At 43.1% G+C, this 72,089-nt stretch overlaps 1 pseudogene; it reads right to left on the bottom strand.

Moving 5' to 3' along the window:
* Positions 1-20,655: 20,655 nt before the first annotated feature.
* Positions 20,656-62,469, bottom strand: LOC112227366 (annotated as a pseudogene).
* Between the last annotated feature and the right edge of the window lie 9,620 nt (positions 62,470-72,089).

Genomic DNA, 72,089 nt, shown 5'->3' with positions numbered 1-72,089 from the left:
AGCCCAATCAGTCCTCTATGATAACAAAGTCATAAACAACAGAGTAGGGCTGGCTAATAAATTCTTAGTTTTGGGGTTATGCTCAGGTAAAACAATATGGCTAATCTATACTTCCATATTTCCAAGTCCTATTCTTGAAGATCAAGGGCTATTACATTTATTGGAATGGCTGGAATTCTGATAGACTTTGGTTTTTAATGTAAAGATATAATTTAATTGTTATTATATGTAGTAGAAATCAATGGGTTAGAAGAAGCCTACGTAACCAACCCATAAAGTACAATGTAACATCCATATATGGCCAGCTGTGTAAACTTTAACATGGATTTATCCTGCAATAGATGTTGTTGAATTGGTAACATACATTTGTGTCTTCTCTTAAGGGGAAAGTATTCTGAAAGTGGTGGAAGGTAATCAGATTATGTTACTGAGTTTGGGTAATCTGAAAGTTACGTTACTGAATACAGTTTTGGACATGTAACTAGTAACTGCAACGGATTACATTTATAAAGTAACCTACCCAACCCTGCACAAACATTGGGTTATATGTTTAGATTATTTATACATTCACAGGCTACATGATACGACTAATGATGATTGATGAAAAAATTATGAATGATGATGAAAAAAGTTGCACGAAAGGGATGAGCTCTGCTTTGGTTCTAGTGAAGGCCGCACACACTTTATCAGTCTCTCATTTAAAATTTGACAAGCACTTGATAATGCCTCGAATTTCCAGGTGGCGCCCCCCTTGTATGGCCTTAATGCCCCCTAAAAGAATCCATTCCTTTTGCGGTCAGTGGCTATTGTGCCCTTCGGCTGAATATAATAATTATAATTCCCTTCTTCCGGCTGGGTGCTCCAAAGCACCTCTCACTCACATGGATTTCTCAGATATCTCAATTCTTATTAGCCATTGCCCGTCATGTGATCGGGTCCTTCTCACAGCCATCTCAGCTCTGAAGTAGACTACAAGTGAAGACAGACACATCGGGGACACATTTGCACGTGTCCTTACCGAGTTCCAAGGCCCATATTGAATATGTTAGAAGAATTAGGCTATAAGCGCGGGTAAACACCATTCTCAAAAGTGACCGTTAATGCGATTATGCATGTAATGCTTTATTATCAAGCTGAATTTTATGGCAATAATGATCTTTCCCAAACATGAACGTCACGCGCCGCCTATTTATACCAGTTAGGCGCTACACCGGTGTAACGGTTCTCTTGATGTGAAGGAGAGTCGGACCAAAATGCAGCGTGGCTATTGAGATTCATGTTTAATAAAAACAAAGTAAACACGAATCAATACAAAAACAATAAACGTAATGTGAAAACCGAAACAGCCTAAACTGGTGCAGACTAACACTAGACAGTTACAAGGACAATCACCCACAAAAACCAACACCAAACAGGCTACCTAAATATGGTTCCCAATCAGAGACAATGACGAACACCTGCCTCTGATTGAAAACCATATCAGGCCAAACATAGAACTAGACAAACTAGACATGTAACATAGAATGCCCACCCAGCTCACACCCTGACCAACCAAAACATAGAAACCTACAAAGCAAACTATGGTCAGGGTGTGACAGTACCCCCCCCCCCTCAAGGTGCGGACTCCGGCCGCAAAACCTGAACCTTTAGGGGAGGGCATCTGTCCGCGGTGGCAGCTCTGGTGCTGGACGTGGCCCCCACTTCACCGTAGTCCTATTCCCCCACCTTGTCCGCTCGGGAAGCTCGGGACAGAGGGGCGGAAGCTCGGGACAGAGGGGCGGAAGCTCTGGACAGAGGGGCAGCTGCTCGGGACAGAGGGGCGGCAGCTCTGGACAGAGGGGAGGAAGATCTGGACAGAGGGGCAGCTGCTCGGGACAGAGGGGCGGCTGCTCAGGACAGAGGGGCGGCAGCTCGGGACAGAGGGGCGGAAGCTCGGGACAGAGGGGCGGAAGCTCGGGACAGAGGGGTGGAAGCTCGGGACAGAGGGGCGGAAGCTCGGGACAGAGGGGCGGAAGCTCTGGACAGAGGGGCAGCTGCTCGGGACAGAGGGGCGGCTGCTCCTGGCTGACTGGCGGCCCCTGGCTGACTGGCAGATCTGGAAGAGTCTGGTTGACTGGCAGATCTGGAAGAGTCTGGTTGACTATCAGATCTGGAAGAGTCTGGTTGACTGGCAGATCTGGAAGAGTCTGGTTGACTGGCAGATCTGGAAGAGTCTGGTTGACTGGCAGATCTGGAAGAGTCTGGTTGACTGGCAGATCTGGAAGAGTCTGGTTGACTGGCAGATCTGGAAGAGTCTGGCTGACTGGCAGATCCTGGCAGACTGAAAGATCTGGCTGCTCCATGCTGACTGGCGGCTCTGGCTGCTCCACGCTGACTGGCAGCTCTGGCTGCTCCATGTAGGCTGACAGCTCTGGCGGCTTCTTACAGACTGGCAGCTCTGGTGGCTCCGTGCAGACTGGCAGCTCCTTGCAGACTGGCAGCTCCTTGCAGACTGACAGCTCCTTGCAGACTGACAGCTCCTTGCAGACTGACAGCTCCTTGCAGACTGGCAGCTCCGTGCAGACTGGCAGCTCCTTGCAGACTGGCAGCTCTGGCTGCTTCATGCAGACTGACAGCTCTGGCTGCTCCATGCAGACTGACATCTCTGGCTGCTCCATGCAGACTGACATCTCTGGCTGCTCCATGTAGACTGGCAGCTCTGGCTGCTTCATGCAGACTGACAGCTCTGGCTGCTCCATGCAGGCTGGCAGCTCTGGCTGCACTGAACAGGCGGGAGACTCCAGCAGCGCTGTAGAGGAGGAAGGCTCTAGCTGCGCTGAACAGGCGGGAGACTCCAGCAGCGCTGGAGAGGAGGAAGGCTCCGGCAGCGCTGGAGAGGAGGGAGCCCCCGTAAGGATGGACCGGAGAGACAGCCTGGTACAGGGGGCTGCCACCGGAGGGCTGGTGCGTGGAGGTGGTGACGGATAGACCGGGCCGTGCAGGCGCACTGGAGCTCTTGAGCACCGAGCCTGCCCAACCTTACCCAGTTGAATGGTCCCGGTCGCCCTGCCAGTGCGGCGAGGTGGAATAGCCCGCACTGGGCTATGCAGGCGAACCGGGGACACCGTGCGCAAGGCTGGTGCCATGTAAGCCGGCCCAAGGAGACGCACTGGAGACCAGATGCATAGAGCCGGCTTCATGGCACTTGGCTCGATGCCCACTCTAGCCCGGCCGATACGCGGAGCTGGAATGTACCGCACCGGGCTGTGCCCCGCACTGGGGACACCGTGCGCTCCACAGCATAACACGGTGCCTGCCCGGTCTCTCTAGCCCCCCGGTAACCACAGGAAGTTGACGCAGGTCGCCTACCTGGCTTTGCCCTACTTCCTGTGAGCCCCCCCCCAATACATTTTTGGGGCTGACTCTCAGGCTTCCATCCACGACGCCGCGCTGCCTCCTCATACCAGCGCCTCTCCGCTTTCGCCGCCTCCAGTTCTTCTTTGGGGCGGCGATATTCTCCTGGCTGAGCCCAGGGTCCTCTTCCTTCCAATTCCTCCAAATAGTGCAGCCTCTCCCACTGCTGCTGCTGCTGCTGCTGCCTCTGTTGCCTCTCCTGTGGCTCCTGCCTGTTTACACGCTGCTTGGTCCGTTTGTGGTGAGTGATTCTGTAACGGTTCTCTTGATGTGAAGGAGAATCGGACCAAAATGCAGCGTGGCTATTGAGATTCATGTTTAATAAAAACAAAGTAAACACGAATCAATACAAAAACAATAAACGTAATGTGAAAACCGAAACAGCCTAAACTGGTGCAAACTAACACTAGACAGTTACAAGGACAATCACCCACAAAAACCAACACCAAACAGGCTACCTAAATATGGTTCCCAATCAGAGACAATGACGAACACCTGCCTCTGATTGAGAACCATATCAGGCCAAACATAGAACTAGACAAACTAGACATGTAACATAGAATGCCCACCCAGCTCACACCCTGACCAACCAAAACATAGAAACATACAAAGCAAACTATGGTCAGGGTGTGACAACCGGATGTAAAGTGGATTAAACACTTCTTCGGGATCAGTCTCCCTTCCATGGGACGGTTGAGCTAATGTAGGCTAATACGATTAGCATGAGGTTGTAAGTAACAAGAACATTTCCCAGGACATAGATCTGATATTGGCAAAAAGCTTAAATTCTTGTTAATCTAACTGCACTGTCCAATTTACAGTAGCTATTACAGTGAAATAATACTATGCTATTGTTTGAGAAGAGTGCATTATTTTGAACATGAAAAAATATTATTAAACATATTAGGCACATTTGGGCAGTCTTGATACAACATTTTGAACAGAAATTCAATGGTTCATTGGATCAGTCTAAAACTTTGCGCATACACTGCTAGTGGACAAAATCTAAATTGCACCTGGGCTGGAATAATACATGATGGCCTTTCCCTTGCATTTCAATGATGATGGTACAAAAAAAAATACAAAAGAACGGTTGCTTTTTTATTTGTATTATCTTTTACCAGATCTATTCTGTTATATTCTCCTACATTCCTTTGACATTTCCACAAAGCTCAAAGGGTTTCCTTTCAAATGGTACCAAGAATATGCATATCCTTACTTCAGGGCCTGAGCTACAAGCAGTTCGATTTGGGTATGTCATTGAAAATTGAAAAAAGGGGCATATCCTTAAGAGTATCCTGGAAAAAGTTATTTGGCCACTTTAGATGTGATACAAACCTTATTAAAACATATAGGCCTATGGGCTAGGCTACATGAGGTTTGCGACTGTGATTAGAAAAAGTCAACAACAAAAAAGGCATGCATTGTTTCTTGCCTTAACTGCCCACATGCTAGGCATCATTCACAAGTGATAATATATCATTCACAAGTGACCGGAACATTATCATTCACCTCAGAGCAAGGAGAAAAAAAATGCAATCTATGCACTTAAATAGCAAATGGAGGACGCTTTTCCCGATGGTTCATTTTCATGCCAGCCAGGTAGGCTATACTCCTGCTGTAAAGCAAAGCAATGTGCTTAATATTAGGAAAGTTGAGAAATAAATAATGTGTAGGCCTATAGAAAGCTGATGGGATCCTCCTTTTTTAATAGAGGCCATCAAAACTCAGTTTTCTCAAGCAATTGCATAGCCTATAGAAATGGGCTCATGGGCTCTCATGAAGTGTTTGATTTGATTTTCGATTTGCATTGATGTCAGAGTGAGGGACAATAGAGTGCTGAGTACCAGGCAGTTAGAAAGTTTGGTAGGCTACTAATGACCATCAGCAGCATCAGGAGCTTGGAGAAGCCTGGTTACCGTGACTGCTGTCATGACTCATGACCGCCTGTGTGGCGGTAATTACGGTTATCATAACAGCCCTAGTTCCTATGCTCTCTGAAAATACTTAGTCATGTAGAGTCACCTGGATTATATTTGCAGGTGTTCCACAATATACCCTGTTCTGGTTGCGGTCTCACTTTTCACAAAGTCAAATATTAGTATTCACCACAACCATTCCGGGAATCAGTCTGGCTATACAGGTGACAATGATCAGACATTATTGCAACGTCATTACAATCATTATTACTCCCCCCCACACACACACACATCCTCCTACTCCCTGACAGACACACATCGACCTAATCGAACCTAGTCCTCCCCTCCCTCCGCTGTGGCATCCCTGGGGAAGGCTCTGTAATGCTGCACTGCTGAGAACGCGCCATGAAAATATAAATACAACCTCGCCTTTCGCATTTATACCGAGTAAATAAACAGGGCCACCCGTAATTCTAATTAGAGCCAGTGGACGGCAGGAAATGGGGTAGGGAACAACGAACAACCCACACCCCCTTTCCTTTTCGATCCCGCCCCCCAAACAGTGTCCTGGGTTAGGGTCAGGGACATGGGACAGTAACAGGAAAGACGCTGAGCAGGAACGAGTAATCCCCGTCCCTAAACTCCCCACTCCCCCGTCTCCCCCTTGCAATCCTCCCCCCTCCCTATTACCTGACCCCGTACCTGACCTTGGTGCTCCCCGTAGCTAGCTGCTTCTGGGTGATGATAGCTGGGCTCTCCAGACTTAGTAGGGCGCTCCAGTAAGTCAACACTAGCTTCCTGTGACATGGTCCACATTGTCACTCCACCACAGTCACCTCCCTGAGATATGCAGTGTTTAGGCCTTTCACATCCCTCTCTTGCATCCCTTTCTCCCCCAGTTCATTTCAAAGAACAAGCCCGACCCTTCCCTTATCAATCCCATCAGATTTATCAGGTTATCCCTCTCGGTTTTAAATGAGCCATATTCACTGCATTTCCACTTGTTCTGGGAACCACCATTACAGAGGCTAAGCCTAGGACCACCCAAGCACTGAGACTCAGGTCCAGCTGAGCGATGCAGAGATAGAGTCAGTCGACAGAGTGCTTATTGCTTTGATAAGAAAGACAACCACTCTCCTGGGAGTATAGAGAGAGTGCTCTAATGCTGTTGACTGCGTTTGTCTGATAGGCTGACGGATCAAAGTCAGAATCAGATAGACTTGCATGGCATGGCATTCTCCCTGTGTTAATGTAATGTGTCCCTGACCCCAGGTCCCGACCATGGCTGGGTTCGAATAGTATTTGAAATCTCTCAAATACTTTTAGCGTTTGCTTTAGCATACCTGGATTGCCAGATGGGCGGGGTTTTCACTTTTGCGGACTATTCTTTTGGCTCCATTACACCAGGCAAACTCAATCAAGCACAGCTATAGTATTCGAAAGTAAACAAATATTATTTGAACCCAGGTCTGCTGTGGTTAGTGGAAAGGCATCATAGGGCTAGTTAGCGAACATAAACACACAACTTAGCATAATGACCCTAGAGAGTCATGGAGTTCTGTCATTAAAGGCACATTCACACCAAACACAGCCACAAAATACCAACAGGGATATTACCACCATATTGCTTAATGACCCAGACTCACCCAGGAGGCAGTTCGGAATAATTTGTTAGTTTTGGTTCCCTTTCACCGATGCTAGGGAGGGATAACTGGGAAATTTGACATTCACATACATCTAGATTCTATAAGGAAACGCAATATTCTAGAGTGATTCTAGGAGCTCTCTAGAGTTCTGATACAGAAATCACTCTGGTGATCACAAAAAGCTACAGTAAGGCCTTCAGTCCCGTTGCTGGATCCAACCAGAATTAGCTGAGGCATCATGGAGGCATGGCGTCCATCCAGCCGTCCTTGCATGGCACTGTCACAGATACACCCCAGTGGATGGGTCGGATCAGGGGTGGGGAGTGGGGAGTGTAGCCTAATCTCTTCATTCCTGAGACCATTGTTCAGTGTTTATGTTTGATTGGTTTGTGTCTGCTGTGTCTTCCCCCCATAGGCTCCTGTTCCTGACTAGGCAGCTACACAGGAAACAGGCAGTATAAACAGTGGACCAGTAGGGAGCCCTCCTTACCCTTTACTCAGAGCTACAGGAACAGAATGTAAACAGAGAGCGCAAGACTTTGCTGCGGTTCATTTTGAGCTTGCCCTATAGAAGTACGGTTTGCCAGTCAAAGTAAGAGGTGCCATTTTCATTGCTTGGATAGATTATTATGGGTATAATCAATTTTTAAGTGCTGTTACTTTTCAGTACTATAAATAGGACTTTCAGTACTACTACAGTGCCTTCAGAAAGTATTTATACCGCTTGACTTATTCCACATTTTTCTGTGTTACAGCCTGAATTCAAAATGGATTAAATACTTTTAAAAATTAAAATTACAACTTTTTCTCACCCATCTACACACAATACCCCATAAAGTCAAAGAGAAAACATGTTATTTGACATTGTTGCAAATGTATTGAAAATGAAATTCAGAAATATCTAATTTACAAAAATATTCACACCCCTGAGTCAACACTTTGTAGAAGCACCTTTGGCAGCGATTACAACTGTTAGTCTTTCTGGGTAAGTCTCAGCGCTTTCTACACCTGGATTGTGCAACATTTGCTCATTATTCCTTTCAAAATTCTTCAAGCTCTGTCAAATTGGTTGGTGATCACTGGTAGACAGCCAGTTTCAGGTTTTGCCATACATTTTCAAGTAGATATAAGCCAAAACTGTAACTCTGCCACTCAGGAACATTCACTGTCTGCCTGGTAAGCAACCAGTGTATATGTGGCCTTGTGTGTTAGGTTATTGTCCTGCTTAAAGGTGAATTCATCTCCCAGTGTCTGGTGGAAAGCAGACTGAAGCAGGTTTTCCTCTAGGATTTTGCCTGTGCTTAGCTCCATTCCATTTTTTTTTTATCCTGACAAAGTCCTGAACGATTACTAGCATACCCATAACATTAGGCAGCCACCACTACGCATGAAAATATGGTGGCAGTCAGTATTGTGCTGTATTGGATTTGCCCCAAACATTAGACTTTGTATTGGGGCCAAAAAGTGAATTGCTTTCCCACATTATTTGCATTATTACTTTAGTACCTTGTTGCAAACAAGATGCATGTTTTGAAATCTTTTTAGTCTGTACAGGCTTCCTTCTTTTCACTCTGTCAATTTGTTTGGTATTGTGAAGTAATTACAATTTGTTGATCCATCCTCAGATTTCTCCTATCACAGCCATTAAACTGTAACTCAATAACGGTGCATGGGTAAAATCACTGGAGGAAAAAATCCGTATTTGCAACGTGTTGTGATAATTGCGTTGTTTGCTTTATAACCTGTTAGTTCATATGCCTTGACACTGTGATATATAGGCATAAGGCCGAGTAAATAAGAAAACAGTGGCAGAATAAATTCAACCATACTTTTGTTTCATCACAAAACCGGAGAGCAACATCTGTCCTGTGAAGTTGACAAAGCAGATTGCATGTAACAAACAGTTACGTGACCTACAGCATGACCAAGCAAGTTGAGGTTTCCGCCATTTTCGGACTACTAAACAACTATTGATTTAGAACCACAGAGTTACCACGGGTCGCAAAGCAAACGGGAGGTTTCTCCACTCTTCCAGCACCATTTCAACTTCAACATCAACAAATGACAAATGACCTATATGGATAATTAAGTAAAACCATAAGTCCAAGTCCCTATCTCCGTCCATAGCTAATTTAGGAAAGGGACCATTTTAGCTAGCTAGCTAGCCACCGGAAGACAACGACACAACGAAATGCAACAATTAAACTTTTTTTCAATCAATGACGTTTGGCTTTTTATGTGATTGGTGTGAAGCCAAATCCTAACTGTCTTCCCTTGACACTTTTTTTGATGCACCAGGACCATTCATAGTTGAGCTAGCTCAGTTTAGCTCAACGCTGATTAGTTATTATTTTATTTAGAAAAAATATCAAGGGAGGACAAATACTCACTGGCTTCCCTTGCATTCAATGCTACGGGCGGCAACAATGTCATACTGTTTTTGACCAGACAGCATCAGATAGATGGGCTACACATACCAAGACAGAAGGGTGCTGTTTTGCTAACTTGTTGAGTTACATTCAGCCTCATGTGAATCGAAGGAAAATTATGAAACACAGATAGACTAAAGATCAATCATTTTTCCCTTGGCATTCAGGAATATACACCACTTCTGTAACAGTATTAAAGTCACCATTGGACTCATGGGGAAATCTTTGAGTGGTTTCTTTCCTCTCTGGCAACTGAGTTAGGAAAGACGCCTGTATCTTTGTAGTGACTGGGTGTATTGATTCACGTCCAACGTGTAATTAATAACTTCACCATGCTCAAAGGAATATTCAAAGTCTACATTATTATTTTTTACTCATCTACCAATAGGTGTCCTTCTTTGAGAGGCATTGGAAAATCTCCCTGGACTTTGTGGTTCTGTCCTCAAACTTTTCCCCTCTAAGGACTGGAACTGGAGAACATGTTCATAACGTCCTAGCACTAAGTGACCTGCCCTATCCAGTACAGTATCCTACACTCCCCCTTTACTGACAGCAGGAACTGCAATTTCATCATCTGCTATGTTGCAATCAAAGTCTTATCTTTCTGTGTTTTTTGGACAGATTACAATGAACAATTATGTTAAAGGAAGATGATTTCAGAGCTCCGCATCAAAATGTGGATTTCAGTCTGTATGATGCCTGGATCAAATCTGTACCCGATGACTAGCCACATAGATAGATGAGAGGAACCATGCCAACAAGAATACAATGGAAAACCTATGTGGACAGCTCTGACTGAGAGAGCCCTTCACCACTGAGCCTGTTACATCACCAAGAGATACTATAACAGACAGACCAATCAGAATCAGGTCTTACACCTCATACCAACTCAGACAGCTGTGTGTGTGTGTGTGTGTGTGTGTGTGTGTGTGTGTGTCTCTGACAGCTCCGCACACAGCCTCCAATACGAACTTAGAACACAGCAAAAACATAATAAGGCAGTGTTAATTCTTAACAGCACCGGGGGGAGATTCGCTCTCTTCGACGAGCAATAATGAAAAGGACACATTGCTGGCTCTTTCCACTAATATTGACCTTCCATTAAGTGAGACTTACAGCCTCTGTCCGGCTCAGCATTAAGACCACCTCTAGCCCTCTGGGAAACGTATTTTTCACAGAAACATGGAGGTTTAACAATCCTGGTTAGAACAATATGTAAGCTGGGGCCTGGGCCCCTGGTGTGGTACTGGAAAGGCCTGGTCCTGTCCCGGAGGTTTATATATCCCTGCTGAAACATCGTTGGGAACTAACCTTACACTCCCCACTGACATATGGTAATGGTTAGGTGAACATTGAGTGTGTTTGCTTACTTACAGTAGATTCATTTGCAGTGTGACAACCAGCTAGATTAGAGTAGAGCCCGGCTCTTATTTGATATGAATGGAGCAATTGTGTTGGAAGGAATTTGTATTATTTATATCAATTTGTTCTCAATCATCATTTTTGCTGGGAATATTTTGGCTATATTCTATAAGTGGAAACTTGGTGAATAGCAATAATGTGATATGCATCAAATCAAATTGTATTAGTCACTTAACCAACAATGCAGTTAAAAAAAATATGAATAGAAATAGAAATAAAAGTAACAAGTAATTAAAGAGCAGCAGTAAAATAACAATAGCGAGACTATATACAGGGGGTACCGGTACAGAGTCAATGTGTGGGTTAGTTGAGGTAACATGTACATGTAGGTAGAGTTATTAAAGTGACTATGCATAGATGATAACAGCAGAACGTAGCAGCAGTGTAACAGAGGGGGGTGAGGGGGGCAATGCAAATAGTCTGGGTAGCCATTTGATCAGGTGTTCAGGAGTCTTATGGCGTGGGGGTAGAAACTGTTTAGAAGCCTCTTGGACTTAGACTTGGCGCTCCGGTACCGCTTGCCGTGCGGTAGCATAGAGAACAGTCTATGACTAGGGTGGCTGGAGTCTTTGACAATTTTTAGTGCCTTCCTTTGACACCGCCTGGTATAGAGGTCCTGGCTGGCAGGAAGCTTGGCCCTAGTGATGTACTGGGCTGTTAACACTACCCCCTGTAGTGCCTTGCGGTCAGAGGCCGAGCAGTTGCCATACCAGGCACTGATGCAACCAGTCAGGATGTTCTCTAAGTTGCAGCTGTAGAACCTTTTAAGGAACTGAGGACCCATGCCAAATCTTTTCAGTCTCCTGAGGGGTAAAAGGCATGCTCGGTCCTCTTATTCCTGTAGTCCACAATCATCTCCTTTGTCTTGATCACGTTGAGGGAGAGGTTGTTGTCCTGGCACCACACGGCCAGGTCTCTGACCTCCTCCCTATAGGCTGTCTCGTCGTTTGTCTGTGATCAGGGGGGTAGACACTGTTGTGTCATCGGCAAACTTAATGATGGTGTTGGAGTCGTGCCTGGGCGAACAGTCATGAGTGAACAGGGAGTACAGGAGGGGACTGAGCACGCACCCCTGAGGGGCCCCTGTGTTGAGGATCAGCGTTACCGACCCTTACCACCTGGGGGGTGGCCCGTCAGGAAGTCCAGGATCCAGGATCTAGTTGCAGAGGGAGGTGTTTAGTCCCAGGGTCCTTAGCTTATTCATGAGCTTTGAGGGCACTATGTTGTTGAACGCTGAGCTGTCGTCAATGAATAGCATTCTGTTATATTACAATGATAAATTAAACAAATGTTGAATAAATAAAAGTTCACAATTCCGTATGAAACTTGACACTGTTGTATATCAAAAATATTTGTAAAATCGTTTCTGCCACACCTAAAATAGTGTCTAATGACACTTGGCCAGAGAAGCACTTATGCACAGTATTCGTATACTAATCATGCTTGTAATGCCCAGTAGAGGGCATGTATGAACACTGTTATAAGACCACAGTGAGAGAACAAATCACTGCATACACAGATCACAGTATTGAGGCACACACAGACATTTCACGGTACAATAGTGTATATTGTGAAAAGTTGTATGACATTGCCACTCACTGACATTTGACATGACTAGATCAATGGCCTTAGACTGGGAGAGATTGCTCATCCCCACCCACACTAGTATACACACTACAATCATGCATGTCACCAGAGGACAATCTCTGTGGTTGATTTAGATCAGCTCTCTCTCCCACACACCCTGCAGCTCACCCACTTATGCCATATAACTCCTGACTGTGTGTGTGTGTGTGTGTGTGTGTGTGTGCGCGTGCGTGTGTTTTATCATTATCAGTTAAACGGCCCCACAGTGACACTTTGATCCACCCACGGCCTGTCTTGCCCTGCCTCCAGCATCCTCCCTCTCTTCTTTAGCGGCACTACTGTACCTCTCTCCCTGGGAACAGCAAAGCCATATTCATTCATTTACATGGATTAGTCCAGACAATCAGAACATGACCTGGCAGCCTGTCTCCATCATAGCAGAGTGAAATCACACTAGGCTGGGTTGATCCATTGAAGTAGTGAAGCGGTGGATAAACTATAATGGATCTGTCATTATTATTAGAGATGGATCATTATATTGTATCAGAACACCTGTGGGTGGATGCAAAATGGTAGGCTACTTTTATTATACTAAACACAATCAACAGAAATGTGACCTTGAGAGATTCTATTGTAACACATCTTTTAACATATCATCAATCTTTCAGCATTTATTGGCAAAGTTTTGGCCAGACGGTACTCATACCGTCTTTGCCAGTATCTCATAGTTCCTGCTCCTCCTTTAAACCCCTTCCAGGCAGAGTGGAATGTTCCATTTCTTGCTGGATCATGACCTCTGTGTGCATTAACGAGTGTTATTTACTGGTGTGAAACCATATATGAAAAACACGATACATATTTTGAAAGCTGTGACAATTTCGTTTCAAAGTAATATGACATACAATAGCACCCCATCGAAAAAATGGTAATCCGTCAAGAAATAACACCTGTGACAATATATTTCTTATCCAAAAACCTATACTTTTTTTTCAAAACAACTGCCGTTTATACAACTTTCTAATGAAGATAGAGAAATACAGCATATCGAGTCTTCCTTGTTTTGTAAAGTTTGAACATCGGAAATCAGAATAGAACAACATTTTACTGTGACAAAGTTAGAGATGTTTTAGTGACTGGTGGTATTTTTATTTAAATGTTATAGAATGTTCCTTGATCCGACACTTTCTTATCTGAATAGTATACTAAACACAAATCTGCTTCATAACAAACTACACATAGCCTTTAGTCTTACATTTGATAAGGAAATACATGAACACGTAACATAATATTGATAAAACAAGACTTTATTGAAAAACACAAGGTTAGGGGAATATATTGTCTCATTCAAACCTGTAAAAAAGTGCAAGTTATAACTATCATAGCCATAATATTTTATACAACATTCATCTCAGGGATATTGTTGTAACGAACCTCGTCCTCCTCTTCTGAGGAGGAGAAGCGAGAAGGATCGGAGGACCAATTTGCAGCGTGGTAAGTGTCCATAATGTTTATTATAATACATAAACTGAACACTACGAAAATACAAAACAATAAACGTGAAATGAACGAAACAGTCCCGTGTGGTACGAACACTAACACGGAAGACAAACACCCACAAACCAAACATGAAACCCAGGCTATCTAAGTATGATTCTCAATCAGGGACAACAATTGACAGCTGCCTCTGATTGAGAACCATACTAGGCCGAACTCAAAAAACCAACTGCCCACCCCAACTCACGCCCTGACCATACTAAAACAAAGACCAAAACAAAGGAACTAAGATCAGAACGTGACAGTACCCCCCCCACCTCCAAAGGTGCGGACTCCGGCCGCAAAACCTAAACCTATAGGGGAGGGTCTGGGTGGGCGGCTACACTCGCCGCCGACCTTGGACTGGGGACCCATGCCACGGGTCCCGAGTGGACAGGAGATTCCGGCAACGCCGGACAGGCGGGACACTCAGGCAGCTCCGGAGTGAAGGGCGATTCTGGCATCACCTGGCTGACTGACGGCTCTGGCAGCTCCTGGCTAGCTGACGGCTCTGGCAGCTCCTGGCTGACTGACGGCTCTGGCAGCCCCTGGCTGACTGACTGGCGGCTCCTGGCTGGCTGGCGGCTCCTGGCTGGCTGGCGGCTCTGGCGGCTCCTGGCTGACTGATGGCTCTGGCGGCTCCTGGCTGACTGGCGGCTCCTGGCTGACTGGCGGCTCAGGACAGACGGGAGGCTCTGGCGGCTCAGGACGGACAGGAGACTCTGGCGGCTCAGGACAGACGGGAGACTCTGGCGACTCAGGACAGACGGGAGACTCTGGCGGCTCAGGACAGACGGGAGACTCTGGCGGCTCAGGACAGACGGGAGACTTCGGCGTCTCAGGACAGACGGGAGACTCTGGCGGCTCAGGACAGTGGGGAGACTCTGGCGGCTCAGGACAGACGGGAGACTCTGGCGGCTCAGGACAGACGGTAGACTCTGGCAGCTCAGGACAGGCTGGAGCACCTGTAGGGAGGAGACTGAGAGACAGCCTGGTGCGAGGTGCTACCACCGGAGGGCTGGTGCGTGGAGGTGGCACCGGATAGACCGGACCATGAAGGCGCACTGGAGCTCTTGAGCACCGAGCCTGCCCAACCTTACCTGGTTGAGTGCTCCCCGTAGCCAGGCCAGTGCGGCGAGGTGGAATAGCCCGCACTGGGCTGTGCTGGCGAACCGGGGAAACCATGCGTAAGGCTGGTGCCATGTACCCCGGCCCGAGGAGACACACTGGAGACCAGATGCGTAGAGCCGGCTTCATGGCACCCGTCTCGATGCCCACTCTAGCCCGGCCGATACGGGGAGCTGGAATGTACCGCACCGGGCTATGCACACACACCGGGGACACCGTGCACCCCACCGCATAACACGGTGCCTGCCCGGTCCCTCTCTCTCTCCGGTAATCACGGGAAGTTGGCGCAGGTCTCCTACCTGCCTTCGCCACACTCCCCGTGTGACCCCCGCAATAATTTTTTGGGGCTGCCTCTTGGGCTTCCAGCCGCGCCGCCGTGCTGCCTCCTCATACCACCCAACCCATCGGCTTTCGCTGCCTCCAGCTCAGCCTTGGGGCAGCGATATTCTCCAGCCTGTGCCCATGGTCCCTTGCCGTCCAGAATCTCCTCCCAAGTCCATGAGTCCTGTGATCGCTGCTGCTGCCCGTTACCACGCTGCTTGGTCCTTTTGTGGTGGGTGTTTCTGTAACGAACCTCGTCCTCCTCTCCTGAGGAGGAGAAGCGAAAAGGATCAGAGGACCAAAACGCAGCATGGTAAGTGTCCATAATGTTTATTATAATACATAAACTGAACACTACAAAAATACAAAACAATAAACGGCAAATTAATGAAACGGTCCTGTGTGGTACGAACACTAACACGGAGGACAAACACCCACAAACCAAAAATGAAACCCAGGCTTCCTAAGTATGATTCTCAATCAAAGACAACTAACAACACCTGCCTCTGATTGAGAACCATACTAGGCCGAACTCAATAACCAACATAGAAAAACAAACATAGACTGCCCACCCCAACTCACGCCCTGACCATACTAAAACAAAGACAAAAACAAAGGAACTAAGGTCAGAACGTGACAATTGTCATTAACATTTATCTGGAATTACATACAGTAATATAATAAGAATAAGGCATAAAATAACAATAATTGGCTTTTACAACTTCACTTTCTTCCATATATCCATTACACTAGGGCTATAGCTTATCATGCAAAGAGTAAGAACGGGAACAAATTTAAAAGCCCCACATTTTTTTTTTACAGTCTTTAGTCCTTTACATCTCCAAGACCATGAGAGTCATGAATCAAATATGCAAGCAGGCTGGTATGCAGGATGTATGGGATAAGGAAAGGAAAACCTACAAGGGTGAAGAATATGCAGGAGAGGGTTATATTTGACTAATGTTTCGGTCTTGTCCTTAACAGTGGTGTTTTCTGTTTTTCTCTATCATAATTTGTACTGACTCATCTAACCTTTGTTAACGGCCAACGGTCAGGCTCACCTGATGTTTCAAGAACTTACAGCCCCCCCCCCTCTAGTTAAGCCATGCCTCTCTGCCTCCAGAGCACAGCTCAGTAAAGGCTCAGCTCTGCTCTTGTCCATTGATATGGATCCTCAAGCCATTGTTTATTTGCCCAGCGCTCAGAGCAGTAGTTAGACACTGTGTGGTCCCATGCTATTAGTTTGTTTACAAAAGTTAACACTGAACCCTATGCAGGGCCTGGGGCCCACATTCCATCTGCCCCTCTCTCCTCTACATCTGGAGAAGAAGAGAGACAGAAAAAGAGAAAGCGAGAATGAGAGCGAGAGAGAAAACAGTGGAGGAGGGAGAGAGAGAGAGAGAGAGAGAGAGAGAGAGAGAGAGAGAGAGAGAGAGAGAATATAGATATCATGGGGGAATAAAGCACTTTCCAGATAGACATTGATGGGCGGAGCGGAGGTTTGCTGAGTACCCGCTAGTCTCTCTAGTTAAAGCGGCTAGCGCCTTCACACAGAAGGGCGATAGCCGCCAGTGACCATAGCAACGAAGTAAACAAACATTATTGACGTGTGAAAAGTCATCGCTATAACACCATGAGCATGCATAAATAAGTATTTACATGCAACAGAAATTATTAACCCCAAAATAGATAAGAGAGCAATGGCTGTATTGTTAGAAATGAATCTGTAAACCAATAAAGCTAGCCAAGTTAGTTGGTCTTGTAATTTGATCTGTAGTTGCACGTGCTGACTCATCACCACGCAGCCTACATTTTCTTCTACGATAGGTCAACAATGATGGTGGTGCTCCAGAAATGAATGGGTCACGCCGCCTGCCACTGTCTGTCTGGAAAGCCCTTAGGTCAGTCTCACACACAAGATTTGCAGTCACCTATCTCATAATCGCTGATACCTGTTTTATGCAATGTCATAACCATTGTCACCTTTTAGAGATTATTCTAGAATGACTGCAGTTTTTGCTCCAGATTACAATCCTCATTTTCACCTTTCCCCATCTCAACCACAGATCATCTGACAGAGTGGTCTGTGATTGCCACTGTGGGTATTGTTGTTATGAAACAGCCAGGGCACAGCCAGGGAACTCTCACAGTGAAATGTGGGTGAAGGACTGTCAGGTGTCAAGTATGTCAGGTACATCAGAGGTGAGCGAGTAGCTGGTGGAACTGGAGAGGAAGTGGCAAGGATGTGGACATCCTGTGTGTGGGGGTGTGTCCATATAGGTGCATAAGTGTGAAGAGCTGCCCTCCAGGTTTAGTTTTAGGAAACAAGCACACATAAAACTTGAAAAAGCCATACATGCACATGAGTACAATCATGGAGGATAAACACACAATAACGTCTGGGACCTATTTCCATTGTGGTCCTCTTGAGACAAGATGGCAATGCAAGATTGAACACGGTTGAACAAAGTATGGCGGCGAGTATAACAAAACATCAAGACGAAGAAGAAGAACATCTATTGTCTGAAGGTGGCCACCAATGAAGAAGTCCAAACGTTTCCTTCCTATACTTTTGAATGCACTCACACATACACACACCTCAAACTGCTTTCTCTAATCCCAACCCTCTCCTACAGTATCACCTCCATTTGATCTGCGTTTGTTCCATGGCTGTCGGGCTCAGTAGCTTCCTGTACTGCTCTCTTGGCACGGTTATACAGATCTCAGTCAACACCTCCTCACCACCTCGAGTCGTCCAAATAGTGTTCCAGGAAGACCCTGCAGCTCTTATGTCCACGTGGTTAAGTTCAATGGCACACCTTGCATCTTATCTAGCCCAGCCTCCTTTTGATAAGCAGGAGCAACCCTGTCCCACCAAACGTATGTGGCTGGTTGAAGACCGCCCGTGAAGGATTTCCGTGACAAAGCATACATTCTAAGAATGGTGTTGTTTTAGCTGGTAATAAGCTGCAAGCCGCAGCTATGTTTGCAGTGAAACAAAGTTGAATGGGGTACAAGGAAAATGCATGTGATGACCAGAAGAAAGTTCTGATTTAACTCCTTGCTCTATGGCAAAGACAATAATGGAGAATTCCTCATGATTCCACATACGGAGCTGATATAATCAGTTACAGACTAGTTATTTTCCAGGTACTACCTTGAAATGTGCCTTGACAAGTTGATAATTGATATACATGAGATAACACCTCTTCCTCTTTTCACTGACGTACATTGACAGTTGAACTTTACTATTAGCAGTAATCACTCAGTCATTTCAACCAATTAGTCATTCCACTGAAAGCCATCACTTTGTGAAGGGCTATTGTTCCACCCATGTAATATCAGACTGCTATTTAAATCTGGAATGTATCTATAAAACAGCACTTAGTCTCTATCAAGTGTACTGTGTGTCACTATCAACAGTATACTGTGCTTAGAGTGTGTGAACACCCAAACGAATTGCCCTGATAGGCCTGTCACTCTTAGAAATCAGTCAGATCTATGCCCAAAAGGACACACAGGGGCATTTCTTTCTTTTTCATTTTTGTGAGTACACTGTGACCTCCTCTAAATTAGGCTTTGGGAACAGGTACCAAATAGATAAAAAACTAAAAACATAAAGATAAGGAGCAGAATACACAGGAAGACAAAAGAGGCGGAGGATGAGGACAAACAGGTGGAGGAGACGATGATGATGACGATGAATACAGAGGGTCCAGAAAGTAGAAATGGAAGGGGAGGAATATAGATGTAGGTGGTGGAGAACAGTGCAGCAGGGGTAGCAGAGAACAGTGTTAGGGCCGTCCTCCATAGCGTGACAGAGCAGAACACAGCTGTCAGGAGGTGTGGAAAGGCCTCCCTGGTGTTCTCAGCTGTGAAAACAGTTAACAAGCCCCTCACACACACACTCATGACATACTAGCTAACTCACAAACAGCAACACACACAAACATACAGTCATCACATAGTAGCTCTCCCTCTCTCAAAACACACACACACACACCATAATAGATGCATTGTTGGTTTTATTGCACTTCAAAGAGTACCAGATGATAGATGAGTAAATTACTTCAGAAATTCTCGTTGGCACAAATTGTAAACAATGTAGCATTACGTAAATGCAGTTGAGAAATTAAGTGTCTCCCTGATATAGTTTTTTATCAATGTACAATGACCCTGTTTTATCTCAAGTTAAGGTTCCGATTATCTCTCGATTTAAGTGACCTTGATATACATACAGTTGAAGTCGGAAGTTTACATACACCTTAGCTAAATACATTTAAACTCAGTTTTTCACCATTCCTGACATTTAATCCTAGTAAAAATTCCCTGTTTTAGGTCAGTTAGGATCAACATTTTATTTTAAGAATGTGAAATGTCAGAATAATAGTAGAGAATGATTTATTTCAGCTTTGATTTATTTCATCACATTCCCAGTGGGTCAGAAGTTTACATACACTCAATTAGTATTTGGTAGCATTGCCTTTAAATTGTTTAACGTGGATCAAACATCTCAGGTAGCCTTCCACAAGCTTCCCACAATAAGTTGGGTGAATTTTGGCCCATTTCTCATGACAAAGCTGGTGTAACTGAGTCAGGTTTGTAGGCCTCCTTGCTCGCACATGCTTTTTCAATTCTGCACACAAATTTTCTATAGGATTGAGGTCAGGGCTTTGTGATGGCCACTCTAATACCTTGACTTTGTTGTCCTTAAGCCATTTTGCCACAACTTTGGAAGTATGCTTGGGGTCATTAACCATTTGGAAGACCCATTTGCGACCAAGCTTTAACTGATCTCTTGAGATGTTACTTCAATATATCCACATCATTTCCTCATGATGCCATCTATTTTGTGAAGTGCACCAGTCCCTCGTGCAGCAAAGCCCCCCCACAACATGATGCTGCCACCCCTGTGCTTCACCGTTGGGATGGTGTTCTTCATCTTGCAAGCATCCCCCTTTTTCCACCAAACATAACAATGGTCATTATTACCAAACAGTTATATTTTTGTTTCATCAGACCAGAGGACATTTCTCCAAAAAGTATAATATTTGTCCCCATATGCAGTTACAAACCGTAGTCTGGCTTATTTCCTGCGGTTTTGGAGCAGTGGCTTCTTCCTTGCTGAGCGGTCTTTCAGGTTATGTCGATATAGGATTCGTTTTACTGTGGATATAAATACTTTTGTACCTGTTTCCTCCAGCATCTTCACAAGGTTCTTTGCTGTTGTTCTGGGATTGATTTGCACGATAAGATTACATTTCAAACTTTTGTAATTTAGCAGATGCTCTTATCGAGACTTACAAATAGTGCATTCATCTTAAGATAGCTAGGTGAGACAACTACAGTCCTAGTAAGTACATTTTCCTTCAATAAAGTAGTTATCAGTGAAGTATGGGGAAACTTGTTCCACCATTTGGGTTCCAGGACAGAGAAGAGTTTTGACTTGGCTGAGTGGGAGCTAACCCCCTGTAGAGGTGGGAGGGACAAGAGACCAGAGATGGTAGAACAGAGTCCTCAGGTTGGGGTGTAGGTTTTGAGCATAGCCTGAAGTTAGGGAAGGGGCAGTTTCCATTGCAGCTCCATAGGTAAGCACCAGGGTCTTGAAGCAGTACTGAGCTTCGACTGGAAGTCAGTGGAGTACTGTATGCGGGGGATTGGAGTGACATGGGAGAACTTGGGGAGGTTGAACACCAGGCAGGCTGTGGCATTGTAGATAAGTTGCAGGGGTTTGATGGATGGCACATGCGAGTAGAACGGCTAACAGAGAGTTGCAGTAGTCCAGATGGGAGATGACAAGGGCCTGGATTAGGACCTGTGCCGCTTCCTCTGTGAGGAAAGGTCGTACTCTACAGACTTTGTAGAGCATGAGCCTGCAGGAACGAGTCACTGCTTTGATGTAAGTACAGAACGACAGGGTATCATCCATGGTCACACCAAGGTTCTTTCCACTCTTGGAAGGGGACAGCGTGGAGTTGTCAACCATGATGGAGAATCTTTAGAGCAGGCAGGCCTTACCCGGGAGGAAGAGCAGCTCAGTTTTGTCGAGGTTGAGCTTAAGGTGGTAGGTAGACTGACATCCAAGCTGAGATGTCTTCCAGGCATGCAGAGATGCGTGACGCAGAAGGGGGGAAGGAGAAAAGTACTTGAGTCCGCATAGCAGTGATAGGAGATATCATCAGGATATGATGGTGCCGAGTGACTTGTGTGTATAGAGAGAAGAGAAGAGGGCCTGGACCTGATCCCTGGGGGACACCAGTAGTGAGAGTATGTGGTGCAGACACAGATCCCCCGCCACACCACTTGGTAGGAGCGACCTGCCAGGTAGGATGCAATCCAGGATTGTGCAGATCCTGAGATGCACAGCCCTGAGAGGGTGGGGAGGAGGATCTGATAATTTGCAGTATCGAAGGCAGCAGATAATCTAGGAGGATGACAACAGAGGAGAGAGAGTCCGCTTTGGCAGTGCAGAACTGTCTCAGTTGTTTACTGCATAAGATCAGGTGAAGACATTTTTTACAACACATACTGTAGTAAAGTCATTATCTTTACGAGCATGCAGTAAACACTGAAAATGTAAACGTCATTACTGCCACTGTAGCTAATCTCCTTTCCTTTAACATGCAATTGTTTGCACTTCTTTCCGGGAATGATGAAGTTGTTTTTATGACTGGTAGATGACTGGTAGTGAGTCCTTGGAGATAAAAAGTACAGTATTTCAAAATACATTTGTTTCTCAATATGATAGAAGGTGCACTACATGACCAAAAGTATGTGGACACCTGCTCGTCAAACATCTCATTCCAAAATCATGGACATTAAAAGGGAGTTGGTCTCCCCTTTGCTGCTGTAATAGCCTCCACTCTTCTGGGAAGGCTTTCCACTAGATGTTGGAACATTGTTGCAGGGACTTGCTTTCAGCCACAAGAACATTAGTGAGGTCAGGCACTGATGTTGGGCAATTAGGCCTCGCTTGCAGTCGGCGTTCCAATTCATACCAAAAATGTGTTCCATGGCATTGAGATCAGGGCTCTGTGCATTCCAGTCAAGTTCCAATGTTGACAAACTATTTCTGTATGGACCTTGCTTTGTGCATGGGGCATTGTCATGCTGAAACAGCAAAGGGCCTTCCCAAAACTGTTGCCACAAATTTGGAAGCAAAAAGTCGTCTAGAATGTTATTGTATGCTGCAGCGTTAAGATTTCCCTTCCCTATAACTAATGGGCCTAGTCCGAGCCATTAAACAGCCCCAGACCACAATTCATCCTCCACCAAACTTTACAGTTGGCACTATGCTTCGGGTCAGGTAGCGTTCTTCTGGCATCTGCCAAATCCAGATTCGTCCATCGGACTGCCAGATGGTGAAGAGTGATTCATCACTCCAGAGAACATATTTCCACTGCTCCAGAGTCCAATGGCGGCGAGCTTTACACCACTCCAGCCGATGCTTGGCAGTGTGCATGGTGATCTCATTCATGGAAGGGGGGTTCTATGTGTTGATAATCTTGGTGAGTTGGTGACATTATTGGATAGAGATTGAAAAGTGAGAGTTGAGCATTTAAAAAATATTATTCATTTCAAATTAGTTAGAGAAGAAGGTAGATTACACATTGTTTTCTTGGTTTTATAACTTTATTTTTGTGTCCAGTTAGTGCAATTTATTTAAATTTGCCTTGCTAACTTCAGGAACAAGTACTGTTAGCAATAGCTAACTAATTAGCTAACCAGCTCGAGTGTGCACCTTAATCAAATGTTGTTGACTTTTTGCTGAACCCCTTTCGTTCTCTGGGGTACACGGAAATGGTGCGAATTAAAACCGAAGATCTACCTGAGATCAGTTTCATGAAGAAAGATGAAAAGGTGAGGGCATTCAATACCTATTGGTATCAAAAGTATAGCTGGTTAACAGGGAGCCTTTCATCAATCCGCCTGTATTTTTGGAAAGTCTGAGCCTTGGGCAAAAGAGGGGTACAGTGACCTGAAGAACATCGATCATTCAGCTAAACGGCAAAACAAAAGCAGGGAGCATATTAGATTCATGCTTCTGGGGAAAAGCCGCATCGATCACGACGAAGGTCTGCATATTCAAAATGCGCAACACAACGAGAAATTAAGAAGAAACAGGGATGTTCTCAAGCAGCTTATCAATATCACTGAGTTTTGGGGCATGCGATAATTGGCTTTTAGAGGGCACAATGAGAGGGAATGTTCCGCTAACTAACAAGTGCAACCACAAGGAGCTTATAGTGGTAATTGCACGTTACGATGCTTTACTTGCTGAACATATGGAACTTTCTACTGTCTTTGCTGGGATCATTTAGAATGATTTGATAGCTTACATCGCATTATCCTTTTAAATATTTGATAGCTTCCATTGCTCCATCTTAAAAGATGTGATAGCTTTCATCGCATCATCCAGTAGGCTTTCCCCTTTCCTCCGGTATTTATTTAGCAAAGATGATAACACATAATCACTCTGAACAGACACAATCAAAATTGTGACACAATAAATGAATAAATGTTGCAGCAGCCTAGGCTACACCTAAACATCGAGATTTGACCTGCTGTATGGGATGAAAACTAGACCATTTTTCAGTCTGATCAACGTCTGTAGGCTACAAATAATAGCAGCTGCATACAGCCTATGTGCGCTGTCCATTTGGTCAGGGTAACTAATTGGTAATGTTATGTAGTTGTAGTCCATTTGTGTGTCTGGAGAGAATGTGAATGTGGTCAAATGAGTTTTTTATTCAGAATTGGGCTGGCTAGGCTGCCTATACGTTTTCAATCCAACATATTTAACTGGAATGAATCAGTTAACATAATATTGATGACAGATGTAAGTACATTTTTTACAAGGCCTGCAGTTGCATAGGCCTGCATGATGCAAACATGCATAAAGCAAGCTCAGCCCTGTGAGTTCTATTGTCTATCAGTTGTCTCTGTGTCTGGGTAGTGTCATCCCCGACCTAATCTAGTCTAAATATAATTCATATGAACAAGTATAAGGTTGCTGCAGTTTGATAGTTTTTTTCTCCGTTTTTGAAAACCATGTGACCTGATTAGGGACCTTATAGGGTCCAGAGTTTTCCTAGTTAGGTAAACAGATAAGAAACAACTCTGTGCCCCAGGGGGTAAAATTTGCCCCCCCAACTCTGGTTGCCACCAGTCTGCTTGCCGTTGTCAGTTATCGTCAGGTATGTGGATGATCAGGGCTTTATTCAGGAACGTTTCTTGGGCTACTTTGATGAGTCAAGTGGGCGAGATGCACAGTCTTTGTCTGACTTCATGGACAAACTCGTTGTTCAAACCTACGATGGCGTAGCTGTAATGGAATGTATCTGCTATTTGTATTTCCAGCTAAGTCCCCTCCTGTTCCCTGATTTAAGAAGTGATCTCCACTCCACTACCATTGTCAACTCTCTTCTGACATGAACTGAAGCCACGTCTCATGTGCCCGCTCATCCACGGTTACATTTAATGTTTCCTCTCCAAGCACTGTGAGCACCCCTATCAATTTTCTCTCATTACTGCATGTAGAGTCAATCAAATGCGCAAACACAATCACATTATTACACATCAAGGATTTTACTCCTTGCTTGGACTAAACTCATTCTTAGCTATTTTGTCTAACTGTGTAATGTGTTATGTTATTGTTTTTTGTCTTCCCAGTCAAATCCTGCCCTGCACTGAAGTCAAGCCTCTGAACACCTCGACTCATGCCTCATACCCTCTTTCAGTCACTGCTGTGATCCCTTCCCAAAACAGTGTAAATAGCCCTCTCATTCCCCATAATATTGTACTTTATTAAATGCTTTAGGTTAAAATAATTAATCTTTGATGATTTTTGAAACACTGTAACATGCCCGTGCGTTCCACACCTATACCGTGGGTCTCCCATCCTCCTCGTTTTACAAGTCACCAGCCTCCACTGGTTGAAAGTCACTGAGCTCTTCAGTAAGGCAATTCTACTGCCTATGTTTGTCTATGGAAATTGCATGCCTGTGTGCTTAATTTTATTCACCTGTCAGCAACGGGTGTGGCTGAAATAGCCGAATCTACTCATTTGAAGGGGTGCATGTATTCACCATGCAAATGTACTAATAAACAGGCACGCTGTATGAATTGGGGTCTATGCCATTAGTTTATTTTTTTTTGTACTGGCACTGACACAGACCTCTACGAATGGAAAGCTATCCACTGAAACATAAGGAATACTTCCTGATTTTTAGGGAAAGACGTACAGTACCAGTCAAACATTTTCTACAATGAAGAAAATAGTAAAAAGAAAGAATAACCCTTTAATGAGTAGGTGTGTTCAAACTTTTGACTGATACTGTACATTCTGTCAGTGCTGGATCACACCTTTTACATAACATTCAGACATCAAACTAGGCCATTTCACCCACTCAGGATGACATCATAAAAGGGCAGGGAATTGGATATATTCCATTGTTACATTCAATGGTTGTAAAACATGTAAACACAATACACACCTCACCTATTCAAGTTATGTTGACTTCAAACCCAAACCGTTTTTACATCAGTTAGACTTTCCTTAAATATAACAGTTAAAAGGATCTTAACAAAAACACGAATGAAAGAACAAAAGTCTCCTGTCCTTGTCCCACTTTTGCAAGCCTGGACGAAGTTACAGAGCATTCGGGAAGTATTCAGACCCCTTGACTTTTTCCAAAGTTTGTTGCGTTACGGCCTTATTCTAAAATGTATTACATTGTTATTTTTCCATTCATCATATCTACAAAAAATACCCCATAATGACATGGGGAAAAAAATAAGATTTTCTTTTTGCAAATGTATTAAAAAAAATTCTACGGAAATATCACGTTTACATAACTATTCAGAGCATTTACTCAGTTTTGTGAAAAACCTTTGGCAGCGATTGCAGCCTTGAGTCTTATTGGGTATGATGATACAAGCTTGGCACACCTGTATTTGGGGAGTTTCTCCCATTCTTCTCTGCAGATGTTTTATTTAATTTTTTATTTCATCTTTATTTAACCAGGTAAACCAGTTGGGAACAAGTTCTCATTGACAACTGCGACCTGGCCAAGACAAAGCAAAGCAGTGTGACATGAACAACAACACGGAGTTACACATGGAATAAACAAACGTAGAGTCAATTACACAATAGAGTGTGTGCAAATGAGGAAAGATTTGGGAGGTAAGGCAATAAATAGGCCATAGTTGCTAATAATTACAATATAGCAATTAAACACTGGAGTGATAGATGTGCAGAAGATGAATGTGCAAGTAGAGATACTGGGGTGCAAAGGAGATAAAAAAACAATAAGGGGATGAGGTAGTTGGATGGGCTATTTACAGATGGGCTATGTACAGGTGCAATGATCTGTAAGCTGCTCTGACAGCTGATGCTTAAATTTAGTGAGGGAGATATGAGCCTCCAGCTTCAGTTATTTTTGCAATTCTTTCCAGTCATTGGCAGCAGAGAATTGGAAGGAAAGCCGGCCAAAGAGGAATTGGCTTTGGGGGTGACCAGTGAAATATACCTGCTGGAGAGCGTGCTACGGGTGGGTGCTGCTATGGTGACCAGTGAGCTGAGATAAGGCGGGGCTTTACCTAGCAAAGACTTATAGATGACCTGGAGCCAGTGGGTTTGGCGATGAATATAAAGCGAGGGCCAGCCAACAAGAGCATACAGGTCGCAGTGGTGGGTAGTATATGGGGCTTTGGTGACAAAACGGATGGCACTGTGATAGACTGCATCCAATTTGCTGAGTAGAGTGTTGAAGGCTATTTTGTAAATGACATCGCCGAAGTCAAGGATCGGTAGGATAATCAGTTTTACAAGGATATGTTTGGCAGCATGAGTAAAGGATGCTTTGTTGCGAAATCGAAAGCCGATTCTAGATTTAATTTTGGATTGGAGTTGCTTAATATAAGTCTGGAAAGAGAGTTTACAGTCTAACCAGACACCTAGGTATTTGTAGTTGTCCTCATGTTCTAAGTCAGAACCGTCCAGAGTAGTGATGCTGGATGGGCGGGCAGGTGCAGGCAGCGATCAGTTGAATAGCATGCATTTAGTTTTACTTGCATTTAAGAGCAGTTGGAGGCCACGGAAGGAGAGTTGTATGGCATTGAAGCTTGCCTGGAGGTTAGTTAACACAGTGTCCAAAGAAGGGCCGGAGGTATACAGAATGGTGTCGTCTGCGTAGAGGTAGATCAGAGAATCACCAGCAGCAAGAGCGACAACAGTGATGTATACAGAGAAAAGAGTCAGCCCGAGAATTGAACCCTGTGGCACCCCCTTCAAGACTGTCAGACTTCTGGACAACAGGCCCTCCGATTTGACAAACTGAACTCTGTCTGCGAAGTAGTTGGTGAATCAGGCGTGGAAGTCATTTGAGATACCAAGGCTGTTGAGTTTGCCAATAAGAATGTGGTGATTGACAGAGTCAAAAGCCTTGGCCAGGGCGATGAGTACGGCTGCACAGTATTGTCTTTTATCAATGGCGGTTATGATATTGTTTAGGACCTTGAGCGTGGCTGAGGTGCACCCATGACCAGCTTGGAAACCAGATAGCATAGCGGAGAAGGTACTGTGGGATTCTAAATGGTCAGTGATCTGTTTGTTAACTTGGCAGGGTAGGATAGATTTAGGTCTGTAACACTTTGGGTCTAGAGTGTCTCCCCCTTTGAAGAGGGGGATGCCTGCGGCAGCTTTCCAATCTTTGGGGATCTCAGACGATACGAAAGAGAGGTTGAACAGGCTAGTAATAGGGGTTGCAACAATTGCTGCGGATAATTTTAAAAGAGTGAGGGCCCAGATTGTCTAGCCCAGCTGATTTGTAGGGGTCCAGATTTAGCAGCTCTTTCAGAACATCAGCTATCTGGATTTGGGTGAAGAAGAAATGAGGGAGGCTTGGGCAAGTTGCTGTGGTGGGTACAGAGCTGTTGACCTGGGTAGGGGTAGCCAGGTGGAAAGCATGGCCAGCCGTAGAAAAATGCTTATTGAAATTCTCAATTACTGTGGATTTGTCGGTGGTGACAGTGTTTCCTAGCCTCAGTGCAGTGGGCAGGTGGGAGGTGGTGCTCTTATTCTCCATGGACTCCATGGACTCCATGGACAGTGTCCCAGAATTTTTGTAGTGTGTGCTACAGGATGCAAATTTCTATTTGTAAAAGCTAGCCTTTGCATTCCTAACTGCCTGTGTATATTGGTTCCTAACTTCCCTGAACATTTGCATATCGCGGGGGCTATTTGATGCTAATGCAGTACGCCACAGGATGTTTTTGTGCTGGTCAAGGGCAGATCCTCTCAAGCTCTTACAGGTTGGATGGGGAGGTCTTTTTTTATTTTCAGGTCTTTTCAGAGATGTTTGATTGGGTTCAAGTTTGGGCCCTGGCTGGGCCACTCTAGGACAATCGCAGACTTGTCCTGAAGCTTAATTCTGCGTTGTCTATGCTGTGTGCTTAGGGTCATTGTCCTATTGGAAGGTGAACCTTCGCCCAGTCTGTGGTCCTGAGCTCTCTGGAGCAGGTTTTCATCAATGATCTCTCTGTACTTTGCACCATTCATCTTTCCCTCGATCCTGACTAGTCTCCCAGTCCTTGCCCCTGAAAAACAACCTCGCAGCAGGATGCTGCCACCACCATGCATCACCATAGGGATGGCGCCATGCTTCCTCCAGATGCAACGCTTGGCATTCAGGCCAAAGATAATTTTGTTTCTGATGGTCTGAGAGTCTTTAGGTGAATTTTGGCAAACTCCAAGCGGGTTGTCAAGGGACTTTTACTGAGGAGTGGCTTTTGTCTGGCCTGATTGATGGAGTGCTGCAGAGATGGTTGTCCTTCTGGAAGGTTCTCCCATCTCCACAGAGGAACTCTAGAGCTCTGTCAGAGTGACCATCAGGGTTTTTGTCACCTCCCTGACCAAGGCCCTTCTCCTCCGATTGCTCAGTTTGGCCGGGCAGCCAGCTCTAGGAATGGTGTTGGTGTTTCCAAACTTCTTCCATTTAAGAATGACGGAGGCTACTGTGTTCTTGGGGACCTTTAATGCTAAAGAAGTTGTTTTTTACGCTTCCCCAGATCTGTGCCTAGACACAGTCTCAGAGCTCTACGGACAATTCCTTCGACCTCATGGCTTGGTTTTTGTTCTGACATGCACTGTCAACTGTGGGACTGTATATAAACAAGTGTGTGTCTTTCCAAATCATGTCCAACAAATAAAATTTACCCCAGGTGGACTCCAGTCAAGTTGTAGAAACATCTCATGATCAATGGAAACAGGATACGCCGAGCTAAATTTCGAGTCTCATAGCAAAGGGTCTGAATTTTTATGTAAATAAGGTATTTCTGTTCTTTATTTGTAATACAAAATAAAAAGTCTAGTAAAATGTGGAAAACTTCAAGTGGTCTGAATACTTCCCGAATGCACTGTACATCATAATTGTGCCCTAAAAGCTAGAACACAGGTCCTGCTTGTAATATGTAAATGCCACCTGTCCTGAATCAGCATACAGGGAAAATGGACAAACAAGACACCTGCTCCGCCGACCCTCCCACTATTACATAAAACAGTAACAGAAAGACAGTATCCTCCATTGTTGCTCTGTCACTCTGCTAATGATCACCGACAGAGAGAAACATGCTAGTTGTCTCTGGTGTCTCGTAAGAACACGCATCCCCGTGAAGACTGGTGACCAAGTTGTATTGCCATGGGGCCAGACACCAGTTCCGTTAGAATCCCATTCTACCCGGTCTCCGTAGGCACTAATCATGGGTCTCGACCTTATTGAGACACAATGGGCATTATCCCAGTCTCCATTATGTAATGGTTTCAATTCTTAGGTAACAAATTACTTTGACAGCTAAGCCAACGGGGGGAAACAATCAACGAAGGATGAGCATCTTGATCATACTACAATAACTCAAGGCATCTATTTTTGACCCTATTGCATACATTTGCTTAAAAGGTGATATGGGACTATGGGCTTCCTTTCCTGTCCTGAATTGTATATAAACCAGGACAGTAAAAAGAACAAGTGAGGATTATTATACTTTGGTCATTTTTCTCTGTATTGTCCGACAGACCTGGTGTTACTATATATCTCTGGGGAGCTGAGGGTGGTATATCTCTGTTTGCATCTACCCAGAGTAACTGTAATAACGTCAGTGAAGTGGGTGTGGCTCGGGACTCAGTCAGACAGCTCAGGTCTTTTTTTTCCCTTTTAGCCCACATCGCGTGCCAGACAGGAGTCACTCAGATCAACAGCAACTCCTCAGCATGGCAACAATACCGTATTCACATGCTTGCACATTTCTCCAGTTGCTCATCAGTTGCCCCATTAGGTAGGCAGTACATTTCCCTAAGAACAATAGGGAGGAATGTTTGGACCTGTGCCTGGTAGAATTGGCATGGGATATTGAGACACAGGCTCTTGTGCATGTCCATGTGTTGAACTTACCCCTATGCACCCACATACACACACTGGCACGCAAAACCAAACTAGGAAAAGGTAAATGTATAGACGAAATATAACTTTTATATCTGTCTGTGTACTACATGAGGGCATGTTTGTTTTCAACATCTGCCAGGAAGTTCATAATGAGAGGGTCTTCATAATTAGAGTCAAAATCATTTTGCCCAACATTACGAGCTGTTTGAATTTGCCTTGTTTGTTTAGTGAAATTTGAACTGACTCTGTCATAAAGTACAAAACGCCTTCCTCTCCCACAGCTATACACAATGAAGATACTGACATAGATTCGAGTGCAGAACAACGTTAGTAGCGAGGTCTCTATCAATTTGTTGAAAGACTTTCAAGCAAATATTATAATATTCGCACGAAAAAAAAGATGTACATTTTACCAGTCGAGGTGAGATTCCATCAAAGTGGCTTCTTCTGAACGTCACGCAGTGTGTAATGATGTAGTGCACATGAAAAGTACTTTGTTTGGAAAACTTTTCATTTACAGAATAAAAAATGCAAGTTCCATCTCATTTTTATCTCTGTCGGTGGTTTTGGCAATAGATTCTGCGATAAACAGCAAATGTGCCCACTCAGGTCTTGTCAAGCGTGCTCTATCCAACAGCTCGCAGACACAGTGTAGAGGGTTTGATGAGATGATGGATAACTACATTTTTATTTGACAATTGGCAGCTAAGCTCCGGTCATCATGTCACCAGCATACAAATTAAGGCCCTTGATATTGATTGAAAAGGAGCATCAAGCTGTGAAGAGGGTTACGACGATCCTCAGATCCTCAAAAAGTTATACAGCTGCACCATTGAGAGCATCTTGACTGGCTGTATCACCGCTTGGCAAGGCAACTGAAAGGCACCCTACCGCAAGGCACTACAAAGGATGGTGAGTACGGCCCATATGCCCACACACACACGTGCAAACATGCATACTGACAACACACACACACACACACACACATACGCTGCTGCTACTGTCTATTATCTATCCTGTTGACTAGTCACCCCACACATACAATTATCTGTAAGGTCCGTCAGTCGAGCAGTGAATTGCAAACACAGATTCAACCACAAAGACCAGGGAGGTTTTCCAATGCCTCGCAAAGAAGGGCAACTATTCTTAAATGGGTAAAAATAAAAGCAGATGTGATTTAAGTTTGGTGAAGTTATTAATGACACTTTAAATGGTGTATCAATACATCTAGTCGCTACAAAGGCACAGGTGTCCTTCCTAACTCAGATGCTGGAGAGGAAGGAAACAGCTCAGGGATTTCACCATGAGGCCAATGGTGACTTTAAAACAGTTACAGAGTTTAATGCCTGTGATAGGAGACAACTGAGGATGGCTCAACAACATTGTAGTTACTCCACAATACTAACCTAAATGGCAGAGTGAAAAGAAAGTAGCCTGTAAAGAATACAATTATTCCAAAACATGCATGCTGTTTGCAGTAAGGCACTAAAGTAAAACTGCAAAAAATGTGGTAAAGAAATTTACTTTATGTCCTGAAAATCAAGTGTTATGGTTGGGACAAATCCAACAGAATACATAACTGAGTACCACTCTTAATATTTTCAAGTATGGCGTTGGCTGCATCATGTTATGGGTATGCTTGTCATCAACAATGACTAGGGAGTATTTTAGGATAAAAATAAACGGAATAGAGCTAAGCACAGGCAAAATTCGAAAGAAAAACCTGGTTCAGTCTGCTTTCCAACAGACACTGGAAGAAAAATGCACCTTTCAGAAGAACATTAACCTAAAACACAAGGCCAAATATACCCTGGAGTTACTTACCAAGACCACATTGAATGTTCCTGTGTGAACTAGATAGAGATTTGAATCAGCTTGGCTTTTTCAATATTTAAATCTTGAAGAATTTTACAAAGAATAATGTGCAAATATTGTACAATCCAGGTGTGCAAAGTTCTTAGAGACTTACCCAGAAAGACTCACAGCTGTAATTGCTGCCAAAGGTGTTTCTAACATGTATTGAATACTTATTTAATCAAGGTATATTAGTGTTTTATAAAAATTGTTATTGTATTGACTCAGCGGTGTTAATACTTATGTAAATGATATATTTCATTTTAATACACGTTTTGAAAAACTTGTTGTTTTCACTTTTTCATTATGGGGTATAATGTGTAGATGGGTGAGATTTGTATTTATTTATTCCAATTTGAATTCAGGCTGTAACACAGCAAAATGTGGAGTAATTCAAAGGGTATGAATACTTTATGAAGGCACTGTACATAGCTACCTCAATTACCTTGTACCCCTACACATCGACTCTGTACTGGTACTCTCTGTATAAAGCCATGATATTTTTTACTCGTCATTGTTATTCAGTATTCACAGTGTATTTATTCCTTGTGTCACGATTTCATGACATTTTTTTATCTTTAACTCAGCATTGTTGGAAAAGGATCCTTAAATAAGCATTTCACGGTTAGTCTCGCCTGTTGTTTATGAAGCATGTGACAACTTCAATTTGATTTGTGTCTGGCTAGCTGACAATCAACATGACGCTGTTAGCTGATGGGTAGCCTCGTCCTGAACCAGGCTACCCTAAAACAGGAAGCCTGGGGATGTTCAATGGCAGAATCAGCTAAAGAGGGGTCGGAACCCAGTGTAAATCAGTGATGCCTTGCAACACTTCAAACCAATCGAATGCCTTGCTTGGGCGAAGCTCCAAAGGTGCTCAACAGATTCATTCCAAAGGAGCAACAGTGAGAACAAAAAAATGTTTTAAAAAAACAACCACTGGTGACAAAACATTTCCCGAAATTTCTCTGTGAGCTAAAGCTGCAGCAAGAGGGGATATTTGACTGTAAAGGCTAGCACGAGGGACAAGAAGTAGCTAGCCCCAATGAGGTTTGTTTTTAGAAAAGTCAGCTAACCTTGTAAGCTACCTAGGTATAACTAACTAGCTAGCTACTAGCTAGTTACATTTATCTCACTATTATAAAGCCAACAAAATGTTAATAAAAACAGCATATTGTTTACCTAAAAGGTTAGCTGTGTTAGACCAGTCGCTAGCTTATCCAGGGTCAGCGATACATACAGCAACAATGTACTATCTATCTATGGCAGGGGTGTCAAACGCATTCCACGGAGGGCTGAGTGTCTGCGGGTTTTAGTTTTTCCTTTCAATTAAGCCCTAGACAACCAGGTGAGGGGAGTTCCTTACTAATTTCTGAATTAGTCACCTTAATTCATTAATTATCAAGTGTCAAGGAGGAGCAAAAACCTCGGTAGATTGAGTTTTACACATGTGATCTATGGGAACAACTGCAATAATTTTGCAAGCAACATTAATCAAATGAAGTCAAATAAAATTAACCTCATAAAATGTAACCTCTAATGCTCATGTCCTGTAGCCTAATTTCCTTACTATCATACTGTACCTAAATTATAAGGGTTGTATTTGCACTAAACAATTGTACATGTCAGCACTTAAAAGGTATGTACAAAATCTATTATATGGTTTGCCTCATATACATTGTCTACTGGTATCATTTTAAATTGAAAACATATAGCTCAACATGTAAACAATGAGTTTAGCTATTGTCTGCTTCAGATGACATAATGGCCATAAGGCCAGTACTGCAATCATACTGTAAGCCAGGGTTCCCCAAAGTGGTTTCATTTGGCCCCCCATGTTTACGTAAAAGACTGTAAAAAATAAATAGCTGATATACTGAGAGAGATTGACAATCCAATAAAAGAGCTGGTAGAAACGTGTTTGCTTATTTTTCTCTGGCCACTTCCGTAAAGCCAAGCTCTGTGGAGTGTACGTCTTCAAGTGGTCCTATGGACAGTTACTCCAATCTTTGCAGTGGAGCTTTTCAGCTCCTTCAGGTTTATCTTTGGTCTCTTTGTTGCCTCTCTGATTAATGCCCTCCTTGCCTGGTCCGTGAGTGTTGGTGGGCAGCCCTCTCTTGTCAGGTTTGTTATGATGCCATATTCTTTCAATTTTTTAATAAAGGATTTAATGTTGCTCTGTGGGATGCTCAAAGTTTCGGATATTTTTGTATAACCCAACCCTGATCTGTACTTCTCCCCAACTTTGTCCCTGACCTGTTTGGAGAGCTGGAGAGCTCCTCGGTCTTTATAGTGTCACTTGTTTGGTGGTGCCCCTTGCTTAGTGGTGTTGCAGACTCTGGGGCCTTTCAGAGCAGGTGTATATATACTGAGATCATGTGACAGATCATGTAACACTTAGATTGCACGCAGGTGGACATTATTTAACTAATTATGTGACTTCTGAAGGTAATTGGTTGCACCAGATCTCATTTAGGGGCTTCATAGCAAAGGGGGTGAATAGATATGCACCCACCACTTTTCTGTTTTTTTATTTTATTTCACTTCTCCAATTTGTACTATTTTGTGTATGTCCATTAAATGAAATCCAAATAAAAATCCACTTAAATTCCAGGTTGTAATGCAACAAAGTTGGAAAACCGTCAAGGAGTGTAACGATCTTCGTCTTCATCGGATGAGGAGTAGGAAGGATCGGACCAAAACGCAGCGCAGTAAGTGTCCATAATTATTTACTATCATAGAACACAAAAATACAAAATAACAAAGTGAATGTAAGAAATGAAAATCGAAACAGTCCTGAAAGGTGAAAACACAAAACAGGAAACAACTACCCACAAACACCAGGTGGGAAAAGGCTACCTAAGTATGGTTCTCAATCAGAGACAACGGTAGACAGCTGCCTCTGATTGGGAACCATACCAGGCCAAACGCATAGAAAAGAAAACATAGAATGCCCACCCCAACTTACGCCCCGACCAAACCAAAATAGAGACATAAAAATGGAACTAAGGTCAGGACGTGACAAGGAGCGTGAATACTTTTGCAAGACACTGTATTCCTACCTTTTGACTTATTCCACATTTTGTCGTGTTACAGCCTGAATTCCAAAACAATGAAATATATATTTTTCTACACACAATACCCCACAATGATAAAGCGAAAACAAGTTTTTAGAATGGTTTGCACATTTATTCAAAATGAAATACAGAAATATCTCATTTGCATAAGTATTCACACTCATGGGTCAATACTTTGTAGAAGCACCTTTGGCAACGATTACAGCGGTAAGTCTCTCTAAGAGCTTTCTACACCTGGATTGTGAAACATTTGCCCATTTATTATTTTCAAAATTCTTCACGCTCTGTCAAGTTGGTTGTTGATCATGGCTAGACAGCCATTTTCAGGTCTTGCCATAGATCTTCAAGCAGATTTCAGTCAAAATGGTATCTCTGCCACTCAGGAACATTCACTGTCTTCTTGGTAAGCAACTCCAGTGTAGAAATGGCCATGTGTTTAAGGTTATTGTCCTGCTTAAGGGTGAATCCATCTACCATTGTCTGGTGTCAAGCAGACTGAACCAGGTTTTCCTCTAGGATTTTGCCTGTTCTTAGCTCCATTTTGTTTATTTTTTTACCATGAAAAACTCCCCAGTGATGACAAGCATACCCATAACATGATGCAGTCAACACTATGCTTGAAGATATGGAGAGTGGTACTCAGTAATGTGTTGTATTGGATTTTCCCCATAACTTCACCATCCTCAAAGGCATATTCAATGTCTGCTTTTTTAATTTTTACCCATCTACCAATAGGTGCACCTCGTTGAGAGGCATTGGAAAACCTCCCTGTTCATTTGGTTAAATCTGTTTTTAAATTTCACTGCTCGACTGAGGGACCTTACAGATAATTGTATGTGTGTGCTACAGAGATGAGGTAGTCATTCAGAGTTAAACACTATTATTACACACAAAGTGACTCCATGCAACTTATTATGTGGCTTGTTAAGTACTCCTTTTTACTCCTGAAGTTATTTAGGCTTGGCATAACAAAGAGATTGAATACTTAGGGACTCAAGACATTTCAGCTTTTCATTTGTTATTAATTTGTGAAAATTCAGAAAAACACAATTCCACTATGACATTTTGGGGTATTGTGTGTAGGCCAGTGACAAATAAATCTAAATTTAATCCATTTTAAATTCTGGCTGTAACGAAACAAAATGTGGAAAAAGTTAAGGGGTATGAATACTTTCTGAAGGCACTGTATAACCCATGGAATATAAGATATACCCTTAGTCTCTTGGGACATTCTTTGGGACCTCTCTCTTCATCTGAAAACAGGCTTTCCCAACTTTCCATATCTGAGGACAGAAAACAAACTTTTCCCCTCTAGGGAGTGGAACTGGATAACATTTGTATAATGTCATAGTGTTTTAGGGGGTACTAGCCCCCTGGGGTAACTGCCTCCCCTTTAATTCACATTAAAACCACAAATTATTTTTCCAACACTTTCCCTAGCTTCCACTGCTCTTTATCAACCAAAAATGAGCAAGAGCATATAAGTAGAAACAAATATATACAAGTAGGAAAACCTTGAGATAAATAATCCATGTCTTTAGATTAAAAAAATATAGATACTTTTTGAGTAAAGTATTAATATGTTGGATGATTGTGTTGGGGGCAACTCGCCACCGTGGTACTTCCGGCGCCGACAGAGATGGCCGCCTCGCTTCGCGTTCCTAGGAAACTATGCAGTTTTTTGTTTTTTTACGTGTTATTTCTTACACTAGTACCCCAGGTCATCTTAGGTTTCTTTACATACACCCGAGAAGAACTACTGAATATAAGATCAGCGTCAACTCACCATCAGTACGACCAAGAATATGTTTTTCGCGATGCGGATCCTGAGTTCTGCCTTACAACCAGTGTAACCGAGTGGATCACATGCAGCGACCAAAAAAAAAACGACTCAGAAAAAGAGGGAAACGAAGCGGTCTTCTGGTCAGACTCCGGAGACGGGCACATCGTGCACCACTCCCCAGCATTCTTCTTGCCAATGTCCAGTCTCTTGACAACAAGGTTGATGAAATCCGAGCAAGGGTAGCATTCCAGAGGGACATCAGAGACTGTAACGTTCTCTGCTTCACGGAAACATGGCTAACTGGAGAGACGCAATCCGAAGCGGTGCAGCCAGCGGGTTTCTCCACGCATCGCGCCGACAGAAACAAACATCTCTCTGGTAAGAAGACGGGCGGGGGCCTTATGGCCAACGTGACATGGTGTGATGAAGGAAACATACAGGAACTCAAATCCTTCTGTTCACCTGATTTAGAATTCCTCACAATCAAATGTAGACCGCATTACCTACCAAGAGAATTCTCTTCGATTATAATCACAGCCGTATATATCCCCCCCCAAGCAGACACATCGATGGCTCTGAACGAACTTTATTTAACTCTCTGCAAACTGGAAACGATTTATCCGGAGGCTGCATTCATTGTAGCTGGGGATTTTAACAAGGCTAATCTGAAAACAAGACTCCCTAAATTTTATCAGCATATTGATTGCGCAACCAGGGGTGGAAAGACCCTGGATCATTGTTACTCTAACTTCCGCGACGCATATAAGGCCCTGCCCCGCCCCCTTTCGGAAAAGCTGACCACGACTCCATTTTGTTGATCCCTGCCTACAGACAGAAACTAAAACAAGAAGTCCCACGCTGAGGTCTGTCCAACGCTGGTCCGACCAAGCTGACTCCACACTCCAAGACTGCTTCCATCACGTGGACTGGGAGATGTTTCGTATTGCGTCAGACAACAACATTGACGAATACGCTGATACGGTGTGCGAGTTCATTAGAACGTGCGTTGAAGATGTCGTTCCCATAGCAACGATTAAAACATTCCCTAACCAGAAACCGTGGATTGATGGCAGCATTCGTGTGAAACTGAAGGCACGAACCACTGCTTTTAATCAGGGCAAGGTGTCTGGTAACATGACTGAATACAAACAGTGCAGCTATTCCCTCCGCAAGGCTATCAAACAAGCTAAGCGCCAGTACAGAGACAAAGTAGAATCTCAATTCAACGGCTCAGACACAAGAGGTATGTGGCAGGGTCTACAGTCAATCACGGACTACAGGAAGAAACCCAGCCCAGTCACGGACCAGGATGTCTTGCTCCCAGGCAGACTAAATAACTTTTTTGCCCGCTTTGAGGACAATACAGTGCCACTGACACGGCCTGCAACGGAATCATGCGGTCTCTCCTTCACTGCAGCCGAAGTGAGTAAGACATTTAAACGTGTTAACCCTCGCAAGGCTGCAGGCCCAGACGGCATCCCCAGCCGCGCCCTCAGAGCATGCGCAGACCAGCTGGCCGGTGTGTTTACGGACATATTCAACCAATCCCTATACCAGTCTGCTGTTCCCACATGCTTCAAGAGGGCCACCATTGTTCCTGTTCCCAAGAAAGCTATGGTAACTGAGCTAAACGACTACCGCCCCGTAGCACTCACATCCGTCATCATGAAGTGCTTTGAGAGACTAGTCAAGGACCATATCACCTCCACCCTACCTGACACCCTTGACCCACTCCAATTTGCTTACCGCCCAAATAGGTCCACAGACGATGCAATCTCAACCACACTGCACACTGCCCTAACCCATCTGGACAAGAGGAATACCTATGTGAGAATGCTGTTCATCGACTACAGCTCGGCATTCAACACCATAGTACCCTCAAGCTCGTCATCAAGCTCGAGACCCTGGGTCTCGACCCCGCCCTGTGCAACTGGGTACTGGACTTCCTGACGGGCCGCCCCCAGGTGGTGAGGGTAGGCAACAACATCTCCTCCCCGCTGATCCTCAACACTGGGGCCCCACAAGGGTGCGTTCTGAGCCCCTCCTGTACTCCCTGTTCACCCACGACTGCGTGGCCATGCACGCCTCCAACTCAATCATCAAGTTTGCGGACGACACAACAGTGGTAGGCTTGATTACCAACAACGACGAGACGGCCTACAGGGAGGAGGTGAGGGCCCTCGGAGTGTGGTGTCAGGAAAATAACCTCACACTCAACGTCAACAAAACTAAGGAGATGATTGTGGACTTCAGGAAACAGCAGAGGGAACACCCCCATCCACATCGATGGAACAGTAGTGGAGAGGGTAGCAAGTTTTAAGTTCCTCGGCATACACATCACAGACAAACTGAATTGGTCCACTCACACAGACAGCATCGTGAGGAAGGCGCAGCAGCGCCTCTTCAACCTCAGGAGGCTGAAGAAATTCAGCTTGTCACCAAAAGCACTCACAAACTTCTACAGATGCACAATCGAGAGCATCCTGGCGGGCTGTATCACCGCCTGGTATGGCAACTGCACCGCCCTCAACCGTAAGGCTCTCCAGAGGGTAGTGAGGTCTGCACAACGCATCACCGGGGCAAACTACCTGCCCTCCAGGACACCTACACCACCCGATGCTACAGGAAGGCCATAAAGATCATCAAGGACATCAACCACCCGAGCCACTGCCTGTTCACCCCGCTGTCATCCAGAAGGCGAGGTCAGTACAGGTGCATCAAAGCTGGGACCGAGAGACTGAAAAACAGCTTCTATCTCAAGGCCATCAGACTGTTAAACAGCCACCACTAACATTGAGTGGCTACTGCCAACACACTGTCAATGACACTGACTCTACTCCAGCCACTTTAATCATGGGAATTGATGGGAAATGATGTAAATATATCACTAGCCACTTTAAACAATGCTACCTTATATAATGTTACTTACCCTACATTGTTCATCTCATATGCATACGTTGATACTGTACTCTATATCATCGACTGCATCCTTATGTAATACATGTATCACTAGCCACTTTAACTATGCCACTTGGTTTACATACTTATCTCATATGTATATACTGTACTCGATATCATCTACTGTATCTTGCCTATGCTGCTCTGTACCATCACTCATTCATATATCCTTATGTACATATTCTTTATCCCCTTACACTGTGTATAAGACAGTAGTTTTTTTTGGAATTGTTAGTTAGATTACTTGCTCGTTATTACTGCATTGTCGGAACTAGAAGCACAAGCATTTCGCTACACTCGCATTAACATCTGCTAACCATGTGTATGTGACAAATAAAATTTGATTTGATTTGATTTGATCATGGTTATGAATGTTTTTCTACCTGTCATTTAGACATTTAGTTAGTGCTAGTTTATGCTAACCTGCTAGCTAGCAACCTCCCTAGAAGTAACTGCTAATTTCCATAAGCTGCTAGCAGTGCTGGCTAGCAACCTTACGACAAGATCGTTTGAGGTAAAAAAAATATAAAAAATAAAAAAAGATAGTAAAACTTAATTGCAGTTGTAAATGTTTCTGATAGTGACTGATAGTATCAAGTCTATATGATTAAAATACTTGATACTTGAACTTTGCATTATAAAACTCAAGCAAAGCACAAACATGTCAATTAATCATATTATATGATCACAACTGTCAATCAATGACATCTCAATCAATCCATGAAAGTGTCACACTCAGCAGTATAGGCTATGTATCAGCGGTATATAATCTGATCAACTCTGACTAACAAGTATTAGGTTGCGGTCATAAAATAGCTTTCAGAGAGTGTGATTACACTCGCAGAATTTGGCCTATTTGGATGGGGCCAAATTGAAATGTTTCAAACTATAAAAAGCACATGGTAACAATTGAAAGAGAACACTTTTGGAGATTGTGAAGAAATGATCAGATGAAAGTGGAGGACACAACAGTTCACCTGACACAAGACTGAATTTTATGTGCATTCTACATTTGCTGTAGTTTTCCCAGCATTTGTCAATAACGGAATCTGAAAGTACTCTGGACACATTCAGTAACATAATAAGAATATTCATTGTAATGTTAGTTTAGGTGCAAGATAAAATAGAATATATGATTACAAGAGTATGAGTGAGAGGTCTAAGTGGCCACCAACCTCTCCAAACTGTGCAGAGTTCATAGGTAATTTTAAATGCATTTTTATGGCTCAAGGGTATAGAGCCTTCCACTATAAGGTGCTTTTTTGAGCTCTCCTAACTTTGAGGAACTGAAGAAAACACACTTGTAGTCTTTTGCTTGGTACACAGCCCTGCATCCCCACCATCACACAACTACTTTTGCTGTTTACACAATCTGGGTCAGGTGGGCATAACTCGAAAGCTTATTCTATTGCTAGCTAAGTTATAAAACACAATCTTACAGTGTTAGGCTTTTGAAAGGCACTTTGAACACACAGATTGTCATTTTGGTGCATGTAGAATAGACCGGCACATTTACGTAATTTAGCAGACACTCTTATCCAGAGCGACTTACAGTAGTCAGTCAATACATTTCCATATTTGTTCATACTGGTCCCCCGTGGGATTTGAACACACAACCCTGGCATTGCAAGTGCCATGTTCTACCATCTATGCATTCAAGTGCTTGTTCTGGAGCTAATTTTCTTCACAAAAGGACATACTGTTCAGGACAACTCAGATCAAACATAGGACAACTGTGGATCAAACATAGCGATCATAAATGTTGATTCTGTAAATAACAGGAGTTTTCAAATATGGAAATGTTAAGTGCACATTTGGAATCATGAGTGTGTGGTTTGCTTGTATGGCATCAAAGCAGTGTTTATTGTAATCCTTAACGTTTCATCTTTCAGAACACATCGACTCCTCTTGATTTACAGAATTTCCCTCACTCAGACAACAAATGGGCAAAATAACTCAATTAGCGGGAGGGATGGGCGTATCTTTTTGTCGAGCACGGTGCTCAAGTCTATAACAGCTGTCAGTCAAAACTCTTACAGCGCTTTGAAGAAGAGAACCTGAGTTTTGACATCAGGTATAGGTCATTATCAATAAAATATCCCAACAAGGTGCAGAGCAATGTTCCCTCTAAACTGCGAGCGGGCTCCCCGGAACTGCCACAGAGAAGAAATATCAGCCCGCTCAGAGAAGCACAAGATTGAACTTCACTCAATTTTCTAGTTTTCCCCTTTAGTTAACACTATTAACGTTTCCCTCTACTGTAGGATTTGCCAATATTATCCACTTTCAATGCAACATATGCAAGACTAAGTATGCAAAACTTTGTTTTGTCTTAAAGGGGCAGGGTTGTATTTTGAGACAGTAGCCAATAGACAGACTGTAGCATAATGTGTCTTATTCTCTGTAATAATGGTATGGGAATAATAATGAACTTTATTTTGTAAAGTGGTTTCTTGCATCAAACACAACATTTTCAGTCACCTCCTGGTCTGGGGGGCAAGTGAATAAACAGGTTAATGTCAAGCCCTGTATATTTTTTCCAAAAGTCTCACGGAATGTAGGCCCAAATTGAACACCACAAATTGGCTGCTAATGTAGGCTGAATGATAGAACAGCTATTTCCATGTTAAACTGTTATGCAATGCATTTTCTCCATTGTTTTAGATGGTAGGCCACTCTGGTAGGTCTACATTATGATCAAATATCCACAGTAGCATACATGGCCACTGTTAAAAATATAACTTAAAGTGGGTACAGCCTCAGTGTTCACAGTAAACACACGTTGGATGTTGCACAGAATGTACACAACATTCACGTTTGTGCTCAGCAGACCTGACATTTGCTCAGTGCCCCATAGCAATTGAGGGAACATTAATGCAAAGCATTCTATTTGGCTGCTAAAAACCATTGACAACTACGTGCCGTTTTCAAGGGCTTGTTAAATAAATGTAGTAGCTATTTGGCTTGGCATCACCTCTTGAAGATCAGAACCACACATTTCCAATTATTGCACATTTAGCTCTATCATCAGAGTTCCACAGCTTTTCATGATAAGTAAACATCTGTTGATCAAGTATTTTCACATATGTCAGGGTAACCTATCCATTTAGCTAGCTAAGACAACAACATGTGTCATTTACATTTCCATTATTTAACAGACACTCTTATCCAGAGTGGATACATTTACATACTTTTTTTGGTAATGGTCCCTCGTAGGAATGGAACCCCACAACCCTGGCGTTGCAAGCACTACGCTCTACCAACTGAGACACACTGGAACACTTAACTCCCTACATCAGAGATTAGGCTTTTCGAAAGAGCTTTAACATCAGCAAGTTCTGATCCTGGTAAAGTTGTCAGTCGGACTACTGTCATCACCACTTTGAATGGCAAGCAAATCCAACAAAATGTGGATATAGCCATCTAGCTAGTTTATCCCCTGAAAGTTTGCTTGTTAGCTTGTCATGTTGGCGTGACCTGTTATTAGCTAGCTAGCCAATTTGATGTGGTCCATCAATCAATGTAGCTTATCATGTCTGTCAGCAGCAATCATGATTAAACACTTAAAAACTATTTTGAAAAGAGGATCATGTTAGCCAACTTCGCTAGGTAGGCCTACGTTGATTGAAAAAGAAAAGTACTTACCACTATTATTAGCCAACTCTACACAGTTTCTACTAGTAGCTTGCAAAGTGAACATTATCAGCTAGCTAACAGTACATCAGCAAATCCGCCCTTCTGCTGCTGAGAGGCAGAGCCCACAAAATATGGGAAATTAATCTAAACCATTCATACTTATGTCGTGACTTTACTTTCATTAATCTGATGACTGTTATTTATTTAATCAACTAACTATGTTTAATTGTTACCCGATTTAAATTAATCATGTCACAATTAACACATTAGGACTTGGGGCACCACGAGAGCAGTTGTTTAAAGAGTTACCATCTACTGAATGAAACTCTAAAGGTCTTTACCTATTACATCGATAACACAGTCAACATATTAATCATAACCTTTTGTCATATCATTCTGAACAGTTCTAACCTTCTTGTATCTCTAAATACCCCAGCCTTACTTATAATTTAGTACTACATAAATTGGTTTAATTATTTATTTACTAGCTAACTGAATAATAACATAGAATAAACATACACACTTAATACATGAGACAAAGGTCCCTAGCGGACTGACACGTCATATGGCGGCTTGTTTCACAGAAAATGACAAGGGGGGAGAGAAAGAGAGAGGAAAATAGACATTTGTCGTTGATACATTTTAGATACTATTCTCACAGTAATTATATACTTCGCACATGAACCACCGTCCATTTGGAGTAATCATGAATGTATTTATTTGTGAATGCCATTCTCTGTTTATCTCTGTCAGATCCAACCCTCCTTAGGAAGAGTGATGGGTTGCCTTTCAGCGGCATGCTTGTAAGGCTCTGATTGTCCAAAAGGGGACCCCCTTCCCCATCTTCTTACTGTTGTTCACTCTGGAAGATGTTCCTTGGAAGTGGTTAGCCAGCCGGGTCGACGGTTTCCATGAGAGTAGGAGTAGGAGAATATTGTGATTTGAAAAGTCGATTAGGATGGTTTAAAGAGTTTGCTTTTCTAGATATTTAACTTCGGACAGCTAATCAGCCGTGCCAGTGATTTTCCGAGAGGGGAGTTTTCTGCTCTCTCCACCTCGTGTTGATAGTCAGAGTTTGAACCACTTTACATGCGCAGCTGCAGCCTGGAGATGTTCTGGTCTAGTCTGGGAGGTGAGTTTATTTTCTTCACCTCGTGGTGAGGTTCATAGTTCCAAACATTTCAAACGTATAGCTACACGTATTTCTGGTCTCATGTTAATCTCTCTGCCAATCCTCTTATACAATCTTGCCAAAGGGGGTGGTTCTGTCAGTCTGACATGCTCCCTGACCTTACTTGGGGCGTGGCTACTTACTATGCACAGTTTATAGGAGATTTTCTTATGGCTCCTAAAATCAAATTCCTATCGTAACACTTTCATAATTGTTAATATCTCATAAACAACGTTAAGGATGGAAACTTGACAGATAAAGGGGATATACTTTCCAAGGTACAGCATTTCCTTTATAACCATTTGAATGACATCACAATATAAAAACCAACATGAAATTAATTTTCTATAGATTATCTCTGACCATTCCCCACATTCTTATGTAAAAAATATTGTTCCAGTATTTGCTTTTTGAACTTTTTTTTTTTGGGGGGGGTCTGTTAACATAGCACATTCCTTGGGGGATTTTGGAGAGGGAGATCTCTCTGGATCTCCTCTTCTTTAATTTTCAACAGGTTGTGAGCTGTCTAACCGTCCAGTTCCCTCCTCCCCTCTTTTGTGGATGAGCGAAGGTCTGGTTACTGTCAACCAACTGTCAACCAAGCTGATCTGGCCCATTCGAATCCTCACAGGACAGCTCACTGTTATTTTATATCACTCAAATATCCAATTAATGGTTGCCAATATTGAGAGATATCATGAGGCTAGCCTCACATATTTTTTTTGTATTTTTATTTTACCTTTATTTAACTAGGCAAGTCAGTTAAGAATAAATTCTTATTTTCAATGACGGCCTAGGAACAGTGGGTTAACTGCCTGTTCAGGGGCAGAACCACAGATTTGTACCTTGTCAGCTTGGGGATTTGAACATGAAACCTTTCGGTTACTAGTCCAAAGCTCTAACCATTAGGCTACCCTGCCGCCCCAATCTGAAATTACATGGTCAATTGATGTTTACTGGTACAAAAAAACGGAGAAAAAGTAGACAAAAATTCAACATTTATAGGCTTACTTATTTTCTGGAAAAAAAACACCACAATCACTCATCAAACTTTGTAGGCAAGCTAGTGCCAGTGACTCCTGTGCACAGAGATGAGAGATTATTGACATCAGGCAAAGAGTGGCTATCAGCTGATCATAGCGAATTATGATGTAAATCTGCTATCTTGCTAGCTAACTAGCTGTCAAAACAAACTAGGCTTTACTTGATCTGCTTCTTACTAATATGCAGTCAAATTGTCCCATTCTCTGTCCCTAAAAGTGAGTAACACACATGCCAGAAACAACTCAAAAGTTGTTAGAGGTTTTCAATTTAAATTATTATATAAAATTCTTGCCACCAACAGAATGCTATATATATGGGCATACAACAATCTCGGCTCTGTAGGTTTTGCTGTGAAGAGACAGAATCAATAGGTCATTTATTCTGGTATTGCCCCTATGTAGCTTGTTTCTGGTCACAGGTTCAGGAATGGTTAAAAAATCACAACATGCACAAAAGAATGTACCTTACAAATAGCAGTGTTGGGCGATTTGGAAAGCCATAGTCAGTCAATAAATAATACAATAATACTCGTAGGAAAGGTTTTCATCTTTAGCTCACAATCTGTGGATAATATACGATTAAGAAAGGTTTAAAAAAAAAAAGTAAAACATCCCAGCACAATTAACAAAATATATGGCACATGGAAACCAAATGAGGGTGGTCTATAGTGATAGGTGGGATGGGCTGAGAGTGGCTGAGAGTTGTGATTAAAGAGCTTAAGTTGCTGATGTATTATTGTTATGTGAATGCTTTATATAAAAGTACCATGTATGTCAAATGTATAAAATGTTGCATTTCATAACGTCAAATTTAAAATTGAACTGAACAATGAAAAGAGACTCCAAATAGAATGTAAAGGTACTTCAAACAAATGTTTTCAACCACGAGCTGTGAGGGCACATTTTCATAGGAGGGCAAAAAGGCAGGTGCTCGGGCACTGGTTAATCCCTATCTGTGCATGTGCCTGGGGATCAACTACTGCAGGTGTATGTTGAGATATGAGTTGAAACATTCAACTGGTACAGTAGGCACTGTTGCATCAGTTACAGTTGAAGTCGGAAGTTTACGTGCACTTAGAGTCATTAAAACTCGTTTTTCAACCACTCCACAAATTTCGTGTTAACAAACTATAGTTTTGGCAAGTCGGTTAGGACATCTACTTTGTGGATGACACAAGTAATTTTTCCAACAATTGTTTACAGACAGATTATTTCACTTATAATTCACTGTATCACAATTCCAGTGGGTCAGAAGTTTACATACACTAAGTTGACTGTGCCTTTAAACAGCTTTATGTAATGGCTTTAGAAGCTTCTGATAGGCTAATTGACATAATTTGAGTCAATTGGAGGTGTACCTGTGCATGTATTTCAAGGCCTACCTTCAAACTCAGTGCTTCTTTGCTTGACATCCTGGGGAAATCAACCAAGACCTCAAAAAATAAATTGTACACCTCCACAAGTCTGGTATATCCTTGGGAGCAATTTCCAAACGCCTGAAGGTGCCACGTTCATCTGTACAAACAATAGTACGCAAGTGTAAACACCATGGGACACGCAGCCATCATACCCCTCAGGAAGGAGACGCGTTCTGTCTCCTCGTGATGAACGCACTTTGGTGCAACAGCAAAGGACCTTGTGAAAATGCTGGAGCAAACAGGTACAAAAGTATCTATATCCACAGTAAAAGGAGTCCTATATCGACATAACCTGAAATGCCGCTCAGCAAGGAAGAAGCCACTGCTCCAAAACCTCCATAAAAACACAGACTACGGTTTGCAACTGCACATGGGGACAAAGATTGTACTTTTTAGAGAAATGTCCTCTGGTCTGATGAAACAAAAATATAATTGTTTGGCCATAATGACCATCGTTATGTTTGGAGGAAAAAGGGAGAGGCTTGCAAGCCGAAGAACACCATCCCAACCGTGAAGCATGAGGGTGGCAGCGTCATGTTGTGGGGGTGCTTTGCTGTAGGAGGGACTGGTGCACTTAACAAAATAGATGGCATCATGAGGGAGGACAATTATGTGGATATATTGAAGCAATATCTCAAGACACCCGTCAGGAAGTTAAATCTTGGTCACAAATGGGTTTTCCAAATGGACAATGACCCCAAGCATACTTCCAAATTTGTGGCAAAATGGCTTAAGGACAACAAAGTCAAGGTATTGGAGTGGCCGTCACAAAGCGCTGACCTGAATCCTATAAAATATTTTGGGGCAGAACTGAAAAAGCATGTGCGAGCAAGGAGGCCTACAAACCTGACTCAGTTACACCAGCTCTCAAATCAAATCAAATCAAATCAAATTTTATTTGTCACATACACATGGTTAGCAGATGTTAATGCGAGTGTAGCGAAATGCTTGTGCTTCTAGTTCCGACAATGCAGTAATAAAAAGCAAGTAATCTAACTAACAATTCCAAAAAAAACTACTGTCTTATACACAGTGTAAGGGGATAAAGAATATGTACATAAGGATATATGAATGAGTGATGGTACAGAGCAGCATAGGCAAGATACAGTAGATGATATCGAGTACAGTATATACATATGAGATAAGTATGTAAACCAAGTGGCATAGTTAAAGTGGCTAGTGATACATGTATTACATAAGGATGCAGTCGATGATATAGAGTACAGTATCAACGTATGCATATGAGATGAACAATGTAGGGTAAGTAACATTATATAAGGTAGCATTGTTTAAAGTGGCTAGTGATATATTTACATCATTTCCCATCAATTCCCATGATTAAAGTGGCTGGAGTAGAGTCAGTGTCATTGACAGTGTGTTGGCAGTAGCCAATGTTAGTGGTGGCTGTTTAACAGTCTGATGGCCTTGAGATAGAAGCTGTTTTTCAGTCTCTCGGTCCCAGCTTTGATGCACCTGTACTGACCTCGCCTTCTGGATGACAGCGGGGTGAACAGGCAGTGGCTCGGGTGGTTGATGTCCTTGATGATCTTTATGGCCTTCCTGTAGCATCGGGTGGTGTAGGTGTCCTGGAGGGCAGGTAGTTTGCCCCGGTGATGCGTTGTGCAGACCTCACTACCCTCTGGAGAGCCTTACGGTTGAGGGCGGTGCAGTTGCCATACCAGGCGGTGATACAGCCCGCCAGGATGCTCTCGATTGTGCATCTGTAGAAGTTTGTGAGTGCTTTTGGTGACAAGCCGAATTTCTTCAGCCTCCTGAGGTTGAAGAGGCGCTGCTGCGCCTTCCTCACGATGCTGTCTGTGTGAGTGGACCAATTCAGTTTGTCTGTGATGTGTATGCCGAGGAACTTAAAACTTGCTACCCTCTCCACTACTGTTCCATCGATGTGGATAGGGGGGTGTTCCCTCTGCTGTTTCCTGAAGTCCACAATCATCTCCTTAGTTTTGTTGACGTTGAGTGTGAGGTTATTTTCCTGACACCACACTCCGAGGGCCCTCACCTCCTCCCTGTAGGCCATCTCGTCGTTGTTGGTAATCAAGCCTACCACTGTTGTGTCACCCGCAAACTTGATGATTGAGTTGGAGGCGTGCATGGCCACGCAGTTGTGGGTGAACAGGGAGTACAGGAGAGGGCTCAGAACGCACCCTTGTGGGGCCCCAGTGTTGAGGATCAGCGGGGAGGAGATGTTGTTGCCTACCCTCACCACCTGGGGGCGGCCCGTCAGGAAGTCCAGTACCCAGTTGCACAGGGCGGGGTCGAGACCCAGGGTCTCGAGCTTGATGCCGAGCTTGGAGGGTACTATGGTGTTGAATGCCGAGCTGTAGTCGATGAACAGCATTCTCACATAGGTATTCCTCTTGTCCAGATGGGTTAGGGCAGTGTGCAGTGTGGTTGAGATTGCATTGTCTGTGGACCTATTTGGGCGTTAAGCAAATTGGAGTGGGTCAAGGGTGTCAGGTAGGGTGGAGGTGATATGGTCCTTGACTAGTCTCTCAAAGCACTTCATGATGACGGATGTGAGTGCTACGGGGCGGTAGTCGTTTAGCTCAGTTACCATAGCTTTCTTGGGAACAGAAAAATGGTGGCCCTCTTGAAGCATGTGGGAACAGCAGACTGGTATAGGGATTGATTGAATATGTCCGTAAACACACCGGCCAGCTGGTCTGCGCATGCTCTGAGGGCGCGGCTGGGGATGCTGTCTGGGCCTGCAGCCTTGCGAGGGTTAACACGTTTAAATGTCTTACTCACTTCGGCTGCAGTGAAGGAGAGACCACATGTTTCCGTTGCAGGCCGTGTCAGTGGCACTGTATTGTCCTCAAAGCGGGCAAAAAGTTATTTAGTCTGCCTGGGAGCAAGACATCCTGGTCCGTGACTGGGCTGGGTTTCTTCCTGTAGTCCGTGATTGACTGTAGACCCTGCCACATACCTCTTGTGTCTGAGCCGTTGAATTGAGATTCTACTTTGTCTCTGTACTGGCGCTTAGCTTGTTTGATAGCCTTGCGGAGGGAATAGCTGCACTGTTTGTATTCAGTCATGTTACCAGACACCTTGCCCTGATTAAAAGCAGTGGTTCGTGCCTTCAGTTTCACACGAATGCTGCCATCAATCCACGGTTTCTGGTTAGGGAATGTTTTAATCGTTGCTATGGGAATGACATCTTCAACGCAGGTTCTAATGAACTCGCACACCGTATCAGCGTATTCGTCAATGTTGTTGTCTGACGCAATACGAAACATCTCCCAGTCCACGTGATGGAAGCAGTCTTGGAGTGTGGAGTCAGCTTGGTCGGACCAGCGTTGGACAGACCTCAGCGTGGGAGCTTCTTGTTTTAGTTTCTGTCTGTAGGCAGGGATCAACAAAATGGAGTCGTGGTCAGCTTTTCCGAAAGGGGGCGGGGCAGGGCCTTATATGCGTCGCGGAAGTTAGAGTAACAATGATCCAGGGTCTTTCCACCCCTGGTTGCGCAATCGATATGCTGATAAAATTTAGGGAGTCTTGTTTTCAGATTAGCCTTGTTAAAATCCCCAGCTACAATGAATGCAGCCTCCGGATAAATCGTTTCCAGTTTGCAGAGAGTTAGATAAAGTTCGTTCAGAGCCATCGATGTGTCTGCTTGGGGGGATATATACGGCTGTGATTATAATCGAAGAGAATTCTCTTGGTAGATAATGCGGTCTACATTTGATTGTGAGGAATTCTAAATCAGGTGAACAGAAGGATTTGAGTTCCTGTATGTTTCTTTCATCACACCATGTCACGTTGGCCATAAGGCATACGCCCCCGCCCGTCTTCTTACCAGAAAGATGTTTGTTTCTGTCGGCGCGATGCGTGGAGAAACCCGCTGGCTGCACCGCTTCGGATTGCGTCTCTCCAGTTAGCCATGTTTCCGTGAAGCAGAGAACGTTACAGTCTCTGATGTCCCTCTGGAATGCTACCCTTGCTCGGATTTCATCAACCTTGTTGTCAAGAGACTGGACATTGGCTAGAAGAATGCTAGGGAGTGGTGCACGATGTGCCCGTCTCCGGAGTCTGACCAGAAGACCGCTTCGTTTCCCTCTTTTTCTGAGTCGTTTTTTTTTTTGGTCGCTGCATGTGATCCACTCGGTTACACTGGTTGTAAGGCAGAACACAGGATCCGCATCGCGAAAAACATGTTCTTGGTCGTACTGATGGTGAGTTGACGCTGATCTTATATTCAGTAGTTCTTCTCGGCTGTATGTAAAGAAACCTAAGATGACCTGGGGTACTCGTGTAAGAAATAACACGTAAAAAAACAAAAAACTGCATAGTTTCCTAGGAACGCGAAGCGAGGCGGCCATCTCTGTCGGCGCCGGAAGTTACAGGAGGAATGGGCCAAGTTTCACCCAACGTATTGTGGGAAGCTTGTGGAAGGCTACCCGAAATGTTTGACCCAAATTAAACAATTTAAAGGCAATGTTACCAAATACTAATTGAGTGTATGTACATTTCTGACCCTCTGGGAATGTGATGAAAGAAATCAAAGCTGAAATAAATCATTCTCTCTACTATTATTCTTATTTCACTTTCTCAAAACAAAGTGGAGATCCTAACTGACCTAAGACAGGGAATTTTTACTCGGATAAAATGTCAGGAATGGTGAAAAACTGAGTTTAAATGTATTTGGCTAAGGTGTATGTAAACTTCCGACTTCAACTGAATGTCATCGACACACCCTCCACAGTTGCCATGACTCACCTGTTGCCATGAATGGAAAATGGAGTTCTACAGCATGTACAATACAACTACAGAAGTTAACAATGCACAGGACAATATCACCTGTTGCTGATGAGATGACAAATCTGATACTGGGTCTTTGATCCTTTAGTTAACCTCTGAAAGCGTCCATTTTCCTTTTCAAACACTTCCCTCTCCCATTGTTGTGGGACTATCATAGTGTTCTATTTTTATAAAGGTCAGTTTGTCAAAAGAAGGTATTGCCTATCTTTTCATAAAACAGAACAGGTATAGTATGGTTCATAGTGACTGCAAATATGAATTAATCTCTATTTGGGGTTTTTCTGAATAAATATTGAGCTCCTGTTGTCCTCTCCCATTGTGATTCACTTTGTGTTTTACCAGTAAAGCATGCAGTTTCCTTTATTATGAGATGGCATGCTATGTGTTTGTTTTTCAAAGTTCATGCTACTTTTGATTCATGTCAAATGTAAAATGGCTTTAAAATACACTGACATATTTGCAGTAATTGTAAAAATGTTGAGTTAAAAACAACATGATGTTCACAATCCATGGACATACCACATATTATAGAATAGCCCAAACCTACACTGAGTGTACAAAACATTAGGAACACCTTCATAATATTGAGTTTCACCCCCTTTTGCCCCAGAACAGCCTTAATTGGTCGGGGCATGGACTCTACAAGGTGTTGAAAGCATTCCACAGGGATGCTGGCCCATGTTCACTCCAGTGCTTCTCACAGTCAAGTTGGCTGGATGTCCTTTGGGTGGTGGACCATACTTGATACACACTGGAAACTGTTGAGCGTGATAAACCCACCAGCAACCCTCAAACCGGTGTGCCTGGCACCTACTACCATACCCCGTTCAAATGCACTTCATATTTTGTCTTGTCAATTGACCCTCTGAATGGCACGCATACACAATCCATGTCTAAATAGTCTCAAGGCTTAAAAATCCTTCTTTAACCTGTCTCCTCCGCTTCATCTACGCTGATTAGAGTGGATTTAACAAGTGACATGAATAAGGGATCACAGCTTTCACCTGGATTCACCTGGTCAATATATGTCATGGAAAGAGCAGGTGTTCCTAATGTTTTTTTACACTCAGTGTATATGGTAGGGAACATTCAGAGCCTGTGGTACTTTGCTCAAGAAGTGTCAAGTGGAGCTCAACACTTTGCATCTGTGCTGCTTGAAAAACACAGTTGGTATGTCTGTGAGGAATTCCAGCTATTCCAAAATGAATATTTTTTGTCTTTCTTGAAACATGATAGACTGTGTAAATATTTTCTGTCTCTGACTGGTGTTTGCCACTGCAGAGTAAAACCTTGGCTCGGAATGTCATGAGTGCATGGGAGTTTGAGGAACTCCCATAGCTCAATCGCTCTCTCATTTTGTCTCTATGTACAGAGATTACAAATACTCTCTGCAATATTACATGATACAATCTAACAACCCATATCCACTGGTTTCCTGTTAACATTTTAAATCATGTTTTAAAAAATATGCATGGCCTTGGATTTGGAGAGGTGTTACCAACGGAAAAGAGGCACAATGCCAACCTCCTATGTCTCTCTTTTAGGTCACAAATCATTTTGTCAATGGCCTTTAATGGACTTTCCTCTGGTGTTTCTCTGCCCTTTTGCCTCGTGGTTTGTTATTTAGTTGGCTGTTGTTGTCAAAAGGTTTCTACTCGGCACCGAATGGAGATCAGTTTACAAAGGGTTTGTTTTGATCCCGCTGCTATAACGTGATGGGCCTGGAATGACATGAGGTCAGTGCATGGGAAGTGCTTTCATCGCTCCTGCCTCTTTGACTTTAACCCTCCATTTTGTACAATGGGACCACTTCACGCATCTTGATTGGGTTCCCAAATCATCTAAAGCATCATACAGTATGCTGTACGCTGCTATTCTGAGGAACACTGCTATTGATGTTGTTGTTGTACTTCAAAGTAAACCGTGTGTGAGGTATGTTGGAGAATATGTAGGTGCCAATTACCTTGAATAAACAAGGACAAAGACACATCACCAATCTACAATGGAGGTGAGGTTGTAAAGAAGTCCCCCCCCCCTAATGGCTTCTGTCAATCAACCAACCAAAACTATGGCAAGAAGCTTTCCCTGCGAGTATGGGGTTTGACAGTCTTGATTAAAAAACGTGTCAAATTTCGAGAAACACAGAGCTAAGGAGGGTGTTAAAACCTCTTAAAGATCTCTGCAGATCAGTGTCCCACTCTCGGGACAGTTGAGCTAATGTGCGCTACTGTGATTAGCATGACTTTGTAAGTAACAAAAATAATAATTTCCAGGACATAGACATATCTTATATCGGCAGAAAGCTTAAATTCTTGTTAATCTAACTACACTGTCCAATTTACAGTAGCTATTACAGTGAAAACACACCATGCTATTATTTGAGGAGAGTGCACAGTTATGTACTTGAAAATGTATATATTGACCAATTAGGCACATTTGGGCAGACTTGATACAACATTTTGAACAGAAATGCAATGGTTCATTGGAGGAGTCCTAAGTCAGATAATGGCCTTTCTCTTGCATTTAAAAAATAATGGAGATTTTTAAAAATGATCTTTTACCAGATCTAATGTGTTATATTCTCCTACATTTCACAGTTCCACAAACTTCAATGTGTTTCCTTTCAAATGGTATCAAGAATATGCATATCCTTGCTTCAGGTCCTGAGCTACAGGCAGTTAGGTTTGGTATGTCATTTTAGGCGAATTTCTTTTTTTAAACAGTCCGATCCTTATTAAGTAGGTTAAGAGGGGATAATGTCAGGGAAGACGTTGTCACATCCCAAGGACAAGACTTCCTCTCTATTCTCTTGGCCAGCTCTGGTGCCCTTCCTTCTTCTCTGATGTCATAGGTTTGGTCAAAGGTAAGAGAAGGACCAAAACCCTCCTAGAGATGGACCCTCCTTCCCTCCATCACAGAGCCTAAAATAGAAACCCCAATTCATCCAGGCCCTCTCAGACCCCCATGTACCCCCCCATCCAGTCCAGACCTGACAAACAGGGGTGTATAAAAGAAAGCTTCCTCTCTCAGTCATAGGCAGGCAGTCCCTAGCAGAGTGGCTGGACATTAACTTCCTTGTTTAGAAACAGCAGGCCAGGGCCATGAACAGGTGACTAGATTTCAGCGTGTCTTTTACCACAACTAGACTGGACGTAACAGACCGGGATCACAGGGAAGCATGAAGAGCACGGGTTCGGCTGCTTTGGTTCTAATGAAAGAATGGCATCTATGCTGCCAGCAGCGTACCACCCTGCATCCCACTGCTGACTTGCTTCTGAAGCTAAGCAGGGTTGGTTATGGTTGGTCCCTAGATGGGAGACCAGATGCTGCTGGAAGTGGTGTTGGAGGGCCAGTAGGAGTTGCTCTTGCCTCAGGTCACTAAAAATATCCCAATACCCCAGGGCAGTGATTGATTGACACTGCCCTGTGTAGGGTGCTGTCTTTCAGATGGAATGTTAAATGGGTGTCCTGACTCTCTGTGGTCACTAAAGATGTCATGGCACTTATTGTAAGAGTAGGGGTGTTAACGCCTGTGTCCTGGCTAAATTCCCAAGCTGTCTGTCATACCTTCATGGTGACCAGCTTATAATTATCTCATTCATCCCTCTCCCCTGTAACTGTTCCCCAGGTTGTTGCTGTAAATGAGAATGTGTTCTCAGTCAACTTACCTGTTAAAGTAACAGTTAAATAAATGAGTTTCCAGATAGCTTTGTAACACTAACACTTAGGACTACAAAGCATTCAGGAAATGTAAGCCTTATTGTTATCATCCCAGGTTATTGAAGCTATTTGTGGTTTATGGGTCAGTCAGTGTTTTTACATTTATTTAATGAGGCAAGTCAGTTAAGAACAAATGCCTATGTTCTATGACCGCCTAGGAACAGTGGGTTAACTGCTTTGTTCAGGGACAGAATGACACATTTTTACCTTGTCAGCTCAGGGATTCGTTCTAGCAACCTTTCGGTTACTGGCCAAACGCTCTAACCTGTAGGCTACCTGCCACCCCGGATCATAATAGTTGTTTACAGTACTTTCTGGCATTCCTTTTCTGAAAACAAGTTGCCTGTTTATTGTCTGTAGGTGTATGGTATTTCAGCATGCAGGCTGAGCGAGGCAAGGCACAGAGTGAGCTGTGCCTTGCCTGTACATACCGCATGAAAAGAAAGGCTGTGTCGGCTGTGCGTGAGATCACAGTTTGTGTCTCAGCTTGTTTATGCTTCTGAGATCTGCAGCATTCCCTCCCTCCCTTTCTCCCTCTCCTAAATATGGGTACTGATAGGGAGGCAGGCAGGCATGTGGCAGGTGTTTCAATCACAACAGTCTCTAAATCTTGCACTTTAAAAGTGATCATGATAATCCTCACTCGAGGACCGCCTGATACCTCAGTATTGGCCTGCAATCACTTTTGATGATCACAGTATATTCCACAATTTAAGGGATTATCCACTTGACACAGGCATTGGTGAGGGAGATGAGGGTGTGGGGTGATGAGGGTGTGGGGTGATGAGGGTGTGAGGAGATGAGGGTGTGAAGACACATTCCAAAAAAGCCTTTTGTGAACTAACACTCACACTTGACTTTAATTTTTTTTTGATACCTTCTTTATTGAGGAAAAATGTACTCACTATGACTGTGATATGTGGTTTTCCCACCTATATATCTTATTAAGAGGAATGCACTAGCTGTAAATTGCTTTAAATAAGATCGTATGTTAAATGACTAAAATGTAAATGTGAAATTCCACAGAACCAGCTTCTACTATTCTAGCCTGGTTTGGGTCTGATTTAGAGTGGCTTATCAGAGCCCTGCTGTGTTCATTATGTCGCTTTCATGTTCAAATCAAATCGAATTTTATTGGTCACATACACATGTTTAGCAGATGTTATTGCAGGTGTAGCGAAATACTTGTGTTTCTATCTCCAACAGTGCAGTAATATCTAACAAGTAATATCTACCAATTTCACAATAATACACACAAATATAAAGTAAAGGAATGGAATTAAGAAAATATACATATTAGGACAAGCAATGTTGGAGCGGCATAGACTAAAATACAGTAGAATAGAATAGAATACAATATATACATACAGTATAAGAAGAGTTGTGCAAAATATGTACACCTTATTAAAGTGACTGGTGTTCCATTATTAAAGTGGCCAGTGATTACAAGTTTATGTATATAGGGCAGCAGCCTCGAAGGTGCTAGTGATGGCTATTTAACAGTCTGATGGCCTTGAGATGTTTTTCAGTCTCTAGGTCCCAGCTTTGATGCACCGGTACTGACCTCACCTTCTGGATGATAGCGGGGTGAACAGGCAGTGTCTCAGGTGGTTGTTGTCCTTGATGATCTCTTTGGCCCTCCAGTGACATTGGGTATTGTAGGTGTCTTGGAGGGCAGGTAGTTTTCTCCCGGTGATGCGTTGGGCAGACCTCACCACCCTCTGTAGAGCCCTGCCGATGCAGGGGGTGCAGTTGCCATACCAGGTGATGATACAGCCCAACAGGTTGCTCTCAATTGTGCATTTGTAGAAGTTTGTGAGGGTTTTAGTTGCCAAGCCATATTTCTTCAGCCTCCGGAGGTTGAAGAGGCATTGTTGCGCCATCTTCACCACACTGTCTGTATGGTTGGACCATTTTAATTTGTCAGTGATGTGAATGCCGAGGAACTTGAAACTTTCTACCTTCTCCGCTGTGGTCCCGTCGATGTGGATAGGGGGGTGCTCCCTCTGCTGTCTCCTGAAGTCAACAATCAGCTCCTTAGATTTGTTGATGGTGAGTGAGAGGTTTTTTTCATGGCAACACACTCTCAGGGCCCTCACCTCCTCCCTGTACGCTGTCTCGTCATTGTTAGTGAACAGGACTACTACTATTGTATCGTCTGCAAACTTGCTGATTGATTTGGAGGCGTGCATGGCCACGCAGTCATGGGTGAACCGGGAGTACAGGAGGGGGCTGAGCACGCACCCTTGTGGGGCCCCTGTGTTGAGCATCAGCAAAGTGGAGGTGTTGTTTCCTACCATCACCACCTCGGGGTGGTCCGTCAGGAAGTCCAGGACCAAGTTGCATATGGCGGGGTTGAGACCCAGGGCCCAGATCTTAATGATGAGCTTGGATGGAACTATTGTGTTGAATACTGAGCTATAGTCAATGAACAGCATTCTTACCTAGGTATTCCTCTTGTCCAGATGTGATCGGGGATTGGGCAGTGGGCAGTGCGAAGGCGGTTGCATCATCTGTGGACCTATTGGGGAGGTAAGCAAATTGAAGACGGTCTATGGTGTCAGATAATGTAGAAGTGATATGATCCTTGATTAGTCTCTCAAAGCACTTCATGATGACAGAAATGAGTGCTACGAGGTGATAGTAATTTAGTTCTGTTACCTTTGTTTCTTGGGTACAGGAACAATGGTGGACATCTTGAAGCATGTAAGGATAGCAGACTGGGATAGGGAGAGATTGAATATGTCTGTAAACACTCTAGCCAGCTGGTCTGCGCATGCTCTGAGGACGCGGCTTGGGATGCTGTCTGTGCCGGTAGCCATGCAAGGGTTAACGCGCTTCAATGTCTTACTCATGTCTGCCACGGAGAAGGAGAGCCCAGAGTCCTTGGTATCTGGCCGCGTCGGTGGCACTGTGTTATCCTCAAAGTATGTACTATTTGTACATATTATTCTCAGAGGCTACCCGGACCATATCCCAGTCCATGTGATAAAAACTATCTTGAAGCATGGATTCTGATTGGTCAGACCTGCATTGAATGGTCTGTTGCAGGGGTACTTCCTGTTTGAATTTCTGCCTATAGAAAGGGGGGAGCAAAATGTAGTCATGATCAGATTTGCTGAAGGGAGGGCAGGGGAAGGCCTTTCAAAAAGTTGAGTAGCAGTGGTCAAATGTATTCTCAGAGCGAGTGCTACTGTCAATGTGTTGGTAGAACTTCGGTAGTGTTTTCCTCAGATTAGCTTTGTTAAAATCCCCGTCTACAATAAATGCAGCCTCGTGTGTAGTTATTTGATGGACGTTGTGGTATCGGCGTGGTATCGGCTTGAGGGGAAATATACACGACTGTGACTTTATTTTAAATGTATTCTCTTGTTAGGTAATACGATCGGCATTTGATTGTGAGGTATTCTAGGTCGGGTGAACAAAAGGACTTGAGTTTCTGTATGTTATCACAATCACACCATGAGTAGTTAATTATGAAACATACACCCCCGCCCTTCTTTGTGGAGAGATCTTTATTTATGTCTATGTGATTAACTGAGAACCCAACTGGCTGTACGGACTCAGACAGTATATCCCGAGAGAGCCAAGTTTCCTTGAAATAGAGTATTTTACAATCCCTGATGTCTCTCTGGAAGGAGATCCTCTCCCTGAGCTCGTCAACTTTATTATCCAGAGATTGAACATTAGCGAGTAATATACTTGGAAGCGGTGGGTGGTGTGCACTCCTCCTGAGTTGGATTAGGAGTCCACCCCGAATACCTCTTCTCCGCCAGCGGTGTTTTGGATCAGCCTCTGGAATCAGTTCAATTGTCCTTTTGTACAACATAGCAACACCCACATCCCCTCAACTTCCTACCCGATCCATAGCTTCCTCTCCCGATCTCGTCCTGCCAGCCTGATTGTAACCATACTAGCCTTGAAGTCGCTCGTTTTATCATTACCTCAGTATATTAATATAATCATATTTCTATAGAGGTTTTTTTAATCATTCTTGTTGAAAATTGTGTTTTTCCGTTCAGTTAGTGAATTTTTTATTTGATTATTGTGTTCTGTCTTTTTTTTCTCTTTAGCTAGCAAACGTTAGCATACAGTACCTAGTGAATGTTAATGCTAACGTTAACGTTATTAGTTTGTGTGGACGGAAAGATGGATAGCTACCATGACCAAGACTACTGTGCAGTGCTTGGGCCCGCTGCAGTTGACCTGGTTTTGATTGAGAGGGTAAAGATGCAGAGAGAGATTGAGGACCTACGGAACAAAGTAGAGGAGTTGACTGTGAGAAGTCGTTTTGGGCCGCCGTGAATTGTGGGTTCATACGCACAGATCCAATACCTCACAAGGGTAAACCTAGCCCTGCTTAGTATTGTTACATCATAAACTTAACACTGTGTGCTTTCTGGCACCATTTTCCCTAGTTACCAGCATTTCTGTCTTAGATTTATGAAACTACATTTAATGTTAATGTTAGACTTGTGATTAAATAACTCCTATCAATGTTTCTTCCCATGTAGATTTGCCTCATGTGACCATCTGATGGACTTTTGGTCTTTCATCGAACTGTCAACTGCCAATATTGTCCGTGTCACACGAGCAAGGAAAACCAAGCTGAGGAATGAGGATGTGACACTTCCATATACCCACTCAGTAAATTCTACCGTTTCTGATTAACTGTATTGTCTTACCAACGTTACTTTTCACTTTAGCTTAAAGCTATAGCCTACTGTGAATATCTGTTAGTGATTTGTGCAATTGTCCTACAGAGACATGCCCTACCCATGCTGGATGAGCTGTTCCTCTTCCACCATGTACTTGTCCTTGGGATTGTCTGAGATGGACCTCGCTGACCGATTTGGCATCCATCACTCAACAGTAAGCAGGATCGTTGTCAAATGGGCCAACGACCTTTACATTCTGCTGGGGTCTGTCTCTATATGGATGTCTTCGGAAGATGTCAAGGCTGTGTGTTGTCGAAGGAGTTCAGTAGGTATCCAGACGCAGTTTTTTGTGTGTCAGAATTGTATGCTGGCTCCATCAGCGACAAAGAGCTATTCAAACAATCAGGACTGTTTGGCTTGCTCACTGAAGTCATGGCAGTGATGGCAGACAAGGGGTCCACCGTCCACTCTTTCTGTCTAAACAGAGTCAAATGCCAGCAGCACAGGTACATCAAACGCAAGAGATTTCCTAACTTAGAGTCCATAATTGAGAGATTAATTGGCAGAATTAAACTGAACACGCTGTTTCAGTCAGAGATCCCCATGTCACAAACGGGAAGCATCAACTGCATCTGGGCTGTGGCTTGCCTTCTAACAAACCACCAGCGGGGACCACCAGCGGGGGCCTCTTGTAAAGGCGTGGGCCAAGGAGCAATGAGTTACCACTGCAATGAATCTTTCCTTTTTTTGTTGTGACCATCCACATTGTCTAACACCCTGTAGTCCATTTATTGATGATTAACACCTCTGCTTATACTCCAAACACAACATGTTGTAAAGAGTTTTTATTTACAGTGACAATAGAACTTTTTTTTTTTTTACTGAATTATTTAAAAAAAAATCTTTATTAATCAATTGACCTTGAACTTGCCAGTAGTAGGCATGCTGCATCTTCAGGCAAGGTTCACCGTTATGCATGTGAACGTACTTGCAATCCACAAAACCCTTTTACGTTCCCGGTTCTTAATCTCAACTAGGTCAAAAGGTTAATGCTCGAGAGGGACCAGGCTGTCAGGAGAAGAGCCAAGCCAAGGGATGTCAGGATGTATGATGAGGCCACACGGTGAGAAGTTGACATTCTGCATCTTGCAGGAGTCACTGGCTGCTTCCGTCTCCAACTCCAGTCCCATCTTCATGTCAACTGTTGGTGCTGTGCCTTTGAGGATCCTTTCAGCTAGATTGCCTGTGGATGTCAGGCAAAAAAAAATACTACAAAGTTGCTTAGGAGCTAGAAGCACGGCTTCCCTATCTGCTGGCGCCATCTTCTCCCATATTTTATCGAAAAAGTTTAAATAATCAACTGATTTATGCTGTTTTATCTGATGACGGGGTTTCTGATGGCTGGGGAATTATTCATTCAATGTGGTGGCTCTCTTACTCACCTTCGTGGCCAACCATGGAGGAGTAGGATGGCTGATTAGTCACACAGTCAGGAAGTCTTGCCAAGCAGGTGGCCAGGCTGGCTAGAGACAGGTCCCCTTGTAGGTTTACAAGCATTCTCAGAATACAAAACAACAGTTTGCATTTAAGGGTAGTAGAAGTAGCAATGCCATATATCTAGGAAAGATAGACAAGAGGAGGATTATGAGTAAGTACACTGAATGTCAACGATGAGTGAAATATCTAGCCATCTAAATTACGTCTATCTGTTCTCCATCATCATGGCAGGGGATTGTTGGACCATACTGGCCATACTAGGGTTGCAAAGGAAGGGTATGTTCCTGGAAAATGTGTGAGTTTACCAGTAAACTACCAGAATTTGGTTAACTTTCAAGAAATGTGTGGAATTTTATCATATGACATCTTGTGGCCTTTTTGGGTACTTTAGATTATCACAGGTGTCTGTAATTATCTCTGCCCTGCTACAGGCGGTGGCTCGGGTGGTTGTTGTCCTTGGCAGAGGTGTATCTACAGATATGCTGTATTCTGACCTTGACATGAATAAGGTCTATCAAACCTACTGGTTCCAAGTGGGGAAAGCATCTACTCTCCATTGTCCATGGATTGTAATTTTACAACTTGATAAGAGCTAGGTGAATGAGTAATCCCTTTGGATAAGGGAATTGTAAATATAAGGGACACTTTTAGATCTATTTTACCTTGTAATCGCAGGAGACAAATGTGAAACCAGTCATTTGGCAGCAAACTGAAGCATATCAATTAATTCTCAGTCAAGTTTATGAAATGCTGTGCCATTATGCAGCATTTACTTGTAGGGCCTTTTAAACTGCAGGGATGGGCAGAGGGAATGTCTTAAATATAGGCGACTTTCTCTGTCTTCTATTTCTATCATGTTAAATATTAACCACAAACAGTATCGACTGTCAGTAGGCCTAATAACAACACATATTCAACTACCAATTTACTGTTAGTTCCCTTCAGTTGGTATCTCTTACCTTATCATTCCATTTAAGTACATTGTTTAGTTTACGTACATTTGTTTCCTCTGTAAACATCATCGCGGCTGTGTGGTTGTTGCCGAGGATCATTAGTATCAGTTGATAATATAAAAAAAGACATGTAGGCTAATTAAATTGTTATGGACCGGACGGAGTGCTGACCAAGCTGTTGCAGTTTGAATCCGACGCTTTTCGCAATACTTGGCCATGTCATCACACAGTTCCATAGTTAGTGCAGGCAATAGATAAGGGTATAGCCTACTATTTACACGATTTTCCCAATTAAAATTCGATGTTCACTAATCTTCCAACATTACCATAGATTTAAGAACTGAACGTGGCAATTTTGAAAATGTGCATGAAGACTCTCCAAACCTGGGTTTTATGATTCATAAATACTTTGCAGACCTTAACAATCCACAAGATCAGAGTATTTTTTTAATCTACCAATTGGCGTATTTAGATGGCTTTCTTTCATTGATCCCCAATATTATGAACCCTTTCTTTCATGACATTCTAATCTGTCTACAAAATTCAAACAAAAACGTACACCACATTTACAGGGATGGCTTAAGAAAAATGCACTGAAAACCCTATTGAAGGTCAACTCAATGAGAAAATGTTGGCCAGCAAGTGGGAGGGTTTGCAACGGTTGAATGATGTTTATTGAATAAGGTAAGTCTGAATACCAAACACTGAAAACTACGTTGGAAAAATGTTCGTAGGAAGGTGTAAATTCCTAAGTCGGTATCGGCCTATAGCCACTTTGTGGCTGTTATCTAGTGGAAACCTGAGAAGACCTCTTCCGAAATTATGACACCGACGACAGAGAGGTTAGACGACTGCCTTAAAGCTTGTGGGTGTCGTAGAGCAAAACAAACAACCTTGGTTTTTCTCAATTGCATACTTCTCTTGTCCTCTCTCCTCACCTCCTTCTCAAAACCCATTGGAGGAGAAAATCAGAAGTAGGGACCTTTGGCATTCTCATCCAGTGGGTTTTGAGAAGGATGTGAGAAGAGAGAGGATGCGAGGAGTATACAGTACAGTTGAGAAAAGGCCCCTGCGAGAATCTCAATTGCATTCTCCTCACGTCCTCTCTTCTCTCTCTTCACTTCCTTCTCAAAACCATAGGATGCATAGTTCTTGACCTTCGCCTCTCCTGAGTCCATACGGGAGTTGCAGTGATGGAACAAGACAGTAACTACCTACTGGATATCACGAAATTGGGGAGAAAAGTGGTAAAACATAATTTTTTAACAAAAGGAGAGGGACAGTTCATGGCTTGATCAGAGGAAGCTGGTCAGGGAGACGCATCCTTTAAACAAACGTTGAGAATGCCTGCAATGACAACAAGCTCAGTCCGATGATGCTGTGACACACCGCCCCAGACCATGACGGACCCTCCACCTCCAAATCGATCCCACTCCAGAGTGCAGGCCTTGGTGTAACGCTCATTCCTTTGACAATAAGCACAAATCTGACCATCACCGCTGGTGAGACAAAACCGCGACTCGTCAGTGAAGAGCACTTTTTGCCAGTCCTGTCTGGTCCAGCGACGGTGGGTTTGTGCCCATAGGCGACGTTGTTGCCGGTGATGTCTGGGACCCTGGGCATCTTTCTTTTGGTGTTATTCAGAATCAGTAGAAAGGCCTCTTTAGTGTCCTAAGTTTTCATAACTGTGGCCTTAATTGCCTACTGTCTGTAAGCTGTTAGTGTCTTAACGACCGTTCCATATGTGCATTAATTAATTGTTTATGGTTCATTGAACAAGCATGGGAAACAGTGTTTAATCCCTTTACATTGAAGATCTGTGAAGTTATTTGGATTTTTACGAATTATCTTTGAAAGACATGGTCCTGAAAGGGGGATGTTTCTTTTTTTGCTGTGTTTATATAGGAAGATATATTAGTTATGTGACCTTGAAAGACAGGTTGGTTTTGAGTAACGTAACAGAAACCCCAAAACAAATCAACCACAGACACATTGCTAAGGTGGGAAATGACGCGAACACACCTAGACTGAAACATCATCCCACAAATGTTCTATACACACTATTATAAACCTACACACAAACACAGATATGTAAGAGTATAAAAGAAACAACATCTTGCATTGACATCATCTGGAGGCCCTGCATATTAGGGGAAGTTTTATTTGTCTTCCACAGGTCCCTTGTAGGACCTAAAATTAGGGACTTAACCCTAATCCTATTTTCCCTAACGCTAAAACTAACCCTAACCTTAACCCTAATCCTATTTTCCCTAACCCCTAACCCTAAAACTGACCTTAACCTTAACCCTAATCTGTCAGGGATTTCCTCCTCTTCTTCCGAAGAGGAGAGGTGAAAAGGATCAGAGGACCAATATGCGGTGTGGTAAGTGTCCATGGTTCTTTTAATACGTAAATGTACACATGAACAACTGACTACAAAAACAAGAAACGTGTGAAAACCTAAACAGTCCTATCTGGTGCAAACACAGAGACAGGAACAATCACCCACAAACACACAGTGAAACCCAGGCTACCTAAATATGGTTCCCAATCAGAGACAATGACTAACACCTGCCTCTGATTGAGAACCATATCAGGCCAGACATAGAAATAGACAAACAAGACATCCAACATAGAATGCCCACTCAGATCACACCCAGACCAACCAAAACATAGAAACATACAAAGCAAACTATGGTCAGGGTGTGACATAATCCTATTTTCCCTAACCCCTAACCCTAAAACTAACCCTAACCTTAACCCTAATCCTATTTTCCCTAAAACTAACCCTAACCTTAACCCTAACCCTATTTTCCCTAACCCCTAACCCTAAAACTAACCCTAACCTTAACCCTGACTCTATCCCCAAACCCCTAACCCTAACCTTAACCCCAATCCCCTAATTCTAACTCCTAACCCTAATTCTAACCCTAACCTTAAACCTAACCCCTAAGCCTAAAATAGCCTTTTAACTTGTCGGGACCAGCTAAATGTCCCCACTTTTACCAAATGTTTCTTGTTTTACTATCCCTGTGAGGACTTCTGGTCCCCACAAGAATAGTAAAATCAAACACACACAGTATACGTCGCTCTTGGAAGTCTCTTACAGGGAAACAACAATGTGGTCAGTGGTAAAAGGTGAGTAGTTCTCATCAACATCTTCCATATCACTCATAGTAAAGAGTATCCATAATATCATCTATGGATACACGTCTCTGGACAGAGTAGACTTTAGTTTCTATAATTAGCTGTTAGTTACAATTAGTCACTACAAGGCTAGCTAAATGAAATAGCCATTAGCAGATATTTAAGTGATAATGCCCAATGTTTGGAAGAGATATTGGCACAGGTGTTGTTAGGCCCGAGACAAACCTTGCCAATATATCCTCCAAACACCGGCTTCGAGGGCATTATCACTTTTATACAAAGGGTTACCAACATATTCAAATAACGATTGACATATTTACATTAAAAATGTTATTTTTATGAATTTATTCCTATCATTTCATCCTTCCGCAAGATATAATCCCTAACACAAATCTAAGGTTACTCTCCAAGCTGGCTGGTCATTCGTTCTATCGGTTCGGTTGCCAGAGACGCGACCCAGTCGTTCAGTCTTTTTGTTTTGTATTCATGGGCAGGTGTTTGTTCTAAATTTCCCATTACCATACTGGCTGGCAACATTCTTATCCCTTGCTTGGTAGCTAGCCAACTACGGTTAATTTACAGTTACGTCAAAAAGTGCAGCCAGAATCATGCATTTAAAGTGCAGACAGAAAATGCATTTGCATTTCTTTAAGCTGTTTTCTAGTGACATATATTTGGATACATCCATAACAATGAGCTAATGAGGCGCGATTTCGCCTGGCATAGAAAATGTGCTCACTTGTCAGGACACTGTTGTTCAGAGGAGCTAGCCAACAACACAGCTAATACAATCACATCAAACTGAAACTGGAAAGACTGCAAACTAGCTGCACTTCATTTCATTTGATATTTTTTCAATTTACATTTCTTTGTATATGTTCATAAAAATGACACCAGGTAATTAATGATTTCAACTGGTTGAGAAACGCTGCCTGCCTGTCTAGTCCTGACTCCTGACACGTCCACTACTATGGGATAGCTGGAGATCGAATTTGAATATTGAAACAATGCTGCAAACATGGGAGAGACAAGGTTTATACAAATCTCTGCTGTTGAAAACTAAATGTTAGTCTTAAAGAAATGTGAGATCATGTCTAGATGCTTTTTATAGCGAAGATCACGTTTATAAAGTGACTGGCTGGGCTGGTGAGACAGTGGATTGCACAGTCAGATGGAACAGAGTAAATATGCATTTTAATGTCATAGATTTAGCCGGTGGTAACTTGTGGAATAGACACCGGCTGGAATGCGGTTTTAACCAATCAGCATTCAGGATTAGACCCATGTTCAGTCTGAGATCGAGTCTCAAACAATAGAGACTCGATCTCAGACAGAACATGGAGGTCTATCTACTCTAGTTAATGAGATATCCAAATCCATCAATGGAAACAATGAGTGGTGGGCGATTCAGACCCAAAATATGTTTGGTCTCTCTGTAAACGATTACCCTATAACTCACCATAAAGCATATTTTACTGTATAGGTCAAATTCTAAGAAACATTAGAATTGGTGAGGCTGTTGTGTATAGGTACCAATGGTTTTACTGTGACTGTAACTGTGACATCCTTTTCTCTGTGAATGTGAGTGACAAACATGAGAGTGATACTCTAAATACCTGGGGACCCACAGGTTGTGCAGGATCTTGTTCAGGTGTGTTAATACTGGGCTGGTTCAAAACGCTGCACACTCTGTGGGTTCCCAGGACGAGGAACGGAGAATATACCACTTAACCAGTGCTGCTTCGGTCAATGTGGTTCCTCTGCAGTAGAGCACGGCTGGCTGGCTGGTGGTGGTGGTGGTAGAGGAGGATGTAAGTTATGTCTGGGTTAACTCTGAAGGTGATGTTGAACAGAGTGCTGATACAGGGAGCTCTGCTGGAAGGCCTGGCCCAGGGAGGGGAGATAGACGGGGTGTAGAACAGAGAGTAAATCTGCCCTGGCTGGCAGGCAGGAGCAGGCTAATTCACCTGGAGGAGAGTCTGTGTACATTCATGGAGTGATAAAAGTCCCATTACTCCTTAAAGCATGTAGCTATTCACGCACATGCTCGTACAGCATCCAGACAGCTGAAATGAAACACATGCATGCACATACTGTAGAGGAATTTACACACTTCGAACGAGGACACAAACGCACACACGTACACACACAAATGGAATGCATGCCCATATACACACATGAGCACAAAACACACAAACACACGCATACACTCAGACACACACACACGCGCATTAACACAAATCACACATGCTGTAAACATTTACCCAACACAGGCACAAAGGCAAACACACACCAGACCAGATGCGGCAGGCACATTGTGCTGAGCTCAGGCCCCAAGTACGGCTCCAGATCCAGAACAGGTCTGGTAACGCGTGGCCTGGAACTAAATAGAACTCCACTCAGCTGTCAGTTTGGATTTGGCTCTGCTGAGTGCATCGCCATCCATAAGAGCCTGGCTGTCCTCCGCACGCAGTCTGCCTCCCCACACCCGCTCACATTATACACACACACAAACAGGTGCGCACACACACATGCATGCACGTAAATACACTGTAAAAAGAAATGTAATGAGTTGTTTCAATTAATTATTATTAAGTAACTGGTTCCACAGTACTGATTTAGTTTACTTAAGTGTTACCTAAACTAAAAAAAAATTGGGCACAAACAGAAAACGTAGGTAGAAATTCATCAAAAAGGATGTGTTGCTAAACTTGTCTCATTCAACTATAAAATATTATTTAAAGGCTGTGCAACTGATTAAACGCACACAAACAGTGCTTTTTATATGCAAATGTACATATTTTAAAACAAGTTGACATACAGTACATGATGATTACATTGTGCATTTTCATTTATACAGTCATTGTTATTCAAGATGTTCTCACCTGTGATTTCAACTAGTAACTAGTTCCACAGCCATTTTTTGGTATGATGCCCAAATAATAATTTATAGTTGAATGTACATGGCACAACAATTTTTTTATTTGTTCAGGTAACACTTGAACTGAAAAGTTGAGTAAACAGAAAAAAAATCTGTGGAACCAGTTACTTAATAAAAATGTGTTGAAAAAAAAAATACAGTACACACTAGCATGCATGCATGCCGCAAGTCGCGCACATACACACCGCACATGGACCACCTGGGATATCTGTTTATGGAAGCAAGCAAGGGCCCTACAAATAGTAACAGCTTCCCACCAGAATGGGCTTTAGGTGAGGCAGATGAACCTGTAGCCATATTACTTCAACAGTATTTAACATGAGATCCTCTCTAAGCTTTACATGAATGTGGTTCTGAATATAAACAGCCACACCTCCACCTTTGGCATTTCTGTATTTTCTGTAGATCTTATAACCATGTATTGCTACCACTGTATCATCAAATGTTTTATCTAAGCGAGTATCAGAGATTCATAGAATATGAATGTCATCTGTTACTAGCAAATTATTGATTTCATTAACTTTGTTTCTTAAGATACGTATGTTAGCGTGGGCTATTTTTAGCCCTTTTCTGTGATTCTTGATTTATTTTTTTGTTTTACTGGGAGTCTTAGGAGAGGTAGACATGCTTATGTTATTTATGTTAGTGCAGGGTGGACTTCCCACTAGTGCACACCGCCTAAGTGCTAACAGTATAACTCTGGTTCATAGGCACATGGTTACTGTATACATTAGCTGTTGGATCAGCAGAGGCATTCAGGGCAGTAAGAGGCACATAAATCAGGTCACTAGGTAAATTATGTGTCTTCCAACACCCATGGGATAATGTGCATTTGCTGAAGCATTATGACAACCCAGCGACACAATGTTAGGGATTAAATGCGCTGGGATTGGGCCAAAATACAATCACTGACACAAAAAGACAAAAGACACAAACTCAAAATAGTGGTCATAGAATCAAAGGTTTCCAATCTAAGCTTTATGGCAGTGTTTCTTAGTGACACTTTCATCAACAAGTTCAAAGGACAAATTACTTACCAACGACAACACCTACTATTACTGTATAGCAACCAAACAAAAACCTACACTAATTATAGTCATAATCATCATAAACATTATGATTCACCATGAGTTTAACACCTCTAAAATGACAACTGCCTGTCCTCTAATTGACTCATATTTGTGCAAGTGTAAAACACGGTGTTCTCCAGTGAACCTGTGTATAGCGTCAGGAGGGTTTCGTGCCAAGCCCATGTGTTCCAGGCACTAACCTAAAGGGAGTTCCTCCTTCTGTTTGCACGCAGGTCGCCTTTGTTGTTGACGCACTCACTTTTCTTTTTCTCCCTTCTCCTTTTCTCTTATTCGAAAATAACCCAAACAGGTTCTGTAGATGTCGTAACAGAGATATTATCTAAGGGGGATCCTGTCACAGTGCTGTGCTGTGTTGTTTTCTCTCCCTCTTCGTCTGTACAGAAGAAAGAGGCCTTGAGCAGAAAGGCTTTTACAGGCCAAAAAAGTCGAGCACCGCTGAGGCAGATTAAGCCTCCCTAACACCTTCGAAAATACTTTTTTTAACAGCTCAGAGTAAGTAGTCATTTTCTCAGGTGAATACATACAAGGTGTCGGGGTCAGGACCTTTGTTTTCATAGACTTTTGTTTTCATAAACGGAGTGCCAGTTAGAGTTGAAAAGAAGGTGTGGGCAAGTCTAAAGGAATTCTGACTCACGGTACCAGTCAAAAGTTTGGACACACCTACTCCTTCCAGAGTTTTTCTTTATATTTACTATTTTCTACATTGTAGAATAATAGTGAAGTCATCAAAACTATGAAATTACACTTATGGAATCACCAAAAAATTGTTAAACAAATCAAAATATATTTTATATTTGAGATTCTTCAAAGTAGCCACCGTTTGCATTAAAAAACGCTTTGCACACTCTTAGCATTCTCTCAACCAGCTTCATGAGGTAGTCACCTGGAATACATTTCCATTAACAGGCATGCCTTGGTAAAAGTTCATTTGTGGAATTTCTTTCCTTCTTAATGCTTTTTAGACAACAATTTGTGTTGTGACAAGTTAGAGGTGGTATACAGAACATAGCCCTATTTGTCAAAAGACCAAGTCCATATTATGACAAGAACAGCTCAAATAAGCAAAGTGAAACAACAGTCCATCATTACTTTAAGACATGAGCCAGTTTCATCATTGAGCTTGATGTACTTGTAGAAACTTTCAAAGTTCTTGTAATTTCCCGCATTGACTGACCTTCATGTCTTAAAGTAATGATAGACTGTCATTTCTCTTTGCTTATTTGAGCTGTTCTTGCCATAATACGGACTTGGTATTTTACCAAATATGCCTATATTCTGTATACCACCCCTACCTTGTCATAACACAAGTGATTGGCTCAAATGCATTAAGAAGTAAAGAAATTCCACAAATTAACTCTTAAAAGGCACACCTGTTATTTGAAATGCATTCCAGGTGACAACCTCATGACGCTGGTTGAGAGAATGCCAAGAGTGTGCAAAGCTGTCATCAAGATCAAAGGATGGCTACTTTGAAGCATCTCAAATATAAAATATATTTTGATTTGTTTAACACTTTTTTGGTTGCTACATGATTCCATGTGTTATTTC

This window comes from Oncorhynchus tshawytscha, linkage group LG28, assembly GCF_018296145.1.
Source record: "Oncorhynchus tshawytscha isolate Ot180627B linkage group LG28, Otsh_v2.0, whole genome shotgun sequence".
Taxonomy (NCBI): domain Eukaryota; kingdom Metazoa; phylum Chordata; class Actinopteri; order Salmoniformes; family Salmonidae; genus Oncorhynchus; species Oncorhynchus tshawytscha.
The sequence above is the reverse complement of the archived record's forward strand: the minus strand, read 5'-3'. Positions and strand labels throughout refer to the sequence as shown.